This window comes from Helicoverpa zea, chromosome 5 (assembly GCF_022581195.2).
Source record: "Helicoverpa zea isolate HzStark_Cry1AcR chromosome 5, ilHelZeax1.1, whole genome shotgun sequence".
Lineage (NCBI taxonomy): Eukaryota > Metazoa > Arthropoda > Insecta > Lepidoptera > Noctuidae > Helicoverpa > Helicoverpa zea.
This window is the reverse complement of record NC_061456.1, coordinates 13,199,256-13,257,135: the sequence shown is the minus strand read 5'-3', so window position 1 is coordinate 13,257,135 and position 57,880 is coordinate 13,199,256. Positions and strand designations below refer to the sequence as shown.

General features: G+C 37.7%; 3 protein-coding genes across 3 annotated transcripts; all 3 read left to right on the top strand.

The window, feature by feature from the left end:
• Nucleotides 1–16,559: 16,559 nt before the first annotated feature.
• On the top strand, nucleotides 16,560–26,774 carry LOC124630787. The gene is made up of 2 exons (XM_047164787.1): nucleotides 16,560–16,733; nucleotides 24,576–26,774. Exons 1-2 carry the CDS (start codon nucleotides 16,560–16,562, stop codon nucleotides 26,490–26,492), a joined length of 2,091 nt encoding a protein of 696 aa, XP_047020743.1. The 3' UTR covers nucleotides 26,493–26,774.
• Nucleotides 26,775–31,002: 4,228 nt separating this feature from the next.
• LOC124630597 (cadherin-23) lies at nucleotides 31,003–50,537 on the top strand. The gene is made up of 24 exons (XM_047164559.1): nucleotides 31,003–31,138; nucleotides 37,059–37,270; nucleotides 37,985–38,128; nucleotides 38,604–38,752; nucleotides 38,980–39,108; nucleotides 39,259–39,477; nucleotides 39,601–39,813; nucleotides 39,936–40,760; nucleotides 40,849–41,044; nucleotides 41,135–41,438; nucleotides 41,517–42,399; nucleotides 42,486–42,671; nucleotides 42,775–42,949; nucleotides 43,054–43,173; nucleotides 43,255–43,475; nucleotides 43,587–43,713; nucleotides 43,857–44,032; nucleotides 44,278–44,398; nucleotides 46,003–46,169; nucleotides 46,330–46,640; nucleotides 46,866–46,926; nucleotides 47,434–47,594; nucleotides 48,212–48,462; nucleotides 49,654–50,537. Exons 2-24 carry the CDS (start codon nucleotides 37,060–37,062, stop codon nucleotides 49,764–49,766), a joined length of 5,463 nt encoding a protein of 1,820 aa, XP_047020515.1. The 5' UTR covers nucleotides 31,003–31,138; nucleotide 37,059; the 3' UTR covers nucleotides 49,767–50,537.
• Nucleotides 50,538–53,955: 3,418 nt separating this feature from the next.
• LOC124630338 (retinol dehydrogenase 11-like) lies at nucleotides 53,956–55,285 on the top strand. The gene has a single exon (XM_047164201.1). It carries the CDS (start codon nucleotides 54,007–54,009, stop codon nucleotides 54,988–54,990), a length of 984 nt encoding a protein of 327 aa, XP_047020157.1. The 5' UTR covers nucleotides 53,956–54,006; the 3' UTR covers nucleotides 54,991–55,285.
• Nucleotides 55,286–57,880: the final 2,595 nt, after the last annotated feature.

Genomic DNA, 57,880 nt, shown 5'->3' with positions numbered 1-57,880 from the left:
AGAGGCCATAAAATAAACAAAACATTCAACCAAAAACAAAGTAATATTTTCCTAACGCTTTTTGTAAATAAATCAAAGCTGTTCGTTGAAGCGCGAAGTTCGCTGACGCATTATAAATTTATCATCTACTTATTAATGAGTGCGCTTCAACGTAGGAATTTAAGTGTTCCTATATAAGTGAAAATACTTGAAGAAAACTAACGACAGCTTGATGTATTAGAACTATTATGAATCGATTCATCTGATAGTATGATGAACATCCATCATTTTTCACAAATTAGTATGCAAATTGCGGATTAAAATTGTTCAAGCGAAAAGTTACATACATTATCGGATAGCTGGAATCTAGTATTAATGAGTCTTAATTCTTCTTTGCGAGAGAGATGCAGGTTTAATAACCTTACAGGCCCTCAACAACACCTTGGTCACCAAGTCAGAATCTCTCAAATTCGCCTGACGGCCGCTGATGTGGAATTGTAACAACGACTGCCTCTGAATACATTCAGGGATGCTGGTTTTAAGCCGTCTCAAGCATGGGGGTGTGTCACCACCATAAGTTTTATAAAACCCACAATGAGTTATGCTAGGTACTATTAGATCAACGAGGCAGTTGATCAAGCAGTACAAGTCTAATACTCCACCAGCGGTAAAAGTAATTTGCGTAATTCAAACACACATATAGTAGCTACAAAATAAGCCTATGTTCCAACAAAAAATGCTACAGTTTTTATTTACACTACCGTTCATAATACATGGCGCCTTCCTCAAAGAGAGTGCACACAATGTATGACTTACATCGTGACTATTAAGTCGTAATAAATCCAATACATACCTGCTATTAGTTTCGGTGCCTATTATTTCCACCTATTGGCTGTTTGTATGGATTTGAAAGTTCATTAAAATTGTAATGGATACAATAGTTCACTGATGTAATGATGGTTTAAGTTTTAGTATCACAATCACGATGTAAATAAAAGGGAATTACTTTAATGAAGATATCATTACAAATGTTGTAATTAAAAGCGTTATTATTGTTTGGTTTCAACGTACTGGTAAGTGATAAGTTAGTAAGGTTATATATGAGTTGAAATTAAATTAATAAATTGACCTAAAGTCTGGAGTATTTTAGCTTATCGAAAGTTATTTAAGACTTGAAATAACAGAATTAGTTTTTCTTCTTTTAGAAAATTGATCGCAAATCTCTCCTTATCGCAATATTATGGATGGGATGAATGGGATTAATATTTTCTTACAGACATTCTAAAGACACATAAATAATAATAATAATAAGCCCCGCAGGGCATCTGAGGCGGATGACGGTGTGACAGTCGTCACCTAGCCCTAATTATTATCAAATCATATTAATTTATTTTACAAGGCGCCACGATGACGGGCCTCTTAAGAACACATTAACTTTCTATTTTATGGATAGGGATATTTGACGGCTGACATGGAGTGCAATAAATACTTAACAAAATATTTTAAGTGTCTAAAAGTTTCTCACAGCAAAGCAATCAAACATCTGCTAAGCAGGACTTACAAGCCGTTGCCAACCGTTAAGGCAATTAGGACCTTGAGACAAAGGACTCAATATTGAATAGAAGTGCACATGTGCCAAATCCCAAACGGACCCCGACAGCGATGCTTAGAACAATTGAGAATATGTACAAAAAGACTAATAAATCTATCTTATAACAAATAGACGAATACGCGAAACAGGACCTTAAGAATAGGGTGGAGTCAGCGCTGAAGGTGGGACTTGCGAGGATGTAGGAAGGGATAGCAGGCCACAAGGGTTTTCAGGGAACTGAAGCAGGGACAGTTGGTCCTAGGTCGCGCAGTAGGCTAGTACTCTGACCGAAATTAGGAGACGCCTCATGGAGGCTAGAGCTAAGTTGTGAAGTAATAGTGAGTCATGAAAGCCAAGTGAATCTGGGGAGGCGAAGGTGCATGGTCGAAGTGATCTGCGCGAGAGTGTGGTATTGTGGTGGTAACTAAGTCGTAGGAGCGTATACCTAACACCCACGGCCGGTCATCCGGAGGAAGAAGGGAAACGTTCTTCGGGCAAGCGACAAGGAGGACTCGCGTGAGTAAGTCGAATAGGTCCGGGTGCAGGATATTGATCGGTGAGTGGTTTATATCGATGTTATGGGTTTTACATCATTATTGTCTTTTATTTTAGTGTGCTTCATGCACTGTGTAGGGAATCGAGTAGTGCCCTGGTTCGGGATTACCACGGCGACTGCGTGACCACAGTTGTGGGACCTTAATTATGTAATTCGGCTGTGATCAACACCCCTAGGCTGTACTTTCTAGCTGCTCTGGTATTTAAACATAAACGTATTGCAAAGCGTGAGACGAGACTTGGCAATAGCGTAATGGTACTGTGCACTTTCGTAAGCGTAAGAATACTGAGCTTTGTTTTATGTAACGCGCTTCTATCTATGTATATATCTGGCATGTTCTCTCCCGACTACACTGAGGTATCCCAGACTCGCGTTTGGTTATAGGGAAACGGAGAAGGCCTTCTACTACACTTACAATAATGACACAGTTACACACCCATACCCTTGCCGTGGACTAGGGCTCCCACAAATCGAATACACAATTGGAGGGCAGAACCGTATTGACTGACCGCGGTTCATTATTACATAACGGCTCATGGCCGTATGATTTATGTTACGTCATTAAGAATACACGTTATCCCATAACAGGATACAATTAAACCAAACGCTAGTTACAGTTACTTCTTATGGACTGACAAACCGGCAGCTTCTTCTGTCTTGCATTTGTTGTACGCACTCTTCCAGGGAGCGGGGGTAGGCTTCACATACTTCCCCTAACAAAACTAAACCATAGACCCGTCCTGATGGACGCTAGGGACCGTGTCTTGCCATCACGCATACGGCTTCATGAGTCGATCAATGATTTTGTGTTGATGGTGAAACACGCAGACTGGACTAGGCTAGAACGGGGAGATTAAGGAAGAGGAAGTGACGAATTACCACTTCGGTGTATACCAGGTGTATTCATAGAGAAAGCTACCACCGACTGACCATACACTGCGCTTGCGCTAGTTTGATCTTTGTAAGGGTAAATCGGTCCGTAACGGGAATCCATCAATTGTACGCGTTCATTCTAACTGGAGACTTATCTTACCCAATGGCAGTAGTACTTCGCAGTACTCTGTCTTAGGATTGGGTGCGATATTTTATATATAGGGAACGTGACGGCTAGAACCTTCTATGTTAGCCCTAGACGTTCACGTGCGGAGTGTCAGCCACTCTAGGGTGGCTACACGTCACTAAACTGGGGATTGTAGCATTAGAGCAGTATATTATTATAACCTAAAGCGCAAGCTCTATGTATTTCTTCTGTTAGGTTTCGTTAGGTAGGTTTGCTATCCCTCTCACTCTCTAATAGTTTCTATAATTCAATTTGTACCCTGCATGTTAAGTCTGATTTGATTTGCTGACGTCTCGTCTACCCCTGCCCTTAGTTTTATTAGACGGGACTAATGGTAAAGTTAATGCATGGTCCTCTAAGGTGGAAGAGCGTCCAGTAAGGTGACGAGCTCTACAGGGTTGCGCGGATGGCGGGGCGCAACCTCTTCCCCTTCGGGGGAAGCCTGCGGTAGTTATATGTTAGGAAAAGCGAAAAATTTTACAGCCTAGGGGTTGATCAGGAACGGTTACATTTGGCGCTGCGTGACCAGGATTCTCGTCATTAAATGTACTGATTCACTTCAGTACAACGAGAATAAAAGAACTAAATCGGTTACTACACAAAAACACAACGTAGATTTGATTTCATACTTATGGTCCTTGACGAGGCATTACGGCAATAAAACAGCATTGGGTTCGATTCCCTGTGATTTTTATACAACGTGATGAACTGTGAGTTCATATGGCGATGATTACGGTTACGGGTTCGACTCCCTAACTGAAGTGTTGTATAAAACGAGTCATAATTACGACGGATTCTAGTTATGGGTTCGATTCCCTAACGAAGACCTAGACTCTGGCTAGAGGTGAAAGATGATGCAAGAATTAAGAGTTAACTACGGTTATGATTTACGGTAATGGGTTCGATTCCCATATGTTACCAAGGGCGTGAACTGCATATCCTTATGGATGGATTAATACAGTTGGAAATACAGTTGTGGGTTCGAGTCCCTAACAAAAGTGTGCAGCCTAGAGGTATTTATGTATGTGGTTTTAAGTATGAAAGAAATGAATATGTGAAATACTAAGATAGAAGAAATGGGCAGATGGCTAGAGGTAGGATGTTGGTTCTGAAATTTTGCTATAAGCGTAAAACTGTATAATGGCAATAAGCGTATTTGCATAAGCGTAAGGATAGAATTAGTGTAAGAATACTGAGCGTACTTTAAAGAAAATAAACGTCATGGCTGTAAACCCCGCTTCTATATAAGTATATAACGACGTATATTTTCCCGATTACATTGCGGAGAAGGCCTTCTAGAAATTACACTGGAGTAGGTAATAATACAGTTACACACCCGCAAATTTGCCGTGGACTAGGGGCATGCGCTTATAAAATACACATCTGGAAGGCAGAACCGCATTGATAAATCATTGCGATATCATTTTGTCACAACCTTAGCACTTTGCTTCGGTCTGTGTGGTTAATACACTAATCTATATTTTTACACGAGTTCATAAAAATATAATTATAATTACTTTTAGTTTAACTGACGAACCGACAACTTCCTCTAGGTTGTATTTACGTGTGATTTAAATATTCATCTTTGAAATTTCTTCACACATAGGAATCAATATATTGTGTGGCTATTTGTAAAGCCTCTGTCTTCTGTAAATAGATACTTGGCTGGTTTTGTTTTAAATTCCAGGACACTAACAGACTTCATGTACGAGCCTACACAGTTTCGACATCATTTTTCTGCGTCGCTTGGGTTCAAAGTTTCATCAAAATCGTCGTGCGCGTACGTAGGCTGATGTACCTACGTACTAGTAGCCCTAGTGTGGATGCAGTTGCGAAGCTAAGTTTTGAAATTATTTAAGTTAATCGATCCTACTAAATCATATTCCAGCAAGTGGAAATTGGATCTATGTGCACGTGGGCTATCACAACTGTGTGTATAGCACAGTGTATCTTTTACTCACAGAAATATGTATATTGGCATTTGCACTTAAATCGGTTGAAAAAAATGTGCACTAAATTAATGCTAGTTCAATGTTCTGTCTTATTGGCTGATTTACAACCTGCTCTATCCTCTTAGAATCGGAGGGGGGTACACCCAGTTGGAACAAACTTTTCCATTCTTATAAATGAATTGCATGGCAATATTTGGATTAACTTCCAGTTAGAATCAAATTCTAATTAGTGTGCGAACTATTCCAGGGTAAAAATGCTGCGATAGTTACCGACATAACACGATTTGATTCGCGGCGATGGAGAGGCCTAAGTTCAGCAGCTGTAGTAGGCTGTGTTGATAGGGGGAGGTAACGCGACTCCATAATGAAATACTCTAGTAGAAGAAACTCTGGTATGTATAATCAACTTATAAGCATGCGCGGGTTTTTCTACTAGACCGGAACCAGAGTGATTTCATCAAAACGTTGTTGCATCTAGTAAGAATCTTATTGGTGGAAATATTCCGTTAGACAAGCCTTATGTTTTAACTGACTGATGCTAGGAGCTCTCCGGCCTATTGTGAAATCTCATACGCTGTACTGCGTCACGCGTCTGATTTTCAGAGGGGGGAATGTGACAGTCGTCACCTAGCCCTAATTATTATCAAATCATATTAATTTATTTTACAAGGCGCCACGATGACGGGCCTCTTAAGAACACATTAACTTTCTATTTTATGGATAGGGATATTTGACGGCTGACATGGAGTGCAATAAATACTTAACAAAATATTTTAAGTGTCTAAAAGTTTCTCACAGCAAAGCAATCAAACATCTGCTAAGCAGGACTTACAAGCCGTTGCCAACCGTTAAGGCAATTAGGACCTTGAGACAAAGGACTCAATATTGAATAGAAGTGCACATGTGCCAAATCCCAAACGGACCCCGACAGCGATGCTTAGAACAATTGAGAATATGTACAAAAAGACTAATAAATCTATCTTATAACAAATAGACGAATACGCGAAACAGGACCTTAAGAATAGGGTGGAGTCAGCGCTGAAGGTGGGACTTGCGAGGATGTAGGAAGGGATAGCAGGCCACAAGGGTTTTCAGGGAACTGAAGCAGGGACAGTTGGTCCTAGGTCGCGCAGTAGGCTAGTACTCTGACCGAAATTAGGAGACGCCTCATGGAGGCTAGAGCTAAGTTGTGAAGTAATAGTGAGTCATGAAAGCCAAGTGAATCTGGGGAGGCGAAGGTGCATGGTCGAAGTGATCTGCGCGAGAGTGTGGTATTGTGGTGGTAACTAAGTCGTAGGAGCGTATACCTAACACCCACGGCCGGTCATCCGGAGGAAGAAGGGAAACGTTCTTCGGGCAAGCGACAAGGAGGACTCGCGTGAGTAAGTCGAATAGGTCCGGGTGCAGGATATTGATCGGTGAGTGGTTTATATCGATGTTATGGGTTTTACATCATTATTGTCTTTTATTTTAGTGTGCTTCATGCACTGTGTAGGGAATCGAGTAGTGCCCTGGTTCGGGATTACCACGGCGACTGCGTGACCACAGTTGTGGGACCTTAATTATGTAATTCGGCTGTGATCAACACCCCTAGGCTGTACTTTCTAGCTGCTCTGGTATTTAAACATAAACGTATTGCAAAGCGTGAGACGAGACTTGGCAATAGCGTAATGGTACTGTGCACTTTCGTAAGCGTAAGAATACTGAGCTTTGTTTTATGTAACGCGCTTCTATCTATGTATATATCTGGCATGTTCTCTCCCGACTACACTGAGGTATCCCAGACTCGCGTTTGGTTATAGGGAAACGGAGAAGGCCTTCTACTACACTTACAATAATGACACAGTTACACACCCATACCCTTGCCGTGGACTAGGGCTCCCACAAATCGAATACACAATTGGAGGGCAGAACCGTATTGACTGACCGCGGTTCATTATTACATAACGGCTCATGGCCGTATGATTTATGTTACGTCATTAAGAATACACGTTATCCCATAACAGGATACAATTAAACCAAACGCTAGTTACAGTTACTTCTTATGGACTGACAAACCGGCAGCTTCTTCTGTCTTGCATTTGTTGTACGCACTCTTCCAGGGAGCGGGGGTAGGCTTCACATACTTCCCCTAACAAAACTAAACCATAGACCCGTCCTGATGGACGCTAGGGACCGTGTCTTGCCATCACGCATACGGCTTCATGAGTCGATCAATGATTTTGTGTTGATGGTGAAACACGCAGACTGGACTAGGCTAGAACGGGGAGATTAAGGAAGAGGAAGTGACGAATTACCACTTCGGTGTATACCAGGTGTATTCATAGAGAAAGCTACCACCGACTGACCATACACTGCGCTTGCGCTAGTTTGATCTTTGTAAGGGTAAATCGGTCCGTAACGGGAATCCATCAATTGTACGCGTTCATTCTAACTGGAGACTTATCTTACCCAATGGCAGTAGTACTTCGCAGTACTCTGTCTTAGGATTGGGTGCGATATTTTATATATAGGGAACGTGACGGCTAGAACCTTCTATGTTAGCCCTAGACGTTCACGTGCGGAGTGTCAGCCACTCTAGGGTGGCTACACGTCACTAAACTGGGGATTGTAGCATTAGAGCAGTATATTATTATAACCTAAAGCGCAAGCTCTATGTATTTCTTCTGTTAGGTTTCGTTAGGTAGGTTTGCTATCCCTCTCACTCTCTAATAGTTTCTATAATTCAATTTGTACCCTGCATGTTAAGTCTGATTTGATTTGCTGACGTCTCGTCTACCCCTGCCCTTAGTTTTATTAGACGGGACTAATGGTAAAGTTAATGCATGGTCCTCTAAGGTGGAAGAGCGTCCAGTAAGGTGACGAGCTCTACAGGGTTGCGCGGATGGCGGGGCGCAACCTCTTCCCCTTCGGGGGAAGCCTGCGGTAGTTATATGTTAGGAAAAGCGAAAAATTTTACAGCCTAGGGGTTGATCAGGAACGGTTACAACGGGGAGTAGCGACCCCGCGGGGCTATATATCCGAGTGCTCCAGGGAGAGTATACTGTCCCCCATCTCCGGCTTGCCGGAGTGAAGCATGACGGGGGATAGGTCTCCCGCCTCTTGGCTTGCCTTCACCGGCCGGTCAGAGTGGAGTCGCTAGAGTAGGGTTAGCAGCCCGCTCGGAGGGTAGGTGCCTCGTGGTAAGTGGCGAGTGGGCCGGTGATGCTGGACCCACAGGGAGCGCGTGATCTGCGTTTAAAGTCCGCCGAGGTATCCTCACCCTTCAGCCGCTCATGTACCTGTTACCCCCTTGTTGCGATTTAGCGACTGATTCCCGGGGGCCCAGTAAGTGAGTTGGCGAGTCTCCACCTGCCATTTTTACGTGTATTTATTACATTGTTATCGACAGGTGCCATAGTTCCCGTAGTTCCCCCATTCCTAGTCCACTAGCATCCCATCACAATAGCCCAAGTAGTTTTCATCCATAGTTAGCAATAGTTTAGCACAGAACCGGGGATTGTCCTTGGGTACATTTCTATAGTGTATACAGGGATAATCGTCGGTTTTGTGTCACCATTTCATTAAAGTTGTCTCAAAAGGGCTTCAGCGTGTTGGCTTCGGCCCCACGTTCGCCTCCCAAAAATCCGGGACTCTGTAGTCCCGAGGTCTGGTAGAGACATACAAGAAAATAATAATAATAATAAAGCTTTATTTCATTCCACATTTTGCATGCTTAATTGAGAAATATAAATATAAAATAACAACTAAAATCAAACAAATCCATATAAAATTACTTAAGTTTTAAAATACATTTTGAATATTTTTGAAATAGTTAGATAGATTTTAATTTAATTCTATATAATGACTAAATTATTTCATTTAGTAAGATCAATTTAAAATTGGGTTGCGGTTTTAGTTGCTTAGTGTGGACCCCCTTCGGGTAAAAGCCTCCTCCAAGGACTTCCATCGTTCTCTTTGTCTAGCCAAGGATAACCAATTTTTCCCTGCTACCTTTATCAGTTCATCTGACCATCTAGCGCCTGGGCGGCCTCTAGCCCTACGACCTCTAGGACCTCGCCATTTTACCACTCTGATGGTCCACCTGTCGTCGTCGTATCGGGCTAGGTGTCCCGCCCATCTCCATTTCATTTTCAGAGAGAAGGTTAAAGCGTCGGTTAATTGTGTTTTGCTGCGAATGAACTCATTTTTGACTTTGTCCCTTAATTTTACTCCCAATAAACTTCTTTCCATTCTTCTTTGAGTTGTTTGTATTTTGTTTCTAGCTTTTTGATCGAAAGTCCAGGTTTGACAGCCATAGGTAAGACATGGTAGAATCACTGAGTCCATAACAATTTTTTTGATTGACGGTTTGAGTTGTGATTTGAATATTTCTTTGTGTGCCCAGTACTTTTTCCACGTTATTGCTATTCTGCGATCTATTTCTTTCAAGTTTCTGTTTGCCTAAATAGATGTAACTTTCTACAAACTCTAGTGGTGTTTTGCTTACAAATATGGACGCGGTGATGTGATTAGTCATTATTTTAGTCTTTTCCAAATTCATTTCTAGGCCGACCTTGATGCTAGCCTCATGTAGATCGTTTATCATATTGTTGAGTTGTGTAGGGTTCTCGGAGAATAGAATTATATCATCGGCGAAGCGGAGGTGGCTTAGGTATTTGCCGTTTATGTTTAATCCCTTCGTAGACCATTGTAAATTTTTCATCAGGTGTTGTAGTACAGCGATAAATAGTTTTGGTGAGAGCGGGTCGCCCTGTCTCACGCCTCTGTTTATTGTAATTCTTGCCCCCATTCGATCTAGTTTTATTCTGCTCGTACTTGCCGCGTATAAGTTTTTCAGGATGTTTATGTACTTGTCTTCAATGTTTATTGACTCTAAAGCTTCCCAGATGCTATCGTGCGATATAGTGTCAAAAGCTTTTTTGTAGTCAATGAACGCTACATATAAAGGCTTGCGGAATTCTGTGTATTTTTCGATTACCTGGTCTAGAACTTGTATGTGGTCGTGTGTGCTAAAGCCTGATCTGAAACCGGCTTGTTCTATCGGCTGGTGCGCGTCTATCTTTGATGTTATTCTTGTTAGAAGACAGGAGGCAAACAGTTTGTACAGGCAAGACATTAGGCTTATTGGGCGATAATTACCTACATCCTTTGGGTCGCCTTTTTTATACAACAGGATTATTTCTGATTCCGTCCATGAATGCGGCACGGCCTCCTCGTCTAATATTTTATTAAACAATATGTTTATAGGTTTCAATAGTAGGGATTTTGCAATTTTAATAAATTCATTTGATATTTTATCTTGGCCCTGGCTTTTTTCTGATTTTAGCTTTGTAATTTGAGTTAAGATTTCAGTGCCAGTAAAATCGGGAATGGGGGATGTATTATTGTTTTGGTTGGTAATTTTCCTGTGATGTGTGTTATTAAGCTGGCTGTAGAGGTTCGCATAGAAATCTGTGGCAACCAACGTTCCTCGAGTTCGGCTGAAGACTTGTGATCCAGGTCTTTGTTTTGTTTAATTCTTTGTACGCCTTTTTTGCTGACCTTGACTTATCAATGTGTTTTTTTATAGTATTTATTCTGTATGTATCGTAGCATCTCTTTATTTCCTTGTTAGTAGTTTTGTAGAGCTTTAAATAGCCTTTTGGAAAAGACACATAAATAGCCTTTTGGAAAAAAGGTACCTACAATGATTTATACACTTCTGGACACATCTATTGGCCCACCTTGTATTTTCAGTTTCGTTTGGTCCTAGCTAAAATTTTATATTAGGTCGAGCAAAAAGTTTTTATGCAGTTTTGTACCTGGTACATTCACAATTTGATTCAATAGTCTTTTTTTGAATTTCGAACACAGAATTTAAAGAAAAAAAAAAGAAAATTTGAAGCCTGTTTGTTGATATCAAACAAGCGAACATTAAGAAAACTTTGTTTTTATTGGTTTACTTGGATTTAATTCTTGAAAAAGTGATTGATATCTTTGGTTTTACAACAAACATTACTTATTCTTAACATTAAGGTGAGGTTCTATCAATAATCTATGGATACTTCACCTAAAGTCGCCGCCCAAGCTGTGGCACTTATTCAGCCCAGGCACAGCCAAAGAAACGTGAGTGCTCAACTTAATTTAAGTCGATCTGCGGTCCGAAATGTTTATCGGAGGTACCTAGAGACCTCTACGCGGGGGTCATGCGGTCCATGGCCCTTTACGGGGCCCCGGTATGGGCACGTTCGGTACGGCCGCGGGCTGTACACTACCTGAACGTGCCCCAAAGGGTGATAGCCATTAGGCTAATCCGGGGGTACCGCACGATCTCCCGCGAAGCAGCTGGCCTACTTGCTGGACTGCCACCGTGGGATCTGGAGGCGAGGGTCTTCTTGCGCCTGTACGACTGGCGCGAGGAGGCTCAACGCCGGGGAGAAACCCCGTTGCCGCGGCAAGTTGTCGCGCAGCGGGCGGAGCTCCGGCGCGATCTCATGGTGGCCTGGAGGCAGCAACTGTCGCAACCCAGTGCAGGGCACGCCACCATCGTGGCGGTAAGTCCCCTCTTTGAGGAGTGGCTCGGGAGGAGTCACGGCGCCCTCACGTACCGCATGACGCAGGTCCTCACCGGACACGGTTGTTTCGGGAGGTACCTGCACCGCATCGGTCGTGAGGAGGCGCCCGGGTGTCACCATTGTGCGGACAGCCCCGAGGACACGGTGGACCACACAGTCCAGGTGTGCCCCGCATGGGAAGGGCACCGCCGGGTCCTCGTCGAGGCTTTGGGCGGCGGCGACCTCTCGCGTCCGGCCCTGGTTCAGGCCATGGTCCGGGGCGAGAGGGAATGGGATGCCGTCGCCTCCTTCTGCGAAGCGGTCATGCTCGAGAAGGAGGAGGCGGAACGCCAGAGAGTTCGCACCTCTCATCCCGGCCGCCGCGCTGGACCAGGTAGACACCATGGGCGCCGGGTGTCCCGAGATGACTCCCGGCCACCGTAGGCGTGGGTCTGTGGGCGGTGAGTTCGGGTGGCTCATCGTCCCTCTGTCTACTTAGACGACAGACCCGTGTCGACGGCGCGCGTTGTTCCACGCGCTCCTCAAAGAGATGTCAGCAACCCCAGCGGGGCCCAGCAGGGCCAAGGCCTGCCGGGGCTGCGGGTTGTTCGAAAGAGATACCGCGGCCCTGGTACATAAAAGGCCTATGACGGAACACGACGGTTTTTAGTCAGTAAGAGTCTGACACTCCCTCACCGCTGCTAACCCACAGCGGGAGGGGTCATTTGATGATTTTTAACGTCGGAAAAAAAAAAAAAAAAAAAGGTACCTAGAGACTGGCGGCTTTGTTCGTCGCCAAGGAAGGTCACGATCTCGGGTCACAACTGACAGGCAGGATCGATTCATCGTGACGACCAGCTTGAGCAATCGTCACCTTACCTCCGTTGAGATACAAAACCAACTTCGCGACTTCCACGGAGTATCTGCGAGCGCTCGAACTGTTCGGAGAAGGTTAAAAGAACGCGATATGGTACCACACAAGCTAGCTAATGGGCCCAAACTAACGCGAGCCCACCGAACAGCGCGCCGTTCATTTCGCAGTCATTTAAATTGGACACAGCAAGATTTGAGCCGTGTACTCTTTTCTGATGAGTTTCTAAAATCGTGTTACATGGCAATGATGGAAGGAAGAAGGTCTACCGACGTAAGGGAGAACGTTTCGCACAATGCTGCTTTGAAGAGAGGGTTGCTTATGGCGGTGGCTCATGGACTGTCTAGGGCGGTATATCCGCGAGCGGCAAAACTCAACTTGAGGTGGTTACAGGACCACGGCTGCCAACATTAAATGCTGAAAGGTACATTCGTGAGTGCTTAGAACCTCACGTGATACTATACGCGGACTATGTGGGCCCAAATTTCCTTTTTATGCATGATAATGCAAGAGCCCATGCGGCCGGCATCGTCAGGGAATATCTTCGGGATGTGAACATGACAGTTATGGACTGGCCAGCCAGAATCCCAGACATGAACCCCATTGAGCACATGTGGGACTAGCTAAGAAGACGTGTTAGGGCTCGTCAGCCAGTTGCCCAGACGATGCAGGAGTTGAAAACTGCCATAGAAGAGGAATGGGAGATGATCCCTCAAAATTTCATAGAGCGGTTGATAAACTCTATGCCTAATCGTATGAGAGCTGTGGTAGATGCCTATAGAGGCAACACGCGTTATTAAATTAAACCTTTATTTGATAAAACATGTTTTTTATTCAAAAATCAATTGCCTTTAACAAGGTGCATATCCGACTTGTTAGGCGTAGCTCCATGTCGTATGGTATTCTGAATTCAAATTTAAAACAATACTATCGAAAAAGAAGGTAAAATGTATCAGGTTTAAAACTGCATCAACAGTTTTTGTTCAATCTAGCAATCATATTTCGGTAGGGGCTATCAAAACCTAAACTCTAAGGTGGGCCAATAGATGTGTCCGGAAGTGTATCTCATTAAAAGGTATGGAATCAAGAAGAAGTTATTAATATCTAGACAAGAAAAACCATAAGCAACAAGACAGCCTCACAATACAATACCGCTATCATATCAGCCGATCCTACAAGAGTAAAGAGCGTAAAGCTAAATGAAACTCGATAATAACATATGGGGGATGATAATTAACATCGATAGCGATATGTAGTGGCGCGCTCAACCGCGGTAAGTGGCTCAGCTCGTATCATAACGATGCCGTCAACTGGAGATGGTATCTGGTGCAACTGTGCTTAGGGTATGCACATACACTGCTTTATCTACTGAAATACCCCTTTTTTATGACAAATCATCAAATGACTCCTCCCGCTGTGGGTTAGCAGCGTGCGTGACACTCCCTGTCAGACTCTTACTGACTAAAACCCATCATGTTCCTTCGCAGGAATTTTATATACCAGAAAAGCTGTAACTTTTTCGAAGGTCCCGAACTTTTTGGTAGGCCCTACTGCTGACTGAAATTCCCCTTAAGTTAAGTCTCTTAAGCTTAGGATAGGGAAATCCCCCAGTAGTCTTTGGAGCGGCCTCTGTCCATCAGCGGATTTTTTTCAAGTTTAGGGTAATATGCAGAACGTACACATAGTGTAGCCGAAATTAGTTTAAAAGCATGGTTGAGTATAATATATGCCCTCACATTTGCAATGTCTGAAAAAGGGCCGTTAAACTGTACTTCAATATTTTTTAAACGAATAAATGTTATGAGGGTGAGTTTATGAATCTCAAGAAAGGTGATTTATTTTGTTAAGTACTCCAGAAAAAATTGTTCCTTAAGTGCTTTGCCTTGGAATCAGAGGATCTTCTAAAAGTACAGTTAAGAAGAGGCTTCATAACTCTGTGGTGTTTTGGCAAATAAGTCACTAAGAAAATGATGGTTAGATCATATTTATTTACCTACATAATACATATTAACACTTAATATAAGTTATATAACCTAACTTAGAATTTATTTACTTAATAGCATCAGTTTATATAATAATTTTCTTGTAATAACTTCCTAGTTCAACTTGTTCTATATAATTTTCCTAGAAGCTAGTCTAACAGAAAAACTGTAAACTCTTCTATTTCGTTATGGGATGGATCTATGGAGTTTCTCGCCGATTGTTTTTATAGGAATCACTGCTTGGAACCTAGCACCTAGTTTTTGACGGTTCCTGAGAACCTGTAATACCTATGTCTCTTTGTCTTTTTTCCTTCTCTTCCCTGAAAAAACAAAGTCATTAAAATAGAAGCTTATTCTTCTCTGAACAAACAGGAAAATTTGAGAAAAAAGTAGTCATAGAAAGTATGAATATGGGTGGATGGATGGACATAAATAAGAAGGGATTGGACGACGGCTGACAGAGAGAAATAGAAGTAGAAAACATAATTCGCATACCACGAATGGCTGGGGAACAGGGCAGCATGAAGACGGAGACTATTGGATTTGTAAGTATCTCTTTATGCTCATTTCAACTGGGTCCACGTTACAGAATATTGTTCGCCTACTTTGTGTAACAGCCTTTTACTAAGATAATTGATATTAATTTTAGACGTCATGTAAATGTCTGATAGAATCTCTTTATTACGATTTAGCGTTTAATATGATTATATTTTTACTTCAGTTTAGTTTTACTTGAAGCATTTAAAAATTAACAGTGATTTTGTGATCTTTTATTTATTACCTCAAGTTTATTATTTAAATAACGTGATTGTGAAAAAGATTTGAAATTTTTAGTTTGTCTAACGAGTTTTTTGTGCGATTCTGATAAGTTTTCGTTTCAGATGACTATAAGTAAACTATTATTTAATTTCATACCTAGTTATAATATGAGAATAATCTGCAATGTTTTGCCGATTGCAAGATGATGCTTTACGAGTATACCTACACGTAATCTGCATCATAAAGTTTCTGAACAATCGACAATCGAGCACGCTTTTCACAACTTTCTTTGTTGTCCACGTAAAAAGAACAAGCAATAAACCTTACACATCCATTTATTTTGCAATCTACAGACATAATTGTCATAAAAATGTTGGCAATTTGTCCACTAACGTCCAACTCCGGTCACACTGACGCAACGAGACAACGTCAGGTAAAGTCATGACACTCTCTATTGTAGCCTGAGCAATTTATGAGATTAGTGAACATAAAATAAACAAAAATTGCTTGTTTTAATAGCGTTACAATGTATAAGTAGTGATGTGAATATATTACATGTAATTGTGATTTTCACTGGTGTTACGAATATTCGGTCGTGTGGGAGCGCTGGCCGGCACGCTCCAGTGCTTGCGTCCGCGCATCGTGCAAGCCAGGGATGTGACATATGGGTATCGATGATTTGATAATTTTTATTTAAAAAAAAGTGTACATAATTTAGTAATGTATGCACTTGATTAATCACACACTTAAGTACCTACCTAATGCATATCTGTTCCTCTTGTAATGACTAATAATAAAAGTCATGTTTCAGAAAAAATTACAGTTTTTTATCTCACTTATGTCGTTTTATATTACTTTATAGTTTCGAAGATATTTTTGTGCAGAGTGATCTGAATGAAAGAATATGGAATAAATATCATAGATAAAATATTAACGAATATTATACTTAATGTAGTAAAGAGTAAAAAATAAGGGACACTTTCAGGTACTAGAACTATGCAATAACTGATTATATGCATTTGAAAATAAGCATTCATTATCATACAAATGAAAACGAAATGGCATCTTTCAAACATTACCAAGTCGAAAGATTCAGTTCAAAACCACGCCATAAAAATAAAACAAAACATCGATACTACCTAAGCGCACCACAACCCTACAATCTCAAAGGAAAACATTATCGTAGCGCGAAGAATCCGTCACATTTTCTAGTGCGGACGCGAGCGACGCGCGCGCAGCCAAACGACCATCCCAGTAGTGATGTGCCGGTAATATGTCGAGTGAGGGTTCTGTGACATCCAGTGGGTCTAGGATCCGACAGTTTGGCTTGTACAGGACTATCGATGCGAGGACCGAGGAGTTTTTAAGGTCTTCGAGAAAACGACAGATCAGGCAAGGATGTGCCTGCGCCGCCATTTCTACGGCAATCACAGTTACCGTTGTTGTTGTAAGTTTTTGAATTTGATTTTTTTTTTTGTACTTAAATATTTGTGTAATGTGTGCTATGCTACTAGAATAGAAGGGTTGTCTTAAGTAGTTTTTCGAAAGTGATTAATGTGTTGAAATCATGATTAACCTTCTTAATCTCTCTATTTATGTTTTAATTAACGGAAAAATGTGTTAATTAGTTTGTTAATGTGACACTGTGAGATACTTTCGTAAGTTATTACTTCTGTTAGTTTATCAGCAAAATTAAAAATATTTATTCTAAGATTAAGACGTCCCGCAAACTGTAAAGGAAAATCCGTCTTCAGATTTACGGTAGATAGAATGTTTAAATTACAGCGATTAGGAATCGGGTAAGTACTAGTACCGACTAAAAAGTTTAATTGGATTCATGATTATCTTAAACCAGCCTAGCATCGAACCTATTATCGGCCGACAATTTGATCTGCAGCATGCGGAGGTTCTAAATGTCCAATACACATAAGTGGTAGAAATAGACAAAGCAAGCAACTCTATTTTATTTATCTTTTATTTTAATAAATTACTGTCAATTTACGCAATCTATAACAAATACAAAATACAAAGTTGTTTTAAGTAGTTTTAATAAAAAATATAAATACAAATTGAGCCAGGGAAAGAGCATGCATTTAACGCATTGACTATATTACGTTGACTGTAATATAGGCATCTACATATCTGTCCAAAAACTATACCATAAATCAAACATTATAGCTGTTCGATTAATAGAGTTAATCTACCATCCACAATGACGGATCACAGATTACAGACAAATCACAGATTTACGGAAGCACCATTCGCAATAAAAACAAATTACTAACAGCAATAAGTAGTCGGTTTACAAACAAACTCACAAACAGAGCGACCGTTATATAAACATTCATCATCTTCTATTGTCAGCGAATTATTCTCATTGTCTGTACATAGAAATGTGGCAAGTTAATTTCTGATACCTTTTAAGGTGAGTATAGACTACAACATTTACTTGAAACAGAACAACGAGCAGCTCTATGAGATGTTCTAGTGTATCATCCTTTTACGAACAAAACGTCGAGTATGCTCGCCTGTTTGTTGCAAACCAACAAGCATATTGGTGTAACATTTCGTCGAGCGTATTGGTGTAACATTTCGTCGAGCCAAGTGCGGGTGATGCGCGGTTGCGGGGTGACGCGGAAGGAGAGGGACGAAAGATTGGTAAATGCACACTCGCTGTGAGCATTTACCCGTAACATAAAGTCGGCCATACACGCTACGGTCTACCGGAAAGGTCCACCTGTGCAGCTATGCCTGCGCAGGTAGACCGGAATGTGTGTGGGAATAGACCTGTGTAGTTTTTTGAACCTGCGCAGGCAACCGGCGCAAGATCGAAAATCGATTCTTTCGAGTGACACCGTACGGTGTACCTGTGCGTGTGTGCGTGTACTCCGGTCGCCTGCGCAGGTCGCGTCAGTTGTTTTCTAGTGTTTCTTTCAAACTGGCGTTTCATCTGGTTCAAATTTCAATTCACTTAATAAATTAACATGACTATATGTTTTTCTTTTCAATAACCAATGCTTACACCACTTTTTTCGCTTCTTTTTCGTATTATTCATCTTCAAAATTAAAGCAAGACCTAGCAATGCCAGCGTGTCATCGTCCACATTCGATGCCATCGCAAAAAGAACTGAAGACCGCTCCGATACACCGGAACGTCCCCATACACGCTACCAATGTTCGGTTGACCTGCGCGGGCATACCTGCACAGATTACCTCTCCGGTAGACCGTAGAGTGTATGGCCGGCATAATGCAGAGCATTCGCATGAATGTTACATTACATGGGAATGCTTTAGAGACTGAGCTTTTGCCTGTATTGTACCATTCGCTAGAACGTTACATTACACAGAAATGCTCTAGAAAATGTTGTAGTCTATACTCACCTTTAGATATTGTAGGCTTTGTTTGATTGTTTTCGCTTATTTAGAGACATATTTTAGACTGACAATCTATTCATTATGATGACGAGTTGGGCTGCCAACTGATGCTTCAATTGTTTCTCTCTATCTGATCTCATCAACTGTGTCGATGGTTTAGCAGTCGCATAGCGAGAATGTGCACGGCATCTCGTGGATGTCTGACCATCTTATCATGACGATTCCCTCCATGCACATTTAACATGGGCACAGCTACCATTTGTACATCTTTATGCAGACGTTACGGTTAGCTTTGGCAAGGGTGATCGGGTTGCCCCGGTAACTAGTTAGTCTGGAAACGAACCCGAACAAAGTTGAGGAAAGGCTAGGCTAGTTAGCTTTAGGCTAGTTTCTGAAAATTCTTTGAAACCCATGTAGTTGTCGTTACTACTTATACCAACACGGAGACAATAAATATGGGATGCTCATAAAGATATTCTTATGTCTTTTCCCTGTAGACTGTATTGTTGATGCCGTTTTGAACATTTATATTTTGAAACACGAATTCTATCACTCTATTTACCTTGCCACTTTCTAGAATTCAGAATTGAAACAACATCCTTTACGAAATATTGTCTCCACATTCCTAAACACCCCGCATTTGTTGTGACGTAAGTGCGCGCGCGCATCCACTAATATTCCAAACACGTTGTCGTTTGTATACATAATTGCGTTTGTTGGTTTTTTCTCGTGTTTTTATTTGGTAAACAGTTATTATGAAGTGATTAGTTGTTCGCTTCCTCTTATCGGCACGCGTAAGTTTTTAGCGATGCGCAAAGAAATTGCTAAAACGGATGTCGTGTTTAATTTTTTTTTTTGTTTTGAATTGTTTAGGGGTGTAAAGTTGGTTGTAAATATGGTTTTGAATGAGAAAAAACAGCTAAAAAATAGGCAGTTTTTGTGTATAACAATTAAATACCTACTTACAGTAATCCTAATGATTATTATTAATTATTCAAATGTTTTACATTGCAAGTTTCTATTTGTTTGTCAAAAAACCTAGTTTTACTAGAAACTAAGAAAAGTCCTTATCTTTATGAGAGGACATTTTATGAGAAGGTTCAGTTTTCTGACCGTGAAAATTGTTTAGTTAACTGCAGCAAAACTAATATGTTTCTTAGTAAAAAACCCCTTTAGCAGCGTAACTCATCTTACTTCACGTAAAAAAAAACTGTTATTGATATATTATGAGAACTATTGCTCACTCTTGGCCGTTTATTAAAAACTGGATAATACACGCACGTATTATGTTACCCATTACTTCTCGTTGTTTTAATTGACATTACGTTGTCAGCCGCATTCAAGTATTTCGTCACACATCAAAGTGCTGACTTTGAAACATTTAAATTATGATTGATTTCACTTTAAAACATGTTCATAAACTGTTAAGTTATTCATCACAAACAGCCTATCAGATTGCTCGAAAGATTTACCGTTGTCCTGGTACATAAAGGGCTTAAGAAGGAACATGGTGGGTTTTAGTCAGTTAGAGTCTGACACTCTCTCACCAACAGTGAGAGTCTTTTGTTGATTTCCCGTCAAAATAAAATAGAGTTTCCAAATCAAACAAAGTGCTCCAAATCGTCGAATAAATTATACCTTTTGTTTTTTTAACTTATCTTATCACATCTAAAACCACACCATCCACTATAATGTTTACCCACTGTAAACTCAAAAACAATTGAATAGATTTTCTCCCGATTTTCACTGTTAGATAGAGTCCAATATAACAATGCAGAGGGCCTATTTGGTTACTTGAATAAGTCTACTTATTGCATTGCCAACATATCATCAACGATTCCTATCTACCTACCATAAGTACAAAATTTAGAGTAACATTTTTTTGTTAGTACTGTGAAGGCTCCGAAATAACTGATTTGAATAATTCTCTCACTGCTGTCAAGCTACACAATCCCGAGTAACACAAGCTATATTTTATACCGGTACAGGCAGCAGTTCCTCAGTAACCTCTGAAAAACGACTAGTCTAACATAAGTCATCCTATAGAAATCAGTCCACCATCCTCGCGTGGTTAACAGAAATACAGAATCCACTTATGGAAATAATATTAAATGCAAATACGAGTACACTACTCTATGTACAATCAGCGACACTGCTGCCTGACCATTACTAGGTTTCTTTTTGATTCATCATGATCATCCTCCGAGCCTTTTTTAACCCCCGACGCAAAAACGACGGGGTGTTATAAATTTGTCCTAACTATGTTGGGGTCAGCTTCCAGTCTAACCGGTCTAGGTTTCTTTTTGATTATTCATTGAAAAAAAAAAACTTATTTCCTACTTTGCCCTTATGACCAAATAAACGAGTATTTTTTTTTTGGAGTTTTCTTTGAATAGCGCCGTAAAATTTGAAATGCAAAAATTCACTAGTGGTCAGGCAGAATAGTCCGCGATAGTACGCACATACAGAACAATGTGTGTACTTAACATATCGGGTATAATGCGCTACTTTCTGCTTTCTTCACTGCGCAGCGCAGCTGTGACGTCACGCGCAGATACTCCAGTGTTCAGTGAAAGGTATTTCATGAATTTAATGATCCTTTGCAAGATGCCTGAAGACTAGTGAAAAATGACAAATTGTGTTTTGGAGTATATGAGGAAAAGTTTCAGTTAGGTGAATTCACTTTCATAGACCAGAGACACCTTTTAAGTACAATCAGTTAGACTTTTTTGTACTTTCTTCTGTATTTCACATCTTTTTATTTTACCTATATTAAATGGTATTCCCTAGCCTTTAAAGAACTTTGTTTACTTTTGCGGCATAGGTAGTTTAAGTAACAAGAACAGTCAAAATAAGACCTTTACAATAAAATATTTCGCAAAAAAAGAGCAACAACTGACAGCAAAGTAAGAGCCACAAGTAAAATAAAGTTGCAAAAACATTGAATAATAATTTATGCAATACCATGTAACATACATCATAGTTAAGTTACCACAACACTAAATTATGCAGATTTATAATCACGCCTACTGCAATAAAGATATGGATTGACGACTAATAAAAAACAGAATTATGGTTTTATTAAAGAAATCATAGTCCTAATTTACGACTGTAAAATATATCTTTTGTTTTTTTAGAGGCTGTTAATGTCATTATTTCAACAAGAAAAGCAATATTTCAATATTTAGTAACGTTATTAATTGTATTATCAGCGATAATACCTAGGAAGATAAAATAAACAAAATAGATGATATATTTGTAGGTAGTCTGTCTTTTAATATTTTGTTGTAGTTTTGTGTGAGTAACGTTTCAATTAATTTTAGGTAAGTAACTTTCTAGTGATTGTTGTGTTTCAATGTTATATGTTTTTTTCCAATTCTGTGTGTGTCTATCTATTGAAAATTATTTATTTATAGAGTTTAGTTTAGTTTTCATCTATTCTTGATAATGATATTTATAGAGTTTCTTTATTGTATTCAAATGTTTTTTTGTCTGTTTTCAGAGCGTCATACTGGTCTACGAATACAGTATCAACGCAGAGTCAAATGTAAATAAGAAGCTCTCATTAAAGCCAAATTGGGTGGGACTAATGAACGACAGTGATATTACATCGATCAGCTCAAAATTCAATAAGAAAATAAACTTTGATAGAACAACACTCAAGCTACTACCAATATTATTAAAAGCGCTCAACAAAAACAGATATTTAGAAAAGATCTTAGAAGATTACTCAAGTTCTAGTTCGCCTTTTACAGCAAAAGATGCCACAGAAGCCACGTTCACAAGGAATGTATTTTCAGGTTCAAAGAATTGGCTAAAAATGCCTACGGCTAGGCATTATAATACAGTAGATTACAAAACATCACCATTAATGCAATGGAAAACTCCAACTCAACGATTAGAGTACTTAACTAAAATAAGGAAGATAAGAGACTACCAAAGAATGTTGAATTACTTCGACAAAATGATCAACGAAAAAGTCGGAAACGTCCAGAAAAAGGATCATGAATACACAGAAAATCCTTTAATGGCCGAAACTCAGCCCATGATCAAAGAAAATATAAGAAAAAAGCAAATAAATGATCCTACCGAAAAATATGAAAAGAACAAAGAATACAAAATTGATGGCAACGATAATATCGTAAGTTGTAAATGTCCAAAGAAGATGGGACAACTTTTAAATAAATTGATAACAGGCATACAAGAAATGGTCCCAAATATGATTACTAAGAAACTTGGACTATATTTATGCTCAAATGATAATACTGATAAAGCAAAGCAAAGATCTATTGCTCCACTTACCAATCAAACAATAGGAAGAAAAAAACACAAAATAAGTAATACGCCAATTCCAATGTATTCTATCCGTAGTACTGTTAGTAAGATTAAAAGAAAGTTGACGACTTTTGCTCCAAAAGTAACAAACAAAACGACTAGCACTACGAGTACTAGCGCGAAGCTCTCAACAAGTTCTTCTACAAGTCCCTCTACAACAACAACTTCTTCTACTACTTCTAGTACCACTGCGAGTACCACTGTCACTACCCCGCTTGCCATCACCACCACTACTTTATCTGTTCCCAAAAATGCCGAAACAAAAACTACTACAATGAAAGCAGGATATCTTAAAAAGATTTTAGTTGATGACATAATAAGATTACCAACAACAATTGGCTCTATAATGTACAAAGAACTAGTATTCGATAAAGATACTCTTGATTACGATTCAATTGTTAAACCTGTCGAAGCACCAAACGCAAAACGTGCTAAAGATACAGAAATAAAGCGCCCCACCACTGAGATGTTTATTCCTATTAAGTATATTGAGTCTCAAGAAGCATCCAGCACTGAAAAAGGGTTTGATGCATACACCGTAGATCCTTATACACGGATGCACGTGCCCTTATATAAAGAAGATGAATATGATGATTACTTTGTCACTACGTCTAACAAACCTAAATCTGAATTTGAAAATATTGACGTCAAAAGTACAGAATTCATAAAAAATAAAATCATGCCTTTACATATTTTTAATACCGATACTTTTAAGAAAAGCTCAGTTAAGTTGAAGCCATCAAGTAATCACCCAGTTGTCAAGCACAAGGACTTGGATTTAACATCGATGCGTAAAATGGCGGATATGATATACCTTCCTCAAGAAAAAATAGCCAAGGACTGGCAATATACCGTAGAACCTAAAACTTCACCTACTACCTCCACCACTCAACGCGCTACTGTGAAATTGATTAATTTGAATAAAGTTAAAACTGCAAATAGTGATAGAAAAAACAATTTTACACCTGAAACGGTACACGAACAAAAACTGATGGATCATCAGAATAGTGAAAATGTTGTTGACGATGAATTGCAAGATGAATACACAATAAAACAACCTGAGGGAACTACTGAACCTTATAAGTATAAAAATACGACGAAAGTATTGAATGCTGACAACGAAAAAAATAAACAGAACTCTGCATGGCAGTTATTGAAGAATGAAGAGAATTTATCTTCGAAGCCCCTGAATTCGATGTTACCTTCCATGCGACCGATATATTTGGAAGTTCAACGGAATAATGAATGGCGACAAGATCAAGACCGTGCTGACTACGACATCAATTTTAACAACAACATCTTCGACTTGCCAAACATTAATTAGTTTTACACAACTTTTTTTATTGAAATAAACAGTAGTCATTTTAGCTTCTTTCTGCTTTAGTGTTCTTATTGAAAATGTTTATGAATCCCTTACTAACCGGCCTGATTTTCTATTCAATCAGAATGTTCGAGATTGAAATTAACAGTAACTAATGTACAAGAAAAAAGTCAAGAAAAGTATTTCTTCTGTAGTAACACTTTGTTCATGTCTCACGAAGAAACACAAAACACTAATCTAACATTGTGTGGATTTCAGGTAATTCTACTGATCTACGAATACGCGATTGCTGTAGAATGGAGTTTAGTACAAAACAGGAAAGGCATGAATCGAACCGAAAGCAGAAACGATCAACCATTTGCTGATAGACTCGACCGAAGTTACTTTGGGCTCGACCAAGATTACTACGAACGTATGCCCCTACTCATCAATGCTTTGCAAGAAAGTAGCTACTTCGACCCACTCTTAGAAACAACTGGTCCCTTTCCAAGGAAGAAAAGATTTAACATGACTATAATTAAACCAACAACAACAAAACCAACTTACAAGCCGAACGCTGTCAGAAGAACCAGTCCACGACCATTCTTCTTTGAATACAGAAGTCCAACGCCTTTACCCTTCAGTAAAACTTATGGATCAAGAAGCTGGATAGAACGTTACAGAAACGAAGAACGATTAAAAAATATACGTCAAATAATAAAATATTTAGAAACAACGATCAATGCAAAAGCGGGAGATATGCACTCTAAACCTACAAGCACACATATAGCCTTTACTGGCCTATACATAGAACCAATGCTTGAAAATAAAAGCGCAGACGTTGACACAAAATCAGATTTACAGCAACAAAGTTCAGAAAATGTAAAGATTGTTAAATCAAACCATCTAGCAGATCCACTCTTCAATTTCAAACCAGAAAGTCCTGGAGATGTTAATCTGTTGGCTGATGATTTTCTGCGCTTTGCTCCAATTCCTACTCCCAGTTTATTAGATACTACAAACAAGTATCCAATGTTCCGACAGATTCCATTCCACAAGAGGAATTGTCTAGGCAACAAATGTGAGAACAATGATGTTGGTAGTCATCCGTTTGTATCAAGTTCCAATGACATTAGACATACAGAAGCTCCACCTGTAAGTACTACAAAATCTTTCAGCGTCATGCTTAATTTATTTCCTGTCCAAAAAGAGACAACGACCACACCAACTTCTCTAGATAATATTTACCTTACTACATCACGGCCTTTGATACAATTCAAAAGAAAATCCCATGTTGGAATAAGACGTATTTATACTCCATATAAAAGGCCCAGGTATTTAAGTAATATAATAAATAAACAAACAAAGGAAATGAAAGTCAAGGAAAGTACTAATAAAGATAATAAGGAAACTGAAACTGGCACGCAAATGATAGTCCACGTTAAAGTTTACACTCCCGACGGAAAATCTGACATGAAAAACGAAACGAAAAAAGTTCATCATACGATACCATCGACTCAAACTAATCCTTATACGACGAAAGCTCCCATAGAATTATCAACATCGCAGATAGAAGATCACCATGTTGGAAGTTCAGGTTATATACCTGTAGAATTAAAATCTGAAACACCTCCTTTACCCAAAGTTACAACCATGATACCTTTCTTTGATTTGACAACTGAATACTCTTGGCCAGCTCCAACTGAAGTGCTACATTTTAATGCTCAAGATGCAAAAGTGCCTACCGAATACATAGAACTAGAGAGAAGATCAAGTGCACAATACCAAAATAATATAGAAATAAGCCGAAGGAACTCTGGCGAACATATTGATATGCAAGAGGAACCTAGTACACTTATTGTTAAACTTAAAAACGAATATGTAAGAACTACTACCGAAACTACAGAAGTTAACAAAAGTACGGAGAAAGTCGAGGAGACCACAACAGTTTGGACATATGTACCTCAAATAAATGGTCATTACAGAAGCATTAATCAAAATTCTAAGAACGTTAACACGTGGTTAGATGAGAATAATAGAAAGAAGCGTTTAGAGCAATCTGTATCAGGTTTACATACTTATGTTCCAATGTATAAGGAAATTAGAAGGAATCATACAAAAGCGTCTAATGAAGATGATGATGTTGATGATGATGAAAGTAGTGATGATAATAATAAAAATAAGGGTGAAGATTGAAGATGTATCATTGTGATTGTAAAATAAACTATTCTATATAGAAAAGTAGAGATATTTGATAATATAGTGGTCTGGGTGTTACAATATGTATTTATAAATATGTATATATGTAGCTATATGTAGTTTATCAGTTGTGTTAGCACCCATAACACAAGTTAATTAATAACTTAGCGTGGGGCTAACCGACCGTGTGTGAAAAGGTGTCCCGACATTATTTATAGGTAGTCTTTGTAAAATATACGAATTATATTTCCCTGTGTCCCACCGACTTGACTTGCTACCCATTGATGTATCTTACTGATTTCAACTTTGTGGGAACGTTTGTAAATAAATCATTAAATTATTGTACTATCGTTTTCTTTACCCGACTATTACGCAAAAAGTTAACACCCAGAGAAAGTAAGCAAGATTTTGTCAATCTCAATACGATATGTCCTGACCTAATTAATCTGATTGTGTAAGCTATACCATTCGCTAGGCCTTTCCTATTACATGACAAACTTTTTGTTCCATCGTTATTGGATTAAAATAATAACATTGTAGCGAATGAAATATTATAAGAAAATTATAGCGGAGCGCCACATAGTGGTACAAAGAGGAACTAAACTATAAAGCAGTGGATCTAAGATGTGAAGTGAAAGTATGTTGGACACTCACGCGCATAGCTGTGTCAGCTGTCTGGCATCGGTCATAGTTCGTGTGTAGTTCTGTAGATGGCAGTGGCAGTATTAATGCAACATTTATATTAGTATCCAACGGAAAATATTTATTGTAATTTTATTTTATTTAATAATTTGTAATTTTATTTTATTTTTGTAGCTGATCCGCTACTAGATACAAGAGCCCGCGGTTTCATGAGCATCCCGAGGGAACTATATACTTCCCTTACCAAGATGAAACATAGCTTCGAACTTTTTCCATACGATATTTAAAACCATACTCGTATATTCAAAATCAGTTACTTTTTGAGTAATTACAGGGTATTAATTAAAAAGTCTTCCATTTATTTACCAACTTCATACACTTCGCTGTGAGTAGTTACCTAGGCCTTAGCATTCTGGCTACATTGAAGAACATAGCAAAAAAAAAGCAATAACAAACTAGTAAAACTACACAGTCAAACAACACACAAATCTATCAACATCCACACTTCATGCTTTCACACGAGTAAAATTTATGTCAAATTTTCGCAGGTAATCAGCTAACCGTATCATAACATCATCGTAAATATTGACTCATGAAGAAAGTGAAAAGAAAATAGACTGTACATATTGGAAAAGTAATAATAAGAAAGTTTTGTATGTTAACTCATTACTATCTACTCAAATTAGGAGGCTAATACAAAAGAATGAGATGATGCCAAATCGTTAAGAAAGAATAATGAAAAGTAATAAGGAAAAGATCATTATCATTTACTTTTACAACAATTTCCAGTTCAACACTGAATGTTTTTTTTAACTCAGTTCCTAGAGGTCAGGGATACTAAGAATTACCTGGTAAGTTATATATGTAGAGGTCATTTTTACAACTATATTCTGGAAATTAAGGCTCTGAAGCGATCTAGCAGTTGCGCAGATCGATAGTGTAGTTCTGAGCCACATCATAATTTTGATGTAGACAAAAAATTGCATGCATGTTGTACCATGAACCTAGACTTTTACTTAAAATCTTCAGGATTTTCTCTTTAAGTGTCTCAGACTTCTTGAGCCAAATAAATTGACTTCTCAATCTAGTTTTATTAGTGAAGAAGGTAGCTTGTGTAGGTCAGTGACCAATCAGAATTTCACGGCGATCTATTGCCGGAATACTCTACGTGGCACGTGGCACCGATTTCGTCAATTAATCAGTTAAAGCATGAATGGAGCGGATACATTCAAGGTTAAAGCCGTGGTAAGTGGAAGAGTTGCTTTCTTGCAGCTGCCTAACGTAGATAGAGAAAACGAACTTAAGGAAATTATAACTATAAAGAACCAATGTAGGTTTCAGGGATTCGACGTGCGTAAAATAGTAGATAGTAATCGAAGATAGTAAATCTTTGACAACACCTATTTTGTTTTTAATTTTAGGCACTTCCTCATACAAGGAGTTTCTCCTGTATTGCGTGCACCCAGATAAGGAAGAATTTTAGTTTTCCTGTGTGGGAATCGAACCCGCAACACGCAGAGCTTACTCGCCATCAATTGAAATGTGTCTTTAGAAACCGCGTAAAATGAGAATAAAGAGTATGAAGATGGTAGACGCGTCTAATATTCTATAAGTCATTACCATTACTATTCCATTCAAAAGGAAGACACCATACCATTCATAACAAAAAACTCAAATATTAGTCACCTAGTTTTACAAAACCGTAGTATCATAACAATGCTTTACAAGTCCCTATTATTGTACAACGTTTGAAGACAATGGTCTCGACCGTCGCTTGTTTCTTCAGAACTGTTGCAAAAGTTAACATTACGTTAGTTATGTGAACAACCAAGTGGTCAGGTATAGTTCAATTGTTTGCGTTCGTGAATTGAAAACTAGGAATGTTCGTTTGTGTATGGTTTCCGTTATAGGTACCGGTGGATGTCTGTACTATGTGTTTATAGATTTTTGTCTAGCAAGGCAATGCGCTGTCCGCTATGGTATCAACAGCTAATATTGCATTTCACACTCTTTAGTCTAACATCCACCAGCATAACTGAGGTATTAGATTTAAAGAACTACTAGGTTGACGAGATCAGCCGTTCCATGTAAAACACTGGTACTCAGCTGCATGTCGCTAGACTGGAAGCCGACCATGGATGTTAAAAGTAGCAAAGATTACTTTTTAGGTTCCTATGAATCCGACCTAAGCAATTGGGAAATCGCTACGCAGATAATGATTTTTCATTTTCGCCGTGGTTTTATATTTGTGTCCTGTTACCACGGACTAGTCCGTGTCTGGGTAACGGACTAACCTATAAGCAACTTTAGAAATCCTTATGTTTTTAAAGGTTATTCAGAGAGTGCTTCACACTTGACCCCAATATAAACATTCATATTGTTCCTTTTCAAAATCACTTTGATACTAGTCAGGTTTCGAACCTACTCTCGTCTACCTTAACCACCGAGACACGACTCACCACGACACTCAAGATACAGTTTGCTCAACCTACGGTCTACAACTTCTTAGACCTTGGTCGTATTATTTCGTAACTAATATAAAGAATGGCTGCGTTTCACACATTTTATTTGACACCTCGTTGTAATGGATTCTTGGTATGAGATTTTGGATCAGATTTTTTAAAAGATTTACAAGTTATGATGCTATTGTTTTATTTTATGTGAGAACATTAAATATCTGAAACATAATTAGTTTACCTCGCAGAATTATTTTTTTATTCATGATTTTCAAAAAATCTGATTTTTGCAGTAATTAAAAAAATTGCCGGGTAACTGAAAAGTATTGATTTTATTTTACATAGGAATCTGTATCCCGATGACATGCGATATTCAGTAAATAATATCAATCACAAAATATTGCTAAGACATGAATATTTACTGTATCTCTCAAGTGATAACACGTGTGCTATTATAAAATACCAAACTCAATGTTATTATTAAATCTAGCTGTCTGGCAATAATCTAGACAAGTTGTTATAAATACTTACTATGCAACCACACCTAGTCATGCATTGCATATCTACTAGCACACAAACAACTGACCAGTTTTTTTGACAATGGTTTGTAAAAACCAACACACCTCTTCGTTACAAACGGATAACTTCGAAATGGCCCAAAAAAGGTAAAATGGCCTTTATGGACCAGCAGTTTTCCTGCGGTTTCACCCGCGTCCCGTGGGGACTACTGCCCGTACCGGTATAAAATTTCAAGTAGCTTAGTCATTTTTTTAAATCAGTCCAGTAGTTTTTGAGTTTATGCATTATAAACATTAGCTTCATCTCCCAATCCTCCAACTATGTCCCCAAGTCAGCTTCGAGTCTATCCAGATGCAACTGACTACCTTTTCAAGGATCTTTTACAAGGATCGACTGCTTATCTTACCTCCTCAGCCCAGTTACCTGGTCAAGCCCATACCCCTTAGTAAGACTGGTAATCAGAAGTCAGTACTTCTGACTATCCGTAACTGCCAAAGATGTTCAATGACAGCTGAGCTTTCCATTACAAACAAACATACAATTTTTTTTTTTCCTTTTTATAATATTAGTGTAGGTAGGCAATACCTAGTTCCCTTCGTACCAAAACACTTCTCTGAATGCAACGGACCCCTTTACAACATGACCTAGTACACCTTTCTTCTCTCTCTAACGCACTTGACCTCGTATCTGGCATCTCACCTCACGCATCTTAAGAAAAACCCCGTTACTTTTACCTGTGCAAAAAGGCTCTATCTGCGGAGACTACAGTCGGCACTGATAGATTTATACTATCTCTTTCTGGCATGGAACTTGAGTCTACATGTTAGGTAGAGAGAGGTACAATGCTAATCCGGTACCATAGACCGGTGGTACAAGTTTTTGACAGTACGTATCAAAGTTAGCAGAGTAACTGACTTCTATAGTGAATTTAGTTTCTTTAGTGTTATTTATTATTTATAAATAAACTATGTAATATTAAGTGGTTTTGTGAAGTGATTTCTGTTCATAGGAATTGTTTTTATAAAGGTACGTGATGATTTGTGAGAAATGTTGCAATAAGGCGTTTTTACACTGTACTTTCTTTGCATAACATGTCAGTTAGTCATCAAGGTCAAAATTTATCTCGTGAATTCTGACCTTTAGGAAACGGATTTATTTATTTTTGAATGATTTTTATAAAAATACGAATGATAAAATTGCTCAGTCGTGTATTCAGGAACAATAAAATGTTATGATGTCATTTTATGCATGCTATTATTAAAATATAGCGACTCAGCAGTTTTCAAGTTTATAAGACAATACTAACAAATTCCTTAGTCATTAAATTCTTAGGCTTCCGGGTACATTGTTATTGAATGTGAAGCCTTATGAATTCTATTCCGTATGTTTTGAAACCGTGTTTTAAGGGAGTTTACACTCCCCTTAAAAAATTATGATGTGATCAAAAAATACCACGTTTGGGTATTACTAAGCAATATTTTATTTCATCTGTTTTTTTTTTAAGTTTAGAAAATTACTAAATAATAGAGTTGACATTTTGTAACCATAGCAGGGTTAATTTTAGTCTAAATAGTAAACGTAAATAAAGATTAATTAAATTTTATTGTACAAGAATACTCTTATTTACATGCCAACCTAGACGTACAAAATTCTACTAACAAAAATATAAGTAATGTACATTAGGTATATTTTAATAATAATTCACCTGAGCTATCTTCGCAACTAGATCTTTAACTACTCAACGTCAAAACAATCTATTCAAAAATGTTCACTTGATCACGTCAATGGAATTTTGTCAGAAGTTTTGGGAACGTGGTTCAAACGGTACTATTTGTATGTCAGTGGCGCGGAGACATTCTGTACTGAGACTCTCCTGGTATGTCAATATTGTATGAGAACCTTTTAAAACCATCTGTGTACAGGTAACTAGCTATTTAGCAATCTGTGGTATAGACAAGTACTGTTTGTTTGGAATTACGGGAATTGCTAAGGCATTTACAAATAGGTAGTTGTCGGTTGGAGTCACTAGAACTGTTTAAAATGTCGTCTACATAATTGATACTCAAAGTAGTTATGTTTGGGAAAATGTATGAATAGAACGAACTTTCCGCAGTTTTCATTACATGCAGAGCCAGCTGTGCCAGCTGTAAGAAGGATAGTAGGTAGGTATATCTTTTAACTTTTCATGAGGACATCAAGGTTTATCTAAATACCGAAGAACCCAATCGACCCAAGATAATGCAGGTACCACATAATTGTATAGGTACCTAAACATAAAATTTTCTCATAAAAATCTCTGTTAGATGCAATCAATGATAGGTAGTACCTGCCTATGTCGCTAACATCCGCATGGCCCATAGGTTATCCATAATCATAATTATACTGCTTTTCCCACATTAAAGATCTTCTTCATCAAAGTACTTACTTGGATAGAAAGGTAAAATCCCACGTTTGTAAAGTTTTACTACCTAAACTTTTACTTACCTTTAGATCCACTAAAAATACTTATAGTAATAGATCTTCCTTTCAATGGACCTTGCGAGAGACATTTAAAGAAGAATGGCATTTACGAGTAGTACGAATCCACTTTGAATGCTCGGCGCAATGATTTGGCATTGTTTGCAAATGTGTACTATATCTATGGCTGCAAAGAAGCCGTGCATTATGAACTTCATAAGAGTTAGTAAACCATTTTACGTATAAGCTATAACTTCTAATTTTCCTCCCAAAGTACCCTTTAGAGCATTACCTACCTTTACATAAAAGAACTGAAGTAATTTCTCTACATTCGTAAGGATCCATATTTCTTTAAGATACGATTGAAACTACGGACATCAGTTGCCTTATGCATATTAGTAGAATCTCATACTGATGTTGTTGTATTCATTAGCACCCTAACTCGTCTAATACACTTAGTGAACATAAGTATCAAGTTGGACTGGTCGTACTAGAGAGAACATTAGCTACCCAACGCCTACACTCGATGTGGTCTCCACTTCATAAGGATATGAAAGCGTGAAGATATGTAGATAGAAGCAAGTATATTTACAGTCGAACCGGTCAAAGCTGCTTGCCTCTTATTTCACGTGTACTTAGTAGGCATTTAGGTATCTCTACATACATAGGTTTAAGTTGTCTCACTTTCGGGATCTTCTTATGGTATCATTCCCACCATTTACATGGTCGGTAGTAAGCTTAATAACAACTACATGCTATTCTTTCAACAACATTTTAGTTGCTTAAATATTATATATTGTATAAGCTACCTAACGGAGGTATAAACCCAACGGCTACGAATTAAGTACCAAGTCCTGAATACGATTACCAAATAACAAGTCACGTAGATCTACCTAAAAATTTTAGTTTACCTCTAAATTCCATGAAACTAAATCCTTAATTCCAGTTCTATCTGGTCAATTCCGCTTTCAACACATTCCTAGAAACCAAGATAAGCCATCAATGTTTTTAATGAACATTTACCAACAAAGATTGTATCTAAACATGTGGGAAATTATAGTGGTTACGTAGCTATCAAGTTTTCCGTGTAATCGCCAGTTAGTCAAGAAAATGAGTTACTTAACAAGATGAGCTAATGAGTTCGTTGCTTATGCTTTACTTAGACATGTCGACATGGCATGTTACAAGTTTGATGGCAATTGACGTTACCGCCCCGGTGTTAAGAGGCTGTATATGATGATGGGAATAAAGTTGCCTTCTGGGTCACAGGACCTAAAAGGGCAGAATGAGAACAATTGAAGCTGGGACCTTAAATGCATTCGGGTGTGAGCACAGGCTCTAAAATCGAAGAATGAGCCTAGGTACTAGGGTACATATTATGCTCAAAATATGTCCTATTTCCACCTACCAGATATCCAAAGTATTTTTATACACAACAAAACTTTTGCCCAATCTACCGGTTAAATCAAAAATATCATGCTAAACAATCGCAACCACTGCATCAATAAGGTTCACAGCTACTTTCTTCACTAACTTTACCATACTTCCTGCAGGCAGTAAAAACATCGGAACAGGTCATCTTTCCCTAGTTATAAATCGCTCAATATTCTAGGTTGGTAACGCAACGCCATTGTATACCGACCTCGTGTCACTGAACCAAACACAATGCTCGTGAGAAAACAACATTAGTGTAAAGGTGTGTCTATACTAGCAAAGCTACTATCATCGCCAATGCTGTAGAATCAGAATGTAATACGAGTAAGATAATGTACATAATAACATTATAAAACGTATCCTGTTTTTCAAAATACATATATGGAATTTCAAAATCGATGTCATCCTATATAATGTTTTACACATCGACATGCGACACGTCAATACCAAAATGACAAAACCATATCATAATTTTATGAAAAAAAAAGAACGTAAAGTTATAGGTACTGACAAGAAACTAAATCTTCAATTCAATTTCGATATGCAGGTTTCCATAAATCCCTCAAAAGCAATCGCGGCTGAAACAAAACCAACCAACCGACTAAAGTAATACCATATTATTATTATCAACACGACCCCGTAGTGTTCTTAAGATATAGCCTAATGATATACGGACAATTCACTCTCGTTGTATACACAGCTTTACAGTTCCTTCGTGTAACTGTGTTTTTATAGCAGAGGAACTTCGCTGTTAAGTCTTTTGTCTAAACTATTGTTTTTTGTTTAGCGTCGTGTATCGAATTTTGCACATAGAACAACAGCTGTCGTTACCGTTGAAACTTGTAGCAGGATTCTTACGGTTTTAAAAGCTAAGGCAATGAATAGAGTTACCGCAGCCCTTGTAGATAAAAGGCTCCAGAATGAGTATACCTATTGGGTTTAGTCAGTTAGTGTCTGACACTTATGCTGCACCCACAGCAATCTTTTCATTTGATGACTTCCCACCAAAAAAGTTAATGAATATAAAATCTTGGTTAACGATACATTAGGAAACATTCTCTATTTGCCGATAGCAGTAATCATTGACGATAATGATCGTTCTTAAAACCTTATCAATCACGCACATTTATCTTTACCTCGACGCTATTCCTAAGTTCGTGTCTAGTCATTCGGACTAAAATAATAAAACAGATTTTTCTTATCAATCAGAGAATATAATTACGGTCCTGCTTATGGGAACCAGCTTGCGTATGGAGTTTATCGTATTTGGAATTAGCAAAAAGTAATGTTTTGCATACCTGATCCCGTTGCAACACGTATTGGGCATACTCCAGTGAACCACTTACCCAACGGCCATAGTTTTGCGGTCAGACATTCTTGTATAAACGCTTACGTCAGGTTTTGCAATGCTAATCTTTGGGCGATGTCTAGCCAGTATTGTTTTTGGGCGTACATAGGGCAATGTCTTGTAGTTAGAATATAGGTAATCATTAGCTTAGGTTTGGCTACTGTTGAGGTCTTGCCTGATGTAGCAGAACGTAAGGGTCGTCAAGCTTACTGGCTAAATGTAATAGGAGCATATAGGTATATGGTGTGTGTTTTCGGTTTGGCACATACTGTTGCAAAAACTCTCAAAAATTTAACGATACAAAACTGATCACTGCAATCATTATCTTACCAATACTTCTTTTAATACCCAATATTTTCAATAACGGTACAGTACCGAAATATTCTATTTCATAAAAAATTGCGTTTACATCAACTGAAGCATCCGCGTGCAATCTTCAGAATCGAATATTGCAAAAACATTAGAAATACAAATTGCAAAGTTATCAAAGACTCAACCGCTCGAGATTTTACACAGAGAGTAGTAACTCCTAATCACAGAATTAGAATAATATTGCTCTGAAATCGAGGTACAAGTATCAGTAAATATATTTCGAACTACATAGTTAGACTGTTAGAATGTCACAAGCTAGCCAGCGGGAAGTCGATTGAGAAATCAAAACCAAAGTGACAGCTCGATTGTTCAATAGACTGGTTTTATCATAATATGTTAATGATTTTTAATAGTTGACATAGATAGAGTTATTATTTTTTAATGTAATTATTATAAACAGTTATTTATTTAACCAAAACTCCGCTCTGCTCCATCGATCAATATTGCCGGGGTTGTCCCACCAATGTGTAACTTTTTCACAACTAATCCGTCTGAAGTATGTGCAACTAAAAATTATGGAGTGCAAAAAGTGCTCATGACACGTTCTCAAATACTTTACCTACAACAGACTAAAACGACTTATAATAATATTTAGAATAAACACTTAGGTACCTCTTTATTAAGCAGAATATCTGAGGGAACAGAGTTGTCGCCAACCAATAGATACTTATGAATTCAATTGCCATCTACAAAACTGCTAGCCGATTTACCTTAATACAACTGTAACGTAACGGTATTGCTTAACACTATTTCTGCTAAAGCAACGGAGCTATTTTTAAAGCCTTAAGTAATTAAAATTACGTACATCTACATAATATTATGTATAGCCGTCAGTCTTCATGCATGAGATAAGGCCTTGAAAATTAGACATGTTTATTTTATGAGTAGAAAGAAATGCGTTGGTTGTGTTATAATTTGGCTGTCTTCAATTAGTTACGCTGGTTAACCACAGTTTAACGGAACCATAACAAAAAATTATGAGATGGAATATAGGTACCTGGTTCCCACGGTTATAACTACGTGTTTAAATATTCCTAGAATATTTTGAGCTATCCTATGTCCTTATCTACAATCTACAAAGGTTTCAAAGCTCATATAAATCGCTAAGTGATTTTGCCTCGATAACGTATCAGATAGATATAAGTATACGCCTTTATATATATATTACCTACTATCTAAGAACTCATATGATGTCTTATACCTACCTGATTTTGTTATTTTTATCTCAAATCAAAGCAGAATATGCTCCAAGAGACAGTACAAATAAAACACAGCCAATAGTTTAAATACATTGTTTACAAATGCTTTATCAACATTCCTCTTACTTACTTCCAGAATGGCCGAAATAATATTCCAGCGGCGAAAGATCGCGACGGTGCTATCGGACCCGAACCCCCTGATCATCTTGCTGCTCCTGTCACTACTTCAGCCATGTTGGTCGCAGGTCACCAACAAGCCTCCTCACTTTGTGCCTCAGATAGGAGACATGTCACAGTTTAGTTTATCTGAGGATACTCCTGTGGGGACACCGGTGTATCATTTGAAAGGTAATTGAAGAAGAAGATATTACTTATTATGATATCTGGGGATATACAGAGTGTGTCGTTCATAATCACATTAAATCCTATCACATATACTTTATGATATTCTATGGCGAATTGTAAAAAAAATAACCTAATCCATTCAGTGGTTTAACCACAGGAGTCATTTTTCGTTTTTATAATTTACAACATCATGTGTAAAGCAGAGATAAAGTTAGGAGTATCGAACGTTTTGATCGGTTGACAGCTGTCAGTTTTCAAGGGAGAATTTCAGTTGTTTGTAATGACTGACTTTTATATGGTGTTCTAATTTTCGCACATTTTTATTCTAATTACTTTGTTTGAAAAATTCTTTTTTTATTATTTTTACGTATATTTCTTTTTTATTTCTGTTAATCGACATATATTAACCAGTATATTAAAACATTTCATTTAATGTGATTATGAACGATACACCCGATATACATTTTTAGCCAACAGTTTAGATCTTATATAGAACAGAGCTTCTTCTTCTTAGCAGGAGCCTTTAAAACGACGTTTCTACACGCCAATCATAAGACGTCGCAAACAACGATGGTACCAATTAATAGTGTGTATATTTACGTATAGTTTTATACATTGACATCCTAGCCATATTCCAGTGTTTTATTGAAGTTTCATATTTTGAGAAACCGTAATCTATAAACTAATTAATATCCAAAACACTTCCCCCATTTCCAGGAGTGGATCCAGAGAATGGTCCGCTGCGTTACTCCATATCTGGCCAGTATTTCTCAGTAGACTCTATGACTGGAGTCGTCACGCTCGCGAAGACTTTGGACAGAGAAGAACAAAGTGCTTTGGAAGTCATCATCAGTATTACTGGTAAGAAGACTATAATAAATTCAGCGGTTTCTGCTACTATAAAAAGATCTACGAAACTTATTCAATTAACATAGCAATCTTCTCAACAACAATGGAGTATTTTATTTTACACGTTTTTCCTTTGTTACTCACCTTTCTAAAGTTTCAGGTTCAATATACTCTGTTATGTTATCGACACCTTGTTAATTTTGCTAATTATTTCCGTTCGTTTCATTGCCTTATAACGGTAGAAAGTTATTTTCTGAGTGTACTAAGGTTTTTTGACTAAATTGATTGCATACCACGTGGTCCCTTCAGTAAACTAGCTATTTGCTATAGTTTTGTTCTCACTCTAAATAAACAGTCCATTTGGCACTTGCATTCAAATTATCTTATACACATCTTTTAATTCCATTCGAGACGGTCAGTCTTTTTAACTTGTAAGTCAGTAATCAAACCAAAATAATCATAATGATCTCTATAATATCCGTTACAGATGAAGGAATAGCAGATACGGAACCAAACACAGTATCATTGAGGCGAGTCATTCCAGTGAAAGATGTGAATGATAATCCACCAGTCTTCCACAACAGGCCTTATATTGTGAATATTAGTGAAGCTACTCCTATCGGAACTGAGATTGAGGTAAGATATACAAGTACAGAATATCTTTTTGATTTTAGAGTTGATCAATGGCCTTATGACGAACATTTTGATCATATTGAATATAAATGAAAAAGATATAAGAAATGGTGTAATACTATGTATGTAATAAATACGAGTCGACAATGTTCGAAGGTGATGTACATAGTTATACAACATTAGCCAAGGACAAAATACAAAGTTTTAAATGCTTAATTACTGATTTTCAGGTAAACCCAAAGATAACAGTCACAGATCGAGATGAAGGTGAAAATGCGAGGATACGAGTGATATGTTCTACCAAAGAGAAGGGGAGCGATACAGAGGGATGCGCTACCTTTAGAATTCAAACTGATATGGTAAATATCGAAGAGTAAACTACATCTTTTAAATAAATACGTGCCAATCCAGTTCAAGACGTTGTTATAATGATACAATGAACTCCGCTTTGTAGCTGCTAAGAACCAGTGTAGTAAATTATATATTTTTTACATATTTCACAATTACAGATAACACCAAACGAATACCAAGTACGGCTGTTTTTAAATCAGCCGTTAGACTTCGAAAGCCGATCAGCTTACGTCATCAGTTTAGAAGCTACTGATTCATCTAGCAGACCACTGAGAGCACTAGCTAGTGTAGCAGTAGCCGTATGGGATGTACAAGATCAACCGCCAGTATTTCTTAATCCACCATTCTCGGCTACAGTACCAGAAAATACACCACCCGTGAGTAAAACTTAACTAAACCATATTTTATTTAACGGGCAAAGTCAAATGCCTTATAAGATAATTATCATTTTTGAAAAACAAAAACAATCAGATGCCTTAAATTTTCCAATCAACTTTCAGAATACAAGCATTATGGAAATTATAGCCAAAGATGGTGACACAGCTAATCCACGACCAGTCTTGCTGACCCTTGAAGGAGACTCTCAGCAGTACTTCAAATTACTTCCCGACAGGCCTTTGGGACGCGCTACACTGGTCGCCTCCGACATTCCTATAGACAGGGAAAGTGATGTCGTGATGCAAAACGGAGGCGTTTACAGTTTCTTTGTCAAGGTATTTACGTTTTTGTGAGCGAGGCATATTTGGTTACCTCATTTAAATATCTATTACAAATCTTTTAACATTCTATAACAATCAAAACATTTGTTAAGCTTTTGTATTTTCTATTATTCCAGGCCACAGAATTAATAAACAATGAAGTGCCCTCAGACTTCACAGTGACAACAATCACCATAATAGTAACAGACGTTGATGACCACGTTCCAAAATTCAATAAAGAAGAGTTCGATATATCGATACCTGAGAATATTGAAAACGGCAGTCCGATCCCTGGGCTCTCAATTTATGTTGAAGATCATGATATAGGACAGAATAGTAAATACGATTTAAAACTACGAGATGTATGGAATTCTGAAGGCGTTTTCGCACTAAGTACAGACCATGGCGAGGGAAGAACTCCAATTAGTATCAAAGTTAAAGATTCTTCAAGACTTGATTATGAAGTAGACGATGATAATAAGCGATTATTTAATTTCGATATTGTTACAATGGCTAATGGCGTAGAGTTATCCTCGGCTCGCATTAACATTAAACTTCTTGATATGAATGACAATGCTCCAGTTTTTGAACAATCCAGTTATAAATTCAATGTGCCTGAAAACGCAACTATAGGCACTAAAATTGGGGATGTATTTGCTACTGACAGAGACTATGGAATATTTGGTGAAATAGAGTACACTTTGACTGGATTTGGATCCAACATGTTCAAGACTGATAGAAATACTGGTGGTCTATATGTGCGACAGATACTGGACTATGAGAAACAAAAGAGTTATAGTTTAACGCTCTTTGCTAAAGATGGAGGTGGTAAAGGGTCTACTGCCAGTATATTTGTTGAAGTTTTAGATGTTAATGACAATGCGCCTTTATTTGAGGCCGCAGAATATACAAGAACTATAAGAGATGGTGCTACCAGTTTTGAACCACAATTAGTTGTTCGAGTGAGTAAACATTACATTTTTAGAGTTGATGAAGTGGGTTAACATTAAAGTACAAATGTATTTAATGTTTCTCGTTATTTTATTACAGGCTACTGACGCTGATGGTCCTACCCAAGGAGACGGTCAAATTAAATACTCGTTAGAATCTGATAACAGCATTAGTCGTAAAGGCAATGTGTTCACCATTGATGAAGATACGGGAGAAATAAGTATAATTGAAAAAGTTGATAGTATGGACACTCCTCGAGGTCAATATGAGCTGATTGTAAGAGCTACTGATTACGGTAAGTTACCAAGAAATTATTTATATATTTTCATAAATTAAATATAGTAATATTGAACTTCAGTGTACATATTTTAAAATATTATTTTAGGCGTTCCGCCCCTGCACAACGAAACACGAGTATTTATTCGAGTTGGAGTACCAGGAAACCAACGACCCACATTCAAAGGGAACTATCACCACTACAAATACACAGTGTCTCAACACAGTCCTGAAACTACTGAAGACTTTACTTTTGATCTAAATCCAATGAATTACAAAGCAAATATTAGGGAAGATGCTAAGCCTGGTCAAAATGTGACTATGGTAGTTGCTAATGATCCGGATGGACTTGATGATTTGCTAACGTACCATATCGTATCAGGTTCTAGAGATAATTTTGTGATCAATGAAAAGTAAGTTTAAGTTAACAATGCTTTAGTGTCAGCCTTCAACAATTGAATTTTAATAATTATTATTTCTTTTTGTTTCAGATCTGGTCTTATAACAGTGTCTAACGATGCAAACCTAGACCGTGACATAAATCCAGACCGATATGAAATCATCGTATCGGCAGTTGATAGTGGAATACCTATACCAGAAACAGCAACTACCACAGTGTTTGTTACAATCCAAGATGTCAATGACAAACCTCCCAAATTCAACGTGACTGAATCGACAACACACATTTCTGAAAAAGCAAAGGTCGATGACCCAGTAACTAAAATTATAGCTTATGATACGGATGTCAATTCTAAACTGCACTACAGTATAGTGCAACCAATTAAAGCCCTTTCCAAGGCTGGTGTTCAGCTGAAACCTAATTCACCATACGACTATAAACACATGTTTCGTATCAATGAAAACACAGGAGAAATATTTGTGAACGGAACTTTGGATTACAGTATGGCATCGATAGTTATTCTGACGATTAAAGTTGTAGATATTAACGCTGAAATAAATAAAGAGAAGCAATTTGCAATGATAGAACATACGATTTATATACAGCCTTACGCTGACAAGAATCCTCAATTTACCAACGCAGGCTGGACTAGTTCATATCCTGTGATTTATCATAAAATTAAAGAAGAACAGCCTATTGGCAGCACTGTTCTTGTGCTTATGGCTGAAGACCCTGTATCAGGGCATTTAGTATCAAGCTATAAAGTAATCAATGCAGAAACTGGTCTGCTTCAAGTAGATCCTCTAAGTGGACAAGTGGTATTGACCAAACATTTGGATTATGAGGACTTAACGACGACTAATTTAACAATAACAGTGAAGGCATCAAGTAATGATGGCAGCAAACACAGTATTGCCAAAATAATTATTGAAGTCATGAATATTAATGACAATCCACCTATTTTCGAAAAAGAGGTAACTATGTTTGTTCATGTACATTTTGTGTTAGAAACATTTAAACTCTCTAAACAAATCTAACAACACTGTCATTTCATTTATAGCTTTACAAAGTAAGCGTTCTCGAGTCAGTGAAATATCCAGAACAGATTGTAACAGTGAAAGCACATGATGCTGATGCAGTTCTAACTGAAGAAGACAAAATCAAAGGTTACTCAGATATCAGATACAAGCTGAGAGGCGAAAATTCTGACCTATTTAAAATTAATAACGTTACGGGAGCTATACAGGTAAGATTACATTTTTATATAATGAAAAGTAGAGTAAAATAAAAGAGTAAATACAATGTATGTTATAGGCAGAGACTACATAATTTATTTAAACTTACTTCAGGTAGCTGAAAACAAAACTCTGGACAGAGAACGGCAGTCGGTACTCAGGCTCGAAATTGAGGCATCTGATACTCCAAGCGGAGGTGCAGACAAATTGAAAACTACCGCCACTATTCTTGTCGATGTTTTAGACGTTGATGACAATGCACCTGAATTTGAGAAGAATGTTTATACTGGTAAAAACCATTCAATTCTTAGATTTTGAAATCTGGTTACAGTCATAAGCAAGACATGAAACAAAGAGAAAATGATATTAATTAAACTTTTTATATCCTTACAGCTGTTGTGCCAGAAAATGTACCAATCGGTATAAGCGTCATTAATGTTACCGCCACAGATCCCGATGAGGGATTAGGAGGAGAAATCAAATACGAATTCTTGGATGAAGGAGAGGCAAATGGTAAGAACAATAACGAGACAACCAAACTAATTATTACTGAGAAAATTAAAAGTAATATAAATAATATTGTTCTTTTTACAGGCCTCTTCACAATTGACGCTACAACTGGAGAAATAAAAACCCGTAAAGACCTTACTGGTCGTGGTCGTACGGATCCATACAGACTGTTAGTTGGTGCGACTGATGGCGGTGGACACTCTGGAGATACATCATTATCTCTATATATCGGAGATGTCAGTGCCAACGATGGTGTACCAAGGTTTATAAGACCTGCCGCCGGAGAAATACTAAGCATTAGTGAGGTAAGAACAACTTATTTACGGATTATTTCTAGGCCAAGATTTACGTTTCTAGATACTGGGACGTCAAGTTAATTTTAAATTCTGAATTTTAATATTGTCGTTGTGTTACAGAATGCTACTATAGGATCAGCTGTGTATCAAGTGGTGGCAAGTGACCCAGATGATCCGACTCAGCCTTCAGGACAACTGTTTTACTCTATACAGCAAAGCAATGCTGACGCCAAAATCTTTGCAATCGGTAAGTAATACCGTCTGTCCTACTCTTCCTTGAACACCTAATGTTCTTTCTTTCTTAGAATATTCGCAAACAGTTGTATTATTATCACCCGTTTCTTCAAAATATTGGTTCGAAAGCTTAAGTTTATTTTTTCCTTCTTCTAGATCCTCATTCGGGACAAATCACGACCCGACAGTCATTGGACAGGGAACGCAAAGCATCGTACACACTAGTGCTGCTTGTGACAGACAGAGGTCAACCACCTCAGCAGAGTACTAGGATCGTCACTGTTATGATTACTGATGTTGATGATCACAAACCGCATTTTGGAAGGAACTCGGTAAGGAATGAACAGTGTTGAATTTTTGGTATTCAAGTGTTATACTTAGGTATATTAATACAACAGAAGAAGAACACAGAAAAAATATTGTAATATTAAAGTAAACGCCAACTTACCAAGGATACATACAACTTACCAAGGAACATACTTATGACTGTACTGAAAAGTATTTGATTGATAATAGAAATGATTTTAGTAATCCTAGATTTGATGATCATCATAAGCAATATTTTTTTGGTATGCAGGATGATCCTCCAGTACTAATGACAGTGAAAGAAGAAGTTCCTATCGGTACTGTTATTGGTCAACTAGAAGCAATTGATGAAGATATTGATGAGAATGCAGCTGTCGACTATGCTATTACTGGTAAATATTAATTTAGTTAACACACATCTATTTCCCTGAAAGATCAATGATGAAATGAAAAAAAAAACAGGTGAAGCTGTACTTACATAGATTGTACTTACATAGATATATGTTAACTCCATGTGCCTATAGACACCAGGATGTTTTGTTTCACACATTTTCAAAGAGAAACTAAAAAACAAATCAGTTTCAAAAGAAGACGGATCACAATCCATACAAAATTGCCCCACGTCCTATAACAATGTGACGTATCTCAAAAAAAAGATGAAAATGTTTAAAAAAATATGGCATACTCTCTAATTCATTTTTTTTACACCTTCACACGAAAAAAATGCTTTAAAAATTGTTCAGGCGCTGTTATGAAAACATCGTTCATAGGACTATTTATGGACTATTTTATTAAAATATTTTTTTGTTTGATAGGGTATACCTCACAGGTGGTCCCATAATCATCAGGCCAGGATCTCATGATGGAAACCCTGAGAAATTCAGGGCAACTTTTGAAAGTTGTAGGCATGCGCAGGAAAAAACTTGACTATAAGGTGTATGTCTTACAACAATATGCAACAGTAAAGGTTTGGAGCTGACCTGATGATGGAGACGAAAGAAGGTCGAGGGAACTCGACAACCGAATATGTAAACTACCTCGTGTTTGGGCTCATATTATTTGTATTGAATAGACCTTTGCAACAGTGAAGGTTTGAAGCTGACTTGATGATGGAGACCAGAGAAGGGCGAGGGAACTCGACAAGAAAATATTTAAACTACCTCAGAAGTCGGTGTCTAAAGGATGTACCTAAGTTTATTTCCCCACCGACTTCTAGGCCGATGATCCTAAGACTATTTTTTTTTTTTGCTTTTCAGTGTTTTTGGAAGTTTTTTTATTGTAAAAAGTTTTTATTTTTATTTTTGGCTTTTCAGTGACAAGCACAGTTGTCACTATCCGCATAAGTGGAAAGTTCTTATCAATACGAATAATATGAGCCCAAACACGAGGCAGTTCACATATTTAGTTGTCGAGTTCCCTCGCCCTTCTCTGGTCTCCATCATCAAGTCAGCTTCAAACCTTCACTGTTGCAAAGGTCTATTCAATACAAATAATATGAGCCCAAACACGAGGTAGTTTACATATTCGGTTGTCGAGTTCCCTCGACCTTCTTTCGTCTCCATCATCAGGTCAGCTCCAAACTTTCACTGTTGCATATTGTTATAAGACATACACCTTATAGTCAAGTTTTTATCCTGCGCATGCCTACAACTTTCAAAAGTTGCCCTGGATTTCTCAGGGTTTCCATCATCAGATCCTGACCTGATGATTATGGGATCACCTGTGAGGTATACCCTATCAAACAAAAAAATAACGTAATAAAATAGTCCATAAATAGTTCTATGAACGATGTTTTCATAACAGCGCCTGAACAATTTTTAAAGCATTTTATTCGTATGAAGGTGTAAAAAAAATGAATTAGAGAGTATGTCATATTTTTTTAAACATTTTTATCTTTTTTTTGAGATACGTCACATTGTTATAGGACGTGGGGCAATTTTGATCCATCTTCTTTGATCGGTCAGTTGCCACTTCAATAAGAATTTTTTTTTTGCAGTTGGTAACGACTATGGTTTGCTGAAGTTAGAAAGAACAAATGACAGTAAGGCCCAGATAATAACAGCAGCAAGACTTGACAGAGAAGAGATTTCCAAACAACTTATTACTGTAAAGTGCTTCAAGTACGGAACCAAACCAAGACTGAACAAATCGTATAATAGACTGGTAAGTAGCATTTTCTTATAATATAAAACAGGATGAAAAAAGACAAGAATATTAAGATCAGAATCGACTAAAGCAGGCTTGATATTTCTTTTTCTTTAGGAGAAAAACCCTAGCAGCTTTCCAATATTTGATCACTATTAATATCTTATTCTCTTTTCAGGACCCCTCAGAAATCCAACTGCTGATAAAAGTCTTAGATATAGACGATCATCTACCAGAATTCGAGAGTGCCAACATGACAGTAGGAGTCAGATTGAACGTGCCCATAGATACCTTAATAGCTACAGTCAAAGCTACTGATAAGGACCCTGATGCTAAACCTATTAAGTATAGTATAGTAAATATGACTTTTGAATCTCCAATTAAAGGAAAATCGCTGAATAACATCAGTTATGTAATTGTATTAAATAATGTTACTGGAGATCTTAAGATAATGAAGAATTTGATACATTATGCGGATGGAATATTCAGGTGGGTAAACCAGTTTTTCTAAAATAAAACATAGATGCTATTATTTTTAATGTTGTTGCATAAAATTATCATTTACATGTTGTAATTATCTAAATACAGCCACAAAAGTTGTTGGTAAAACTTATGGAATTATCCGTGAAGTAATAATGCTTTGATAGTAACCACGACTGGAATTTATTTCCATATTTGCTTCATTTAAATAAAATGTTTTTTTTTTTACCACAGGTTGGTGATCCGAGCAAACAATACCGAAGATCTTGAGAGGTTTAGTGATATCTTAGTTGAGGTAAATAGTATGTTAATCTATTGTAATTTCGTTATTTAACTTTACCATGGTTGAATTCATACCAGTTAGATATCTACCATTTGTGCCATTTGTCATCTTTAAAGTTCTGAAGAAGCCATTTGTTGTTCATATTTTTTTACGATCGTGAAGTCTGCACAATAACTGTATGAACAAATGTGGAAGCAGTCAAATGTCTAACTTTTGAATTTACGAGTAGAAATACTCTAGCGTGAAGCACGCTATGGCACCATGATCTTGGGGATTTATTTAAATGAAAATCTTCATGGATTTTTAAACTTGTTTGTATTTAAATCGATGGCAGAATGAACAAATCCATATTAAAAAACTAATCTACTTCTTTTTGAAGGATTAACATTGAATTGCTGGCCTTAAACTATTGATATTAAACCTCCTCTACAGTACTCAGAAGACTATTTTACAACAGAATACATTTAAACTATGCTAAATCTAGTGCCCATTTACTTACCATTATTTGACCTTACCTAGGTGATAGTAGTGAGGGAACGTGACCTCCTCCGGCTGGTGATGTCAGGAGGAACTAGGCAGAAGTACGCCGACCTTCGAGACAGGATGTCAGCAGCGCTCGCGCAGAAGGGACTGAGGATGCAGCTTCATGATGCGAATAACGCCTTCTTTGCTAATCCTGGGTAAGTTACTGGTACCAGATGTTACTGGTTACTATTACATTTTGATGATAATTGACAATCATTGGCTTAGTTCAAAATTAGGGCTTATAAATAAGCAAACAACTGTTGAGTTTAAAAAAGCCTATCTCAGTCTCCTATTTTGCCGGTTTAGCGAAAAGCGCAACAAATTCACTTTTGCCTTTATACGTAATGTTGTCAAAGATCTTTTAAATTGCCTATAATACTTGTAAAATCTTGAATAGCAACTATTTCAAGTAGTTTCTCTTATGAAATAGAGATATCAAGGCCTTTTATAGTATGAATTCCCAAAATTACACGGTATTAAAATAATTAATTAAAAATAATCGGTTGATAGGGCTAAAGTTCAATTCCGGCTTTTTAATCTACCAAACACATTTATGCTAGTAATGATTTGTTACGCCTTCATAAAACAATGTGAAACGCAATTAAAATTATAATTATCACTCTTTGTTTATTCGTAATTTTCGTCTAATTAACCTTTACACACGACCGTAAAACAATAAAAGGGACTTGTAATTAGTGTACCTACCTACTTATAATTAATTTCCACATAAAATAAAAATATTCACATATTATAAAGTTTACGTCTTTCACAGGCCATGCTTCCAATTCAGAAAAGTGGATTCGGGCGAGGCATTAACTCCCAAAGCTATGAAGGCGACTATCCGTGCCCTAGGCACTGAGTTTCAGGAGATATTGGAAACGTTCAATGTACATAATATAACGAGTTGTGGCGTGTCTCGCACGAAGCATTCGCCGGCGCAGCATGCATTGCTGGGCTTGGCTGCTGTGTTACCCTTCGCGGCTTTTATAGCCACGCTTGTATTGTGCTGTATGCATTCTAGTGGTACGTATTCCTCTAATATTACGACTTATTATCATCTAGTTTCTGACCACAGTTTGTGGAAGCTAATCTACGTGCCCGACCCTAAAAAGTAGCCCGTAGCCTTATTACACAAATGGGTTTCTGACACAGAAATATTTTTTCAAATCGGTTTTAATAAAACAACCTGAGATCAGCGTTTTCAAGCAAACAAAGTATTTAGCTTTCAAATGTAATAATGTAATTGAAGATATTATAACAAGGGTTTACCAATTCAAAATATTGAATTAATAAAAAAAAAATGATGTCCTCCTAGCCGATTATCGGCTACGGCGGCTGTTCTCATGTAAGGAGATTAGCCAACTGCGCAGGACATATTATAGTGCACAAGCATTTGCGCAGACACAAGTGCACTCACTATTCCTTCACTCTCATAACCCGATGGGACGGCAATCCGACACGACCGGAAAGAGATCAGGCGCAGGACCGACACTGACGTGCTCTCCGATGCACGGGTGAATCAATCACCAACTTCCAGGCTTCGGGCTGCTTTGTGAAAGTCTTCTAAAACCCACAAAGCGATTTCGGCCCGACTCGGGAATCGAACCCCAGACCTCGTGCTCAGCAGCCGCACTTGCGACTGCTAGACCAACGAGGCATATATATGTATGTGTATAATATGTTCAATGAAAGTATCATGACGTAATACAACAAGTGACAATTACTATTACATTTAAATTTTAAATCAGTGTTGAAATAATAATAGGTATGCAAAATATGAGCGAAGTTTTTTATGGAAATCGGTAATCTGTAGTTAAACCTTACGTAAGGTTAAGAGCGGCTTCATATTCTGAAGTGTTTGCTAAGCCTTAGATATAAGGGAAAACCCAGCTATTCTGCTAAATCATGATACAATAGTTTATGAATAGCGATTTAGACATAAATAAGTAAAAACTAATAAAAGCATGTTACTTGGGAATTTGAAAAAAAATGAAAATACTCTGTGCAATAAGGAGTTTTGAAGTCATTAACTAACTAGCCTACAGCTTTCCTTGATAAATGGGCTCATTTAACACTAAGATATGTTTTTCACATCGGTCTACTCCTGAGATGCGATCGTCCAGGCAAACAAACCAACTCTTCAGCTTTATAATATTGATATAGATTTTACGGACTAGTAGTTCGAACGTCTAACATGTTTATCTTATCTTGCAGCCAAGAAAAGGGCCCGAGAAGCCCTATTAATATCAAGGGAACCACCGCCAGTGGCAGCCAGCAATATTTCAGTGCCAACAAGATTGTATGCCGAACCGCTCTATACAACGTGACTAACTAGAATTAATTGGTAGTAGAACTAAGGTTACACACAAGACATTATGTTTTGACAGCATACAGGCAAGATTCTAAGTGGGTGGCACCGTGACGCACACCAATGTTTGTTGTGGTTTACTAGCAAACAGAAACAAATATATACGCGGAGTTGCAACTTTTGTGTATGAACACATAACTGTGCACTCCCGCCCACACAGATTTTGTTGGAAAATAAAATCTACGTAAAGGTATTTTGGTGGAATCTCGCTATAAAACGCAAAGTTGGACATATAAATTTTCTAAGTGCTGTGGATTTCTATAACTGATTCATCAGCTATTTTGTGTTAACAGATAGAATTTTGACATAATTTACATAGTTAAAATTCAATCTCTACGCAACATAACGGTAAAATCAGTTATAGAAATCAATCATAAATTAACTACCGATATTGATTATTCACATGAATTTTAATTTCATCACAATGAAAGTCCATTTTTACCATTGATTTTTCTGCAAATGGAATTTGAGTCCAATTTAACTAGAACAATAGTTTACTCTGTCACCTTAATGTTCTTTTATTTTTAAACCGATTCTAATATATTATCTTTTATCTTTGCTTTATACTCGTAGAAAGTTTTGTTAAAGTATGTGTGTTGTAAGTGAGTGTGTTTTGGTTATGTTTTATGATGAGTGACTATAAATGAAAGTGAGTGAGTGAGTGAGTGTCTGTCTAAAATGTTAATTTCCAGCAAAGGCTGTTTTGAAGAGATGGTACCAATTGATTAAATTGTCAATCATTTGGTAGTATTCTCATTCATGATCAAAATATAAGATAACTTTGTAAATATAATTTAAGAAATAATAGATGACATAATAATATTGTCGGGACACCTTTTCACACACGGTCGGTTAGCCCCATGGTAAGTTATTAATTAACTTGTGTTATGGGTGCTAACACAACTGATAAACTACATATAGCTACATATATACATATTTATAAATACATCATAACACCCAGACCACGGCCAACAAGCATGCTCATCACACAAATGTCGACCGAACCGGGAATCGAACCCGGGACCTCAGGTTCGGCGGTCCGGCATGATGACCATTGCGCCATCGAGGTCGAAAACATATAAGTATTTACATAAATATTTACGTCACTCGTTTTTGTCTGTTGCATGATTTTGCAATGTGAATGATGATTAATTTGTAAATACTTAATACTCATGCAATAACATTATATGTTCAAGGATTTATTTAAATAATATACATTATAAGTTACAAATTACTGTTTATAATATTTCAAAGCTTTTGTACATTACAGTGCCTATTTATATATATAATATATATATATATGTTATGGACCAAGTGATAAATTGGGCAGTATACATAATGCCCGGTCATTATGAAAAATGCCCAATATGAGAGCGCAATTTGATAATAATTATTCAAATAATCAAATTGACCGGGCACTATACATATTGCCCGTGACCTTTTGGGCAAAGTAATACAAACATATTTAATTTCAATTTTTTTATTGTTATTGCCATTTAACTTAAAATAAACTAAATATTAAACCACTTAAATAATCAGCCTCATGATTTGGATTAATTATGAAGGACTTCTGCCTTTTTTCATCAAATGACCCCCCGCTGTGGGTTAGCAGCGGTGAGGGAGTGTCAGACTCTTACTGACTGACCGTCGTGTTCTGTCGTAGGCCTTTTATGTACCAGGGCCGCGGTCTTTCGAACAATCCCTCAGCCCCGGCAGACCTTGGCCCTGATGGGCCCCGCTGGGGTTGCTGACATCTCTTTGAGGAGCGCGTGGAACAACGCGCGCCACCGACACGGGTCTGTTGCCTAAAAATATACATGAGCGAGCCACCCGAACTCACCGCCCACAGACCCGCGCCTACGGTGGCCGGGAGTCATCTCGCGACACCCGGCGCCCGTGGTCTACCTGGTCCAGCGCGGCGGCCGGGATAAGAGGTGCGAACTCTCTGACGTTCCGCCTCCTCTTTCTCGAGCATGACCGCTTCGCAGAAGGAGGCGACGGCATCCCATTCCCTCTCGCCCCGGACCATGGCCTGAACCAGGGCCGGACGCGAGAGGTCGCCGCCGCCTAAAGCCTCGACTAGGACCCGGCGGTGCTCTTCCCACGCAGGGCACTCCTGGACTGTGTGGTCCACCGTGTCCTCGGGGCTGTCCACACAGTGTTGACACCCGGGCGCCACCTCACAAGGACTTCTGCCTTAAAAATCCTCAATTTTTTGCATATAAATGTTAAGGAAAGTCATATTAAAAATATAACATAAAAAAAATTAAGAATGGCTGTCTCTGATTGGTCAAAGCGTGTCACGCCATGCGTACTTCCCTCCCCGCCCTCGCACCGCGTAATATATAGCTTTATTATCAAATTGCCCAACTGTCATGTAGCAATATAATAATGCCCGTGCAATGTGATAAATAATGAAGTTAAGATAGTTATTAATCATTTGGCCCGATAAAGCTAGACATTATTCATAATGCTCGGGCATTATTTATAATGCCCGAATTAATCACATGGTCCATAACATATATATAAAGTTTTATATAAAAAATAAATTAACTTTTTTATGCCATAAAGAAAAATATACCTATAAATATAAATGCCGAAAGTGCCTTCACTGAAATTATATTATAAGTACAAAATAAAGATTATTAATCACAAGAAAACTTGATACATAGCATGAAATTGTAAAGTATTATAATTATTGTAAAAAAAACGTGTCATGACCATAATAATAGTGTGATAGTAATTTATAGATTTTTTACGTAATCTAAGTCAGAATTATATCAAAAGAAATATATCTTCTCATAATAAAGTAATAACTTACTTTGGGACTGTCAACTGCGTTTAGTCAATTGATAAGACCCATGATAAAAAAATAATAATAATTTATTAATATTTACGTGAAAATATATTATGAAAGTAGTTGAATAAGTTCAAGTTTTTTTTTTGTATATCAGCTTAAAAAAAAGAAAGAAGTCGAAAATTAAACAAAATTTTGGAAAAAAAAAAACGTTTTTTTAAGCAATTCCCATATTTTACAACTCAAACATTTTTTTTTGTAATTTGTAAGTATTTGATCTAGGAAAGGGGGCCTGACCTAGCTGCATTATGACATCTCCGCTTATCTATTCTTATTCCGTGATCCCACTACTGTAGGTCATCGAGACCTTGGAAAATTGAACCTGAATGAAAGGGATTGTAGGACACATATGTAGTTGAATGTCAAGAGCAAGGCCCTTCTGTAAGCAGAGGTTCTTTAACCTTTATACTCCATACGATTTTTAGTGTTCCGTACCCAAAAGGTAAAACGGGACCCTATTATTTTCGCTCCTCTGTCCGTCCGTCCGTCTGGCGCTAGGCTGTATCTCATGAACCGTGATAGTTAGAGAGTTGAACTTTTCACAAATGATGTATTTCTGTTGCCGCTATAACAAAAAATACTGAAAACTAAAATAAAATAAATATTTTGGGGGGTCTCATACAACAAACGTGAATTTTTGCTCATTTTCTAAATAATGGTACGGAACCCTTCGTGCGCGTTTCCGACTCGCACATGGCCGGTTTTTTTGTCTAGGCAGGTTTGTCTGTATATATATGAAAAACGTAAAAATCGTAGGTAAGTATTTTTCCAGTGAGCGGCAAGGCACTGTTTCACTAAATATAAACCAACGAGTTAAAAGTATAAGATAATTAAGTAGGTTAACATATTTCAATGGAACTAAAATCTTATGGTTTGCACGAAGCTATTTTTACTTTTGAAATGTAGGTAATGACAATTTTAGATAATGAGGTTTGATTGCTATGACGATTACTGGAATTCCACAAAAACTAGTTTTTGGCATTACATCTGCAGCAATGCGTGTAAAATGATAGTTTTGTCAACAAAATGCTCAATTCTACGCCATAGTAACAGGCAGCGTCTATATTTTGTATAACGTAAATGTTTACAAGATTGAACATAATCTTTTTAATTATGCTGATTAGCGTTAAATTAATTTTATAATACGTGACTACAAAAACAATCCGATGTCACGAGCTCTGTTCCGTCCACAAATAGTCAATAATCGAGTCAATCAAACATTCGTACGTTGTACGTCACAGAAATAAATAAAGACCAGTTAAGTAAGTTTTTTAGCATTTATATTGAAGAGCTAGATGATGTTTACCGAAGTTTATTGTCGACCGGCATTGACACAAGAACCATGTACGGGTTCATACTATTCATAGCCGTTTTCATAATATTTATACTTATTATCGGAATACATCAGAAGAATACGAACGCAATATGTGTCTCAAGAAGAAGACTAGAAGGAAAGACTGTGCTGGTGACTGGTGGAACAGCAGGAATGGGTCTTGAGATAGCCCTGGATCTTGCTCACAGAGGAGCCAAGGTTATCATAGCCTGTCCTTTCGAAGAAGAGGGCGTCAATGCAAGAAAACAAATAATAGAAGAAACTGGAAATGAAAAAATTGTGTTCAAACTCCTTGACCTTGGCTCTTTGAAGTCCGTTCGGGTATTTGCTGCAGATATCCTCAAATCCGAAGATCGTTTGGATATTTTGATAAACAATGCCGGAGTTGGTGTACCTGGTGACTTCTTGACTGCCGATGGAATGAACTTCATAATGCAAGTCAACTATTATGGAACATTTTTGCTGTGCATCTTACTTCTCCCACTTTTGAAGAAGACTGGAAAACCTGGGGAGCCTGCAAGGATATTATTGACTACATCAGTGCTACATAGACTTGGACAAATGGATATAAATAATCTGAACAAGACTGATTACTGGTACAAGTTGCAGATCTATGCTAACAGTAAGCTATGTCTGGTATCAGTAGCAATTGAACTATCAAAACGATTAGAAGGTATGAATGTGGTGGTGAACAATGTGGATCCAGGTGCAGTTGGAACGAAGATCTTCGAATCTGGGAACAAATATGTGGGATTCTTCTTAATAGTTTTGATAAACTTTCTATTTAAAACGACGAGGCAAGGGGCCCAAACAGCTTTGCATGTGGCTTTGGATCCGAAGGCTGGTGAAGTGAACGGAGGGTACTTCCAGAATTGTGAACTGAGCAAGGCAGTGAAGAAAGCGTATTGCGAAAAAACTTCCAAAAAGCTTTGGGAAGAATCTGTGAGATTAGTACATTTATCAGACGAGGAATTAGAAACGTGTTTTAGATAGTTTTCTATTTTACTGTAAATAAGGCTATTAAGTTAGATTAGCAATTAAAATTTGTCAGGTTTGTGATGGTTTTCATTTCTTAAACCGAGGTGTTTTTTTAGATATTCCTATACAGATAAAATGAGAGCAAGATTATTAATTAAAATTGTGACTTCTTGTTCTCGATTATATGTATACATCAGTCATCCATTCTATTCCTTTGTAGTCTCTAGAAGTCTTTTATAATTATAGAAGTCTGCGGTTTTTAAACTAATATTCGATTGTGAAAATGCTATTAAAGTGCGAGGCATTTTTAGCAACTGAGTCTCACTTTTACAATATACTTGTCAGTTCTGAGTATCTAGTTACTGACGTCTATGTAAGAAAAAATTGAAGGAAATTCCAATAAAGGAAATAACTTGAATAAAAAAATTATTAATCACATTTGCTTTGATGGTCGTCAGCAACAATATTTGGTTTTCAAATATTTTGAGCCTCTTAACTTGGGCTTCAACGATAACATGCCTACAGCAAGTAATTTTAATTCTTAAGAACCTCTAGATGCTCTTAACTCGTAAAGCTTGGACTAAACTAGTACTAACCGTTTAAATCTTTTATTTTATTTTGTTCAATAAGTTATTTCAATGTTTAAAATTCGGCTAAAGGCCTGATTATGATAATATGCGTCACTGTGACGTACCCAAATGTTTCTTCTGGTGACTCGCTCTAGCATGCAGTAACAAATCGCATACGAACCTTCTTAAAATATCCGCGAAATTGTAACCTTTGTGCGCAAATACTGCTGACTCGCGCTGACGAATACAAATTTTTTGTTCGCGTACATAATGTACGTGAATATTTAAGTAGAATCTCCATAATGCATACTACCCTGAGAAGGAACTTAAAAACTTGAAGGTTGAAGAATGATTGTCATCGGGAAAATGCGTGATGGATCTCTGACGGCATGTAAAAGTGGTAAAGGTTAATAACAACAATTTCGGTGTCAAAAACCAATACTATATGTAGGTACCAACATAATAGAGGAACTGATACCATATCAACTGAACGTGATACAGCAAGTGTGCTGAATCAGCGATTTCTTGGCAATGGTTTGTTTATCATGATAGTTACACAGTGCACTCCCACTTAAAGAGATTTACAAATTCAAATGAGATGGAAGATTTGTATCTAACCGGAGTGACCTGTACTTTCTTTAAATATGTTTCAAAGCGAAATAATACGTCAGTATAAATGAGTATCGAGATTACTTTTTTTTAACACTGTGTACAACTTTAAACTGAACCTTAGGAATACCCGCACATCATCATCATCATCATCATCAGCCTATCGCAGTCCACTGCTGGACATAGGCCTCTCCAAGTGCACGCCACTGAGATCTATTTTCGGCTTCTCGTACACTGTAGACTAAATAGGTAGTTGGCCTACTGTTCGTCCAATGGTTGGACAAAAAATAGATTTTTTAAGAAAATCTTGAACTCAATCAAAGATTTTAGTAGGTCTGATACCGGCCAAATACCTGATCGTTGTTAAGCTATCAGCCGACTAAAAGTTTGCAGTCTGTAGGTACTAAAAGAATTACATAAATGTAGAAACCTTGATCCTCAAAGAATCACACGTGCATTGTTAGGTAAATGCTGACAATACAAACTAATAATTAGTAGAACTTTATGTCCTAAAAAATTAGTCCCTATGTAACGTAGTAAAAAAAAACAAAATAATTATGTACATTGTACACAGGAGTTTACACGGAAGGTTTTTTTTTGGATACCTATAGCCTATGTAAACTAGTGATAATGTAGCTTCCCAACAGAGAGAGAATTTTTAAGGTAGAATTCCGTGCATGCGGCTCACGGCAATCGCAAGCAATTCGTCGGCCGCGCGCTTTGTCGCGCTCGCGGACCTCTGCAGCGGTGCCATACATTTTCATAGGTTGAGTATTGTTGCAAGCGTTCGACGACTGTCGTAGGCCGCGCGCGGCTGCGACAGTCGCGATGCACGGAATTCTACTATTCATGTCAAATTATTCTCTCTATTCATGTCAAACAAACGAACAAACAAACAGTCATTCTTTCTTATTTATATTTAATGTAAACTCCATCTCCCGTGCCTTTTCCCAACTAAATTGGGGCCGGCTTCCAGTCTAACCAGATGTGGTCGAGTATCAGTGTAATATTAGTGAAGACAAACAAAAAAAACTGTTTCTACCGAAGTGTACGCAGTAAAATACAGATAGTTTGACAGTTATCACATTTCAGGTTAAAAACATCATTTTTAGGGTTCCGTACCTAAAGGGTAAAACGGGACTCTATTATTTTCGCTCCTCTGTCCGTCCGTCCGTCCATCCGTCCGTCCGTCTGTCACCAGTGTCACCAGGCTGTATCTCATGAACCGTGATAGTTAGAGAGCTGAAATTTTCACAGATGATGAATTATTGTTGCCGCTATAACAACAAATACCTACTGAAATCTAGAATTAAATAAATATTTTGGGGGCTTCCATACAACAAACGTGATTTTTTTATCGTTTTCATAATTCGGTACGGAACACTTCGTGCGCGAGTCGAACTCGCACTTGGCCGGTTTTTGTTTTTCAAATAAAGCATAAATAGCTTGGCCTTTCGCCCGTCAACAGGTTATCGCAGAATTTTTGGAGAGCCTATTATATCTGCAAATGAAATTAATAAATACCTTTAATAACATGTTTGGAAGAGTGTGGTGTGGAGAAGCCTTTTTTTTTCCGACGTCAAAAATCATCAAATGACCCCTCCCGCTGTGGGTTAGCAGCGGTGAGGGAGTGTCAGACTCTTACTGACTAAAAACCGTCGTGTTCCGTCATAGGCCTTTTATGTACCAGGGCCGCGGTATCTCTTTCGAACAACCCGCAGCCCCGG

What these genes read in the sequence shown, in the direction of transcription:
- LOC124630787 (XM_047164787.1), top strand. Translation starts at nt 16,560, where the DNA reads ATGTCGAGTGAGGGTTCTGTGACATCCAGTGGGTCTAGGATCCGACAG. An exon ending in TCACAGTTACCGTTGTTGTT is followed by an intron (nt 16,734 to 24,575) that starts GTAAGTTTTTGA and finishes TGTGGATTTCAG; the next exon opens with GTAATTCTACTGATCTACGA.
- LOC124630597 (XM_047164559.1), top strand. Translation starts at nt 37,060, where the DNA reads ATGGCCGAAATAATATTCCAGCGGCGAAAGATCGCGACGGTGCTATCG. An exon ending in CTATCGGAACTGAGATTGAG is followed by an intron (nt 38,753 to 38,979) that starts GTAAGATATACA and finishes ACTGATTTTCAG; the next exon opens with GTAAACCCAAAGATAACAGT. An exon ending in AAATACTAAGCATTAGTGAG is followed by an intron (nt 43,476 to 43,586) that starts GTAAGAACAACT and finishes GTTGTGTTACAG; the next exon opens with AATGCTACTATAGGATCAGC.
- LOC124630338 (XM_047164201.1), top strand. Translation starts at nt 54,007, where the DNA reads ATGTACGGGTTCATACTATTCATAGCCGTTTTCATAATATTTATACTT.